The sequence below is a fragment of the Telopea speciosissima genome, chromosome 11, assembly GCF_018873765.1.
Source record: "Telopea speciosissima isolate NSW1024214 ecotype Mountain lineage chromosome 11, Tspe_v1, whole genome shotgun sequence".
Lineage (NCBI taxonomy): Eukaryota > Viridiplantae > Streptophyta > Magnoliopsida > Proteales > Proteaceae > Telopea > Telopea speciosissima.
Window position 1 is genome coordinate 3,044,001 of NC_057926.1, and position 72,089 is coordinate 3,116,089.

A 72,089-nucleotide genomic window follows, 5' to 3' on the forward strand; every position below is an offset into this window, starting at 1 on the left:
GTTATTGAAGCCCGTTTGAGAAGGGAGTGTCTTATCTCGGTGAACCAATTTGGCTTCATGCCAGGTAGATCTACAACAGAGGCTATCTACTTATTGAGGAGGCTCATGGAAAGGTATAGAGATAGTAAGAAGGATCTTTATATGGTCTTCATTGACCTGGAAATAGCCTATGACCGAGTCCTAGAGATTTAATCCAACATACTCTGGTGAAGAGAGGAGTGTCAAGTAGATATGTGCAGGTGATTAAAGATATGTATGAAGGTGTGGTAACTAGTGTAAGATCAGTGGGAGGGCAAGGCAAGGAATTCCCAATTACGATTGGGTTACATCAGGGATCCGCCTTAAGCCCATATCTTTTTGCGCTTATCATGGATGAACTAACCAAGATCATTCAAGACGAGGTCCTGTAGTGTATGCTCTTCGCCGATGATATCGTGTTAGTAGATGAGACAAAAGAAGGGATTAACGCTAAGTTAGAGCATTGGAGATCTACGTTGGAAGCAAGAGGCCTTAAGATTAGTAGAACGAAGACGGAGTATATGATGTGTAATTTTAGTCACACTATAATGGATACTGATATGGTGCGAATTGAGGAAAGAGAGATATCGCAAAGTGATTTCTGAAGTCTATCATAAATAAAGAAGGTGACATAGAGGATGATGTTTCTCAGAGAATTAAAGTGGGATGGATGAAGTGGAGAGGTGCGTCCGGAGTGTTGTGTGACCGGCGTATTCAGGAAAATTCTATAGGACTGTTGTTCAACCGGCCATGATGTATGGAGCAGAATGTTGGGCGGTTAAGAAGTGTTGTATTGATAAGCTTTGTGTAGCAGAGATGAGGATGTTAAGATAGATGTGTGGAAAAACAAGAAAGCATAAAGTACAGAATGAACTTATTAGATCGGACTTGGGAGTAGCCCCGATCAATGACAAACTACGAGAGAGTTGTTTAAGGTGGTATGGTCATATTCAACGGAGGCCTAGTGACGCTCCAGTAAGGAGGAGTGATATGATTCCGATTGAAGGGGCTAAAAGAGTTAGGGGCAGACCTAAAATGACCATAGGAGAAGTGGTGAAGAAGGACATGCATAGGCTAGGGCTTGTTCCAAGTATGACCTCGGACAGAGCATACTGGAGGTCAAGGATCCATGTAGCAGACCCCATTTAGCTGAGATTCTCCTAACGGGTTGGGCAGTGCCTCTTTCCTCATACTATCTTTCATTTTTCATCGTTCATTTTTCTATTTGTTTCCCATCTTTCTTTTGTCCTTTTTCCTTTTACACCGCTCATCTCTTTCCCCATCTCTCCTCTACCATCTTTTCTTTTTTGGTTAAAACTGTCTTTTCCATAATTTCTTTGTTTAAATCCATGTAGCCGACCCCATTAAGTTGGGATAAGGCTGAGTTTGTTGTTGTATCTAGGCCGGTTTGTCCTTGAGGACAAGGACAATATCATGGGGGGAATGAGCCATGGACCCCAAATCTAAGCTGGTTTAATCAGAACCAAAGAATTAAACAAAAAGTTGCCTGACCCATTTAGATCCGACCATTCGCAAATTGAGAAAATTGAAATCCAATACACTTTAACCTTAGGCTCCGTTTGGTTGCAAGGGGAATTAAAGGAAAGGAAAGGAAAGTAAAATTTTCACTTAAAAAAAAGAACTTTTTTAATCATTACCCCATGTGACACCATGCGACAATATATCTAACTCCAAATCATGCCATAATTGGTTATTAAATTTCACTTTACTTTGCATCCATTTCCCTTTGGTTTAAAATGTAAAATAAATATTACATGTAAAATGTATCTTTACTAGATATGGAAAGAAATTTAAGTAGTTTATACAATCACATGGGGTAATGATTACAAAAGTTTTTTTTTTAGGTTTGAAAATTTTCCCTTCCCCTCCCTTTAATTTCCCTTGCAACCAAACTGAGCATTAATAACTCGGCGGAATCTAGGACTGGGAACCCATGGTGTCTTATCCCCCAAGATGTTCGGACATCATCTTGGCCCTATGATTCAGCCAAATCCAAAACATGCAAATTTTGAAATCTGAAACTCCACATTTCCTAACAGAACTTAAGGCCAGATTGGCCTAGCCCATGGGCCCATATCTTGTATCATCCAAGAATCCAACCCTGATTCAAATATAAAGAAATGACTAGCAGAATTTTAAAACCTTTTACACCCAAAGGTTCATGCTATTTCGGCCATACCAAAAACACAAAAATAATCAAGGGACAGAGGGTAGAAGATCCAACATCAAACATTGCAAAGATGATATGGAATCAAAACATTCTGATTAAAGATAAAATGGGCAGAATAGTAGAGGGATCGAGGCATGGCGACAGACATTAATCAAGTAAAACAGAGCAACATAGACCCATATTAAAACCGAGAAGATGGGGGCATAGTAGATAATTATAATATGCAATAACCATATCAAGAACAGAACAAACCGAATGAAGCAAAACAGAATAGTAATGTTCAAGAATAAATCAGAAAGAGAGAAAAAAAGGTTGCAACATTCAAGCAGAAACGAATTTAAAGAAATAAAGAAGAATGAAGTGCATTACCTGAAGTGCATATGAATTCCGTATCTGCAGAGGCAACTTGTGATGGTCACGAACCAATAGATAGAACGAGAGGGGGTGAGGATTTAATACAGATTGGGAGCTAATATGGGGGAAGGTATTTAATTACAAGAAAAATAAAGGGAACAAAGTAAAATAGGACTGTAATAAGAAACAAAATCTGGAACCTGCTAGCTCGCTCCTCCTCGATCCATCACTTGTGACAACCGATCATTGGACTGAGATTTTAGAAACCAGAGAGAGAAATAGGTTCTGTTAAAGGGGTAGATAGGAAAAAGTGGGATAAAGAAGTAAGCAAAATGGTTTAAATGGAGAAGAGATGGGACGGTGGGGCTTAAGTTAGTGGAAGGGAAAAGAGGAATGGAAGATGGGATTTGGAAATGGAAATGGAAATGGAAATGGAAGATGAAATGGAAATGGATGGGTTAGAGGAATGGAAGATGGGTTTCAATCGATGGGTTCAAAAAATGGAAATAGAATGAAGGTAGATGAGATCCGATGGCCATGGCTAGAGTAAGAAAGAAGAAACAAAAAACAATAAAAGATAGAAAGTGGAATAAGAAAGAAGGCAGAGAAAGTGATGCAGCGGCTGGACCCCTTCAGGCTCAGGGAGGCTTGGCCTCCTTTCTCAGTCTATTTCCCTCTCTTCACTCTCCTTTCTCTCCGTTTCTCCCTGTTTTCCACTCTCTTTAACTCTCTGCGTTTTTTTTTGTTTGGTTCTTCCCTTCGTGGTTTACCTTCTCTGTTTCCCCTCTTTTTTTGAAATCCGTTTTCTCCACCCTATTTTTGGCTTTTTCCTCTCTTTTGTCTTTTTTTTTTTTCCTTTCTTTCTTCTTCTTTGTTTTTTTTCAATTCTCTCTCCTACTTTTGAATGACGGATTCCCCTTTTTTTTTTTAAATCCTTCTCTTTATGTTTTAAAGCTCTTTTTAGGGTTTAGGTATATATTTTTTCTTTTCCATCTTACCCTTTCCCTCTTTTTGATTTAGATTTTCTCTCTTTTTTTTTATATTTCTTTTTTATCCTCCCCTTTAATGAGGTAGGGTTTTATTTCTTCTTTTTTACCCTCCCCTATAATAGGTTAAGATTTTTTTTCTTTTTTTTTCTTATTTATCTTTTTTACCCTTCTTTTTTTATTTCTTTTCGAATGTCATGTGGCATCCCCTTATGGACTTGGCATCAATGGGCTTTTCCATAGGCCAATTCCACACACTCTCTTTTATATTTTTTGGTGTGTCTGAGACAGAAGTCGTCGGTCCTTCGTGTATCGTCATCACCAGGGGGGTGACAAAAATCAGGTGTCTAAAGTACCGAAACCGTACTGATTGACAAGCCTATCCACCCGTGTCCCCTTTTGGATAGTCCACCGTATTAGAGTTCTTGTATGATATACATATTGTTTTCTCCCTTTCCTACAACGTCAGCCTTTTAGAGGAAGCGGTTCCAATGAGATTAATTGGAAGATTTATTTATCTGTTTCATACTCGCCCAGACATTGCCTTTGCAGTAAGTCTGGTAAGCCAATATATGCATGATCCCTACCCTACTCATTTGGATGCAGTTTATAGAATTTTGAGGTATTTGAAGGCTGCTCTTGGAAATGGGATTTCAGTTTCTCCTTATGGTCACATGAAGGTTGAAACCTATACAGATGCTGATTAGGTTGGTTCTCCAGATGATAAACGTTCCACTTCGGGCTACTATACTTATGTGGGAGGTAACCTTGTCACTTGAAGGAGTAAGAAACAGACAGTTGTAGCTCGATGCAGTGCCGAGGCTGAGTTTAGGGCAACGGCCCAAGGTTTGTGTGAAGTTCTTTGGCTCCAAGGGTTGTTGCAAGACCTTGGAATTCAGGTTGAGATGCCAATGTGATTGTACTCTGATAGTAAATCTGCAATTAGCATTACTCATAATCATGTTCCTCATGATAGAACAAAGTATGTGGAGATAGACCGTCACTTCATCAAGGAGAAGCTGGACAGTGATCAAGTATGCATTACCTTTGTTCCTTCGAATGATTGGCTTGCTGATGTGTTTACCAAGGGTTTGGGTACTAAGATGTTTAGTTTTTTTGTTAGCAAGTTGGGCATGATTGACATCTATGCACCAATTTGAGGGGGAGTGTTATAATATGAGTACAAGGATAATTTTGTCTTATGGAGGTACTTTTGTCTTGTACTCTTTTCTAGAACATTCTTCTTATTATTACAAATAAAATGAGTTGTGTGTCACATTGACACAAGTCATTCTCCCATTTTCCAGATTACAACAATAAAATTGTAACATATGGTTACCCTAACTGATCTTGATGCTTGGGGCATGGTAGACACTTGGTAGTCATTGAATCCGTAGTCCAACCTCTTCTGCAACACCATATCTCAGAATCTCCACCAACATGAACTCAGCAAACACAAAGCATCGAAACCATTGTACCCATTTTCCTGTTTGCAAATCCAAAAATGCACAATATAAGCCAAAGTTGATTGTCGCCGGAGCTGGAGTTGGCGCAGGTGATGGTTGCCCAAGAATGGTTTTGCCGCAGTTCTCCAACAATAAGGATAGGGAAGAAGAGAGAAGAAGATGGAATGAGATATTATTTTTTAAATAACTAATGGAGTTAAAATGGACATTTCAACTTTGGGTGCTAACTGTGCTTAACATCAGGGGAAAGATTGATATTTTAGGATTGTTAGGGTGTTTGTGATGTACGATTCACTTACAAGGGGTATCCGTGAAACTTTCCCTTTTATTTTTTCCTCATGGGCTCTCCAGATGCATCGGTGGTTCTCACCACTCCGGCTACTTTGTCGGTCTCTTCTCCTTACTTCCTTCATTCCAACAATCAACCAGGTGCCTCCTTAGTCACCCCTCTTTTGAACGACGACAATTTTTCGACTTGGCACCGTGCTATGCTAATGGTGCTTGAGGCCAAGCATAAAGTTGGTTTCATTGATGGTTCTCTCACCGCTCCCACCTCGGATTCTCCAGATTTTGTCCATTGGATTCGTTGTAATAGCATGGTGAGGTTTTGGCTCGTGCATTCCACTGTTTCTTCTATTAGTCACAACATCTTATGGCTTGATTCTGCACATGACATTTGGATTGATCTTCGGGATCGATTCTCTCCATAATGCACCTCGCATATTCGAGATTTGTAGTGCTCTCTCTACGCACGTTCAAGGAACTGACTCTATTTCCTCAATGCACCTCGCATATTCGAGATTTGTCGTGCTCTCTCTACGCACGTTCAAGGAACTGACTCTATTTCCTCTTATTATACCTTTCTCATAGGTTATCACTTTCATCTTCTTTCCATGTTGCTCCATATCCACCTTGCATTTTATCTTCAGGGATCTTTCAAAAAGAATAGATTAAATGGAGCTTAACCACCCCGCTTGGAAACCATTATTGTCATTTTCCTATTACTTTCAAAACTTATTTCACTTTCCTTTCCTTCTCTTTACTTGCAACCAAATGAAGCCTTAGCGGCCCGTTTGGAAAAGAATCTCCAAGTGGGTCTTAAATATATGTCACACGGCACTTTATGTGAAGCCCAAATTCCATAGACAAGAATGTCCCAAGGTCCTCTGCCCCACACGTGAAATTTTCAACCCAATCAGAATTTGCTAAATGAAAATTTGAGTTTTAAAAAATTCAAGATTATATTCAAATGCATAACAGTGATCGGAATACCTGGACCAGAATTTGCTAAACAAAAATTCATCTTACCAAAAAATAAATAAAAAAATTCATGTATACATATAACCAATATAACCATAAATTTACATACATACCCCTTATAAGTGCTAGGATTACAACAAATGTCATAGTTACATAACATTACATGAATACCCTCATAACTACCATTCTAACACTCTGGGCACCCCTAATCAAAAAATTTACTAGCCTGGATCCGTATTTTTTCTTATTTAAGAAAAAAAAAAACACAAAAACAAAAACTGTGAAACCCATTTCAGCGTTTGGACTTGTCATAGATGGCCGGCATAACTGTGGTTTGTAATTATTAGAGGCAGGTAGCCCATCCCATTTAGTTTGAAAGACTTGGATAGCTTAGGTCCTTGCATATCCAGGTAGACCATCCCATTTGGTTGAGATAAAACTGAGTTTCTGGTCCTAGCTTTCAAGTTTTCTAGTCGTGTTGAAGTGTCATTCATTTATTGGGTTGCGATAAGTTTGACATCTCAATCTAGAGAACACCCAAGTGGAAAGTCCAGCTTTCCTTGGCTTGCCTTCCACAAGGAGTGTAAAACTCACCATACTACCCCAAAAACAGCCTTGATGTGTGCCAACATACAAGTTTGGAAAAGAAGAGAATGCAGTAAAGAGTCATTAAACATATACAGCATCAATTTCAACAGTTGTACTGTTACCAGTTGCACTATCCAAGCCTGCCTTCGTATATTAAGATGTGGCAATATCATCATAGGAACTCCATGAAAACTGAGAAACAACCAAGAAGAAAAGCCAACTGCTGACATGGTAAAGTATGTACCTGTGCTTGCATTTGTGGGTGCAAGATCTCAGATCAGGTGGGTATAGATCAATTTGATCAGGTTTTTGGTCTTTATCCCATAAAAATTTATAAATTCTTGCCCATCAAAATAAATAAACAAATAAATGGCCAGCCTACTTGGCCAATGAGTAAAGCAATACAACACTCACAATGCTATTATTGATCAGTCAAGCTTAACAAAATTAATGATACAGATATTTGAAATTGCCAAGCCAAGGAGATCACCTGAAAAAGGATAGAACCTGTTTCCCCTCCGCATATAAAATTAGATCATATCTAAACTGATTGCAAGTGAGAACTTCTTGGCTGTTTCAAGTCCTAATAATTTCAAAATCAGTGCCGATGGGTAAATGATCACTTGGATGGTGGTGATTCGGCAATCCACCAATTACATCACAAGATTCCGGTCCTGGAAGTTCAAGGAAGCTGACTGGCCTCAGGCCCTCTGTAGGGGAAAAGAATATGTAGTCAAGAGTATTTGTGAAATCAGGAGTACAATTTGTGAATGGTGGTTCTCCTCCTATAAATGCATAGACACTAGATAAGGGAATCGGTGCCTCTTCAGAATGTTCTGGGACTGGAATGGCTGATGAGTTCCCGGAAATGAGGAGCTGGTAGACCTGAAAGACCAAAATAAATTATCACAGTAACTTAAGGATTGGTTATTTTAAAAGGAATACCTATTGGGTGTGATTCTAAAGAAAATTTTATGTAAGGAATCCTCTTATTTGTACAGCTTTGGAGTATTACCAGTAATATACTTCCATTATCAATAATGATTACAAATGTAAAATAAATGACGACAACATAATTCAGCAATATTTCTCTCCCATATATACAAGGTTGCCTTGCAGATTTTGGGACATCATTAAATTGAGTACAACTCCATTATAATCTAGAGTAGACTTCATCCACTACTACACAATGTCCCTTACGGAATCTCTACATAGTCGCTTATGGTATCAGGATACATTTCAAAAGGAAGATAGAAATGAGTATGCGATACGAAACAGAATAACAAGCATGCATATGGAAATCAAAATAACTGATAAAAATGTTGATAGAAAACAAACCATATCACCAGGGGTAGAATTGAAGTCACCAGCCAGAATCACCGAAGGTGTGCAATCAAATTTATTTGAAACAATTTTCTTAAACTGCGCCAAGCGAAATAGAAGATATTTAGCTTGTGCAATCTTGACATCAATCCATTCTGGATCCCTGCAACCAAGAAACATTCCAAGAGAGACTAAAAGTAGTAGAGAAACAGCAAGAACAGTCAATGTATCCCAATCTTTGTGAGAGCTCATTAAGTTGACTTTGAAGTAAGGAGGGTTACCAAACAGTTGGGTATAAGAACAAAAGAGACAACAATGATAAATAAATCACTACAATTCAAAGAAACTTACCAGTAAAGGTGTGTGTTTGCCACAATGACAAAATGGTTAGAAGGATCCCTGAGTTTAAATGCTGCCATCAACCCAACACAATCACGTTTCAGTCTTACATGAGGATCATTAGGATCTACAGTGTGGCTCAGTCCATTCTTTGGTGGTGAACCTGCCAAAAGTTCATTGTAAGCAAGTAGTCTAACATGACACAGCTCATAACATAGCGAGCAATGAAAAGTTTCTAACCAGTAGCAAGGAACAAAGCTAAGGAGTTGGATGATTTTACTATGGTATACAGGAGATCAAAGTATGTAAGTACCGCGGTCCTCGGATGGGGGGGGGTTCCTCGGCCTTATGGCGACAGGATTTGCCTTTGATGGATTATGGCGTATCATTTTGATACATCATCATAGGGATTGGGATCATGCTTCATAAAAAAAATGGACTCGCCACCTAGGATTAGGGCCTAGAACCCAATGGGTGTAGCCCTATCCGAGGTGAGCAGAAATTTGCTACATGATTCCGTATGGTCTGGTCAGAGATTAGGGGTAAGTGGTCAAGTTACGAGCGTGGGAAGGTATTAACACCCCATCTCGCCCGGTTCAACCGGTCTTTCTACTAGATGCAACCTTTCGAAAATTCTCCCTTAATAATGCGTCATACACCAACATGCAAAACTAAGTTATGATGCACTAACATGACAAAGGAAAAAATTAATTACTATGTACACTAAAGTGAACTACTTTAATGGTCTACATTGTGCCAAAAATAATAAGAAGGAAAGAGACAGATACCTATGAAGCAATAAAAGAAATGAATGAAAATGTACCAAATGCAAAATATGGGATGTCCCACGGCTCAGGGGGAGACGGATGATCAGCCTGCCTCTCTCTCTTGACGGCCATAATAAGGACTATATGAGATGGGTTTCGTTACTCAGACTTCGGGCAGAGCAACGGCTGTATAAGGGATCCTCGTTATCTATATACAGACAGAATAATGGTTGGAATAGATAATTAGTAGGATCACTTCTTAGGCGGGGTAATCGAAGGATCTACCCATCGCCATCGCCATCGCCAGAGTGATCCCTACTCTCGGAAGAGACAAACTGGGGAGAAAGGGCCTAAGAATGCTCTAAAACTGAGCTGGAGAGGGTAATCGAAGGATCTACCTGTGGCTTTGGAGAACCCTCACTCAAAATCACTCAAAAATGACTTCAAAGAGGGAAAAAGGGCTGAAAACAGGGCTGGGACCATCTCCCTCACTCTATTTCTTCCTTGTTTTGGGGGGAGGGGGACCCTCCTATTTATAGGGGGCACCCATAAAGCGCAACGCCGTGTTGGTACTCCATGGCGCCGTGGAAATCTTCTGCGGCGCCGTACTTAAGGCATTCCCTCAGCACTCAGGTTTTGGGCTTTTTATGGGCTTTCAGGGGTTATTCTGGGTTTTTTCCTCCCGTAGTCGGGGAAGGTGAGCAGTACCTCCTTCAGCATTTGGTAAAAGGGTCTTATAAGTCATTTTTAAGTATGTCAGGGTGATTTGGCTTAGATGTAGGGGCAAGAATCCTTCCTGAGAGAGATACCAATGTTTGTCCGTGTCCTGTTGTCATCATCGTCACGGGGTGATAAAGTTCAGTGTCTACAAAGTAATAAAAGTGGAGTGGGCATAGTAGTGTATAAAGATCTAAAGAATGATGTGGATGTTAGAAGAGTTGGATATAGGATTATATCCATCAAGCTTGTATTGGAGAAAGAGGTTGTCAATATAATAAGCGCTTACGCACTCCAAGTGGGATTGGATGAAAGTAGTAAGTTACAATTTTGGGAACACATCGATGGATTGGTGCAAGGTTTTAGTCAAGGAGAAAAGGTTATTATAGCAGGTGATCTGAATGATCATATGTAGGGAGAGATAGTAGAGGCCATGAAGGCGTACATGGAGGTTATGGTATTGGAGAAAGGAATGTGGAGGAGATCTCAGTTTAGATTTTTCTGTGGCTTACGATTTATCCATTGTGAACACTTACTTTGAAAAGAGAGAGGAGCATCTATGACCTACAAAAGTGGGCATCATATCAGCCAAATAGATTTCTTCTTTAACTAGAAGGTCTGATACATAGTTTTGTAAGGAATGTAAGGTTATACTTGGAGAGAGCCCAACCACTCAACATAAATTGGTGATCCCATATGTGCCTCATTACGCAGAATGGCAGAAGCGTAAGATAGGAGAGTTTATTTGCCCTAAGATAAGGTGGTAGAGCTTAAAAGGAGATTCCCTAAATTCATTTACTAATAAAGTGGTTAAACAAGGAAAGTGGGACTTTTAGGGAGACACTAATACAATATGGAACAAGATGACAACTGGTATTAAGAAAGTAGCTAAAGAGGTCATAGGGGAAACGAAACGAAACTGTCGTGTCGCTAGGGAGACTTGGGGGTGGGATGAGGTGGTTCAAGCAGCCATTAAGACTAAGAAAGCTAGATTTAAGACATGGCAAAGGACCAAGGAAGGAGAGGATCTAAAAGGGTATAAAACTGCCAAAAATGAAGCTAAGAAGATTGTGGGGAAAGCAAAGGCAAAGATATATGAAGATTTTCATAACAATCTGAACACGAAGGAAGGAGAAAAAACTATCTATAAGATAGCTATAATGAGATGAAGGAAGAGTAGAGATTTCGACCATGTTAGATGTATTAAAAGTGAAGATGGTAGAGTTCTAACAAGATATAAAGACAATACAGAAAGACGAACTCTACCAAGATATGAAGACAATACAGAAAGACGGAAAGAGTGTTCTCGCAAATTACTAAATGAAAACATTCGGAGTGATAGTGCCCCATAAGACTACAGTACGCATACAAACACCCCATGTCATAGTTATATATGCAAAATTAGGGTGTCTAAAGTAAAAGAAGCTTTAAGAAAGATGAAAATAAGCAAGCCATCAGGCCTAAACAGAGACTCAATAGAAGTGTGGAAGAGCTTAGGTATTTGTGGCTTATCTTGGCTAACCAAGTTGTTTAATAAGATTATGAGCACAAGCAAAATGTCAGATGAAGGAGGAGAAACATTGTGCTCCCGATTAAAAAAAATAAAGGTGATATTCAAAGCTGCAATGCCAATAATTATAGAGGCATTAAACTAATGAGTCATACTATGAAGGTATGGGAGAGGGTATTAAAAACCATCTGAGTAAAGAAACTTTTATTTCAAAGAACCAATTTGGTTTTATGCTAGGAAGATCCACGATGGAAGCTATTTTATTACTTAAGAGGCTCATGGAAAGATTTACAGAAGGCAAGAAGGATCTCCATATGGTTTTTATTGACCTAGAAAAAGCATACAACAAAGTCCCTATAGAGTTAATCAGACACATATAGGAGAAGAGAAGGGTGTCAAGTAAATACATGGAGATAATTATAGATGTGTATAATTGTGTGGTGACTAGTGTAAGAATTGTGGGGGGTCAAGGTAGTGAATTCCCGATTACAATTGGGTTACATCAAGGATCAGCTTTGAGCCCTTTTTGCTGATGATATTGTCTCAAAGGATGAGACAAGAGCAAGGATTAGCACCAAGTTGGAGTTTTGGAGATCAACCTTGGAATCAAAAGGTCTGAAGTCGAACAAAAACAGAGTATATGGTGTGTAACTTTAGTTACACTAGGACGGTTTATGAGGTTTTAAATATTGATGAGAGAGAGATTCCACCAAGTGATTATTTCAGGTATCTGGGCTCAATCATAAATAAAGATGATATAAAGGATGATGTTGCTCATAAAATTAAATTAGGATGGATGTAAGTGGAAAGGCGAGTCCAGAGTGTTGTGTGAACAGTGTATTCCTTTAAAGCTTAAAGGAAAATTTTATAGGTCTACCATACAACCGGCTATGACGTATGATGTGCAATGTTGGGCACTTAAGAAGCATCAAATAGATAAACTAAGTGTAGCAGAGATGAGAATGTTGAGATGGATGTGTGGCAAAACTAGGAAGGATAAGGTAAGGAATGACCATATTAGAGCTGATTTGGGAGTAGCTCCGATATAGGATAAGCTACGAGAAAGTCATTTGAGGTGGTATGGCCATATGCAACGGAGGCCTCGAGATGCTCCAGTACAAAGGAGGGATTTGATTCAGATTGCACGAGCTAAAAGAGCCAGGGGCAGGCCAAAATTAACCATAGGAGAAGGGGTGAGGAAAGACATGCATAGCATAGGACTTGTACCTCTTTATTGGTCTTTATTATTCATTCTAGTATGTAAGGGCAATTCTGTCCATGTAATGTTTTAGATTATTATAAATATAGAACTTGGGGTCAATCTTAGACATCCAAGCATTAACTTTTCCTAATTCTAATCTTGCAACATGGCATCATAGCAGGTTTGAATTAGGGAATTTTTTCCATTCTCGATTTCCCCTTTCTCCCTTTTACCCTCGATCTCTTCTTCCCACCCCCCTCTTCTGTTTTGATCTTCTCTCTCCATCATTCTCCCACTAGGGCAGCACTAATGAGGTGATCGACAGATCCAGTTGCTGCCCTCCTTTACCTCATCCTATGATAAGGTTTTTTGATCAATAGGGACAAGTTCCAACTCCAGTTGTTACCTGCGATATTTGCTGCTTCAGTTTTTTTTGGATTGCTTCCACTTCTTTCCAAGGAACCAATCTACCTCATTGAAGACTCAAGAACTGCGGCAGTGTTTATTTCTTTGGATCAGTTCCTATCTCCAATAGAATTGAAGACCTCTTAGATCAATTTCTTTTCACCAACTTAGAGTTTTCTCAAAACCCTGACAAATATCGATCTAGGAGTTTCAAGTTCCCATTGAGGTTGTTCTTTGGAGGAGTACTTCAGTCCTATTAGAAGCACACTCGATCCAAGTTTCAGCTCTTTCTGGTGGTTTTTTGTCTACAATCTGCCCTCCATCGATTTCACCAAAATCAGGGTTTTTTTCAAAACCCTGAAAAAGTCGATCTCAAGGATTTCTCTGTTAGCTACTGCCAATTCACCTACTCCTTCAGGTTCAAACTTTGCTCGGTCAGGTATTTCATTTGGTGGTCATTGTGCTTTAGTAGCTTCCCATCCTTGGATCATTGATTCTGGAGCTACAGATCACATGACCGGTCCTCTAGTCTTTTCCATCGTTATTCTCCCACTTCTGGGAAAGACAAAGTCAAAGTAGCTGATGGTTCTCTTTCTTCCATCTCTGGAGAAGGAATCATCAACTGCACGTCCTCTCTTCCTTTGTCTTCTGTTTTGCATATTCCTAATTTTACTACTAAGCTTCTTTCTATTAGTAGTATTACTCGTGACCTTAACTGCAAAGTAACTTTTTTTCCTTCCCATTGTGTTTTTCAGGACCTGGCCTCTGGGAAGACGATTGGATTAGGTAAAGTGCATGGTGGCTTGTACCTGCTTGATGATGGTCGTCTCACTCCACCCCCATTACCATCTCCACATCAAAACTCCTTAGTCTCTTCTGAAATTTACCAGTGGCACTCTAGACTAGGTCATCCTCCATTAGGAATTTTAGCATCTTTATTTCCTACTTTGGTCAAAAAATGTGATCAGACCAATTTTTTTTGTGAGGCTTGTGTTCTGGCCAAACAGACACGTTCAACTTATTCCATATCTAATAAAAGGAGTTCTTCACTTTTCCATTTGGTGCATTCTGATGTTTGGGGCCCGAGTCGTAAGACTTCCCTTTCAGGTAATCGTTGGTTTGTTTCCTTTATCGATTATCACTCTAGACACACACGGGTTTATCTTATGCATACAAAAAATCAGGTGTTTTCATGTTTTCAGCATTTTCATAAAATGGTTCAAACTCAGTTCCAGGCACTCTCAAAATTTTGAGAAGTGATAATGGAAACGAGTATATAGAAAAACAATTTCAAAAGTATTTTGTTGATCATGGGATCATTCACCAAACCAGTTGTGTTGATACCCCAGCCTAAAATGGTGTGGCTGAACAGAAGAACCGTCATTTATTAGAAGTAGCCCAAGCTTTAATGTTTGCTCGACATGTTCCGTCCCAATATTGGGGGTATGTTGTCCTCACTGCAACCCATCTCATTAACCGGTTACCTTCTCGTGTCCTTGACTCCCGGAGTCCTGCTGAGATTTTACATGGACGTTCCTCCTTTGTGGTTCCTCCCAAGGTATTTGGTTGTGTGTGTTATGCTAGGGATACACGATCTCTAGGCAAACTTGAACCTCGTGGGTTGAGGTGCATCTTTTTGGGTTATTCTCCAACCTAAAAGGGTTATAAGTGTTACCATCCTCCTTCCCGTCGTACTCTGGTCAATATGGATGTCGTTTTTCATGAGGGTCTTTCATATTATTCTTCACCACCTCTTCAGGGGGAGAGCTCAGTGAAGATGTGTTTCCTCTATTAGATGTCCCTTCATCTCCTTTAGTTGACGCCCCATCTCCTTCATCTCCTTTAGTTGCTGCCCCATCTCCTTTAGCTGCTGCCCCTTTTCCAGTGATTGCTGCCCCATCTCCATCGACTGTTGCCCCTTCATCCGAAGGGAATCCTTTATAGGGGGGGCTCGTAGGGAATAATGGTGGTAATGTTCCTAGTCAGGGAGAGCTGACTCCAGTCCAGAAAACCATCAGTGAATTTTAGAAGAGAATTGACAACTCTAACATTATCACCTATACAAAAGGATGTATCAAAAGAGGGCAGCATCAATCCACTATGGCACCAATACCTATCCAGTTGCCGGCTTAGGATCCAGATCCTCCTCCTCCTAGTAAGACCTCTCCTTCTGATCTACCTATTGCTCATTGCAAGGGTACTAGAACTTGCACCCAACATCCCATTTCTCGCTTTGTTTCTTATAGTTCTCTTTCTCCATCTTTTCGTGCATTTGTGTCCTCACTTTCTTCTGTTTTCATTCCTAAAAATTGGCAGGAAGCTTACACAGATGGAAAGTGGAAGGCAGCAATGTTGGAAGAAATGAGCGCTTTGAAGAAAAATAATACTTGGGATCTTGTAGCCCTTCCTCCAAGGAAAAAACCAGTGGGATGTAAGTGGATGTTTGTGGTCAAACAAAAGGATGATGGGTCTGTGGATCGATATAAGGCACATCTAGTTGCAAAAGGCTTCACACAGACATATGGGATCAACTACCAGGAGACCTTTGCTCCTGTTGCCTTTGCTCCTATTGCAAAGTTGAATATAGTTCGGGTTTTGCTATCTTGTGCAGCAAATCTTGGATGGGATCTACAATAGCTGGATGCGAAGAATGCCTTCCTAAATGGAGAACTTGGTGAGGAGGTGTACATGGATATTCCACCAGGGTTTTATTGTGATAGTAATAAAAGTAAAGTGTACAAACTGAAGCGAGCACTTTCCAGACTGAAGCAGTCACCTCGAGCATGGTTTGGGCGATTTCACAAGGCCTTGATTTTTGTGGGCTATAAGCAGAGTAATGCTGATCACACTCTCTTTATAAAGAGGGCTGGTGAAAAACTCACCGTTCTTATAGTCTATGTGGATGACATTGTGGTTACTGGCAACGATGGTAATGAGATCAACCGGTTGAAGCAGTTTCTTGGCCAGGAGTTTGAGATTAAAGATCTAGGGAAGCTACGGTACTTTCTTGGGATTGCAGTTGCTAGAGCTTCTAAAGGCATCTTTCTCTCCTAAAAGAAGTATGTCCTAAATTTATTGACTGAAATTGGTTTGTTAGGGTGTCACCCTTCCGATACTCCTATGAAGGCTACTATCCATCTCAAAGAAAAGGAGGGTGAACCTGCTGATATAGGCCGGTACCAAAGACTAGTGGGGAAGCTAATTTATCTCTCACATACACATCCAGACATTGCTGTTGCTATGAGTACTGTAAGTCAGTTCATGCATAACCCCTATTCTTCTCATATGGCTGTTGTTCTTCGGATTCTTCACTATTTGAAGTCAGCTCCTAGAAAAGGCATTCTTCTATCTCCTAATGGTCACCTACGGATAGAGGTGTATACCGATGCTGACTGGGCTGGTTCTGCTGATCGGAAGTCTATCTCTGGGTATTGTTCTTTTGTAGGAGGCAATCTTGTCACTTGGCGTAGCACGAAGCAAAATGTGGTGGTTCATTCTAGTGCTGAAGCAGAGTTTCGTGCTATGGCACAGGGCATTTGTGAGTTACTTTGGCTGAAAGGCTTGCTACAAGACTTTGGTGTCCCTGTTCATCTTCCTATGATGTTGTACTGTGACAACAAAGCTGCAATCAGCATTGCACACCACCCGGTACAGCATTATCAAACCAAACATGTTGAAGTGGACAGGCATTTCATCAAGGAGAAATTGGAAGAAGGGTTGATTTGTGTTCCCTTTATGAAGTCTACTGATCAGGTTGCTGATATTTTCACCAAGGGATTGTCTGGGAAGCTGTTCTATCTTATTCTAGTCAAGTTGGGCATGATTGACAAATTTGCTCCAACTTGAGGGGGAGTATTGAATTATGTACACCAGAATACCGTGGTCTTTTTACCTCTTTATTGCTCTTTATTATTCATTCTAGTATGTAAGGGCAATTTTGTCCATGTAATGTTTTGGATTATTATAAATATAGAGCTTGGAGTCAGCCTTAGACATCCAAGAATTAACTTTTTTTAATTCTAATCTCGCAACACTTCGAATAGAGCTGATTGGAGAGCAAGGATCCATGTAGCCAAGCCCATTTAGTTGGGATAAGGCTTTGTTGTTGTTGTTAAAATATTGTACCAATGAAAAAAGAGTTCACAGTAAGCCCCAACCCAACTAAAAGCAATCAAAGAGAGAGAGAGAGTTCAATTGATCCCTGTATAGGAAAAGAACAAAATCATGTATAATGTGCATGACCTCTACTTTGTGTCACATTTCTTTAATGTTGGAGCTCCAGGTTTTCCAGAAACAGCAGTGTCCAAGTTACAGGAGTCGAGTAAAAACCAGAGGGAAAGAGTTGTGTTAATGGGCTCTAAAGATACCTTCAGCATGGGGTACAAACTCTTCATTCCCGCCAACCAGTGCATCAGATGTTCTATTCACGCTAACTGTAGTTCCATTTTTGACCGAGTCTACAAGATCATTGTATTCTATTTTCTCCTCTAAGACCATTTCTGCACTGAATAAGAGACTTGTTAAAACTTAGATATCACATACATCAGGAAATCTCTTCTCCCTATTTTCAACAGGAGTTAAGGTCACCAATTCTTCTTAGGCAATTTATGATTCTTATCCTCCTCAAAGATAATTACAATAACTTCCAACATGGTCCAGAAGCTAGTTTACATATGATTGCATGCACAAAGTTGCTCAAAACTTTAAAAGTATAAGAAAAAATATTAATTTTGAAAATAATTCATGTCATGATTGTCATCTATGATTTTGGCTCTTAAAATGTTCAAGGAAGCTTCTCTGTTTTAACAGCATCTCCCAAGAATGCATCCTAAGGGCTTCCTCCACCATCTACTTTTAGCCCAGGATATCTAGGCCCTGTGTAAAGGTAGGTTTTATCATATTTCAAACCTTATTAACTCATAAATTTGGAGTAAATGAACAAAAACATTGAGTGGATAAGTTGTCAAGGTGCCTTTTAGATATAAATTTCTCATTGAAAATGGGGTGTAGCAGGGGGGCTGGGAGCAATGGTAAGGCTTGGGCTAGCAGCATGAAGATGTGGGTTCAAGGCTGAGGGCAGTCATTCGTGTGAAAAATGCCAAAGATTAGGACCAACCAGCCCCGGCAGACTGTGCCAAGGTTATGACTATTTTACATGGGGTGCAACCACCCAGATTAGGTGTGAGACATCCAAAAAGAAATTATCCAGCCTCAAACTACTTTCCAAGACAAATGACAACGGATTTGCATAGCCACAAGAACATGATTGCTGAGAGAGAGAGGGTGGTTGAGTTTACCTGTTACCCTTATGGAAAATCCCACACCCATCACGCTTCTGTCCACTTCTTTGAACATAGATTCCTGAATACCCAAGACTCTTCATATTTTGTTCGTAGAAGCTATCATACTCATCTAACTCCTGGTGAAATATGTGTTTTAATAAAGACCAGATCAACAGGAAACTCAGGGGTGCATAATGAGAGAAAAAACTCGAAACACAATGGTAATGAACAAGCAAGCATTGTGAGGAAAAATTAGGTTTTCATTTAAACACGGTGGGAGAAAAGAAAGCAGTATAGACCTGTATGCAGAGGAAATCAGCATCAAGACTTTTAAGAACAGTCAAAATTGCTTGGGAACGAGCTTTCCACCTGTTACAAGAATAGAAGTATTTTAATACCTACTTACATGTAGCACAACCTTTATAATTGCAGCTAAAAGGAACATGGAAAATGAACCGCCACACAATCAATATTATATGAAAATATTTACATCCTACAAATTCCAACTATTCCAATATTATCACCTAGCCGTTTGATAACTAAAGAAAAATTTACAGAAAGAAAGGACACCTAAAGAATTTCCATATCCCAACAAGAAAAAATCCAACCTATGAACTAAGGGAAAAATGTTTGCATCACGCCTGTACTTTGAACCCTTTCCATCAAACTTGCCACTTTTAAGCCACGTGGACTAATGATTTAAAATTCTGCCTGTTCTTGGATATATTTGGGGACCTCCCCAATAGGCCTACCTGTCAAATTCGATGGCCTATCTCAAGTTCTCAACCATATGGCTGATCATATATGGGCTTTTCCTATTTTATGTCAAGTTCCCTTCATAGACTTTTCAAACTTTTTTTTAAACCTCTACAATGATACATGGGGGACATAGGATCGGGCTAAGATTTCAATCATGCATGGGTGATGATGCAGACAACTCCACCAAATATGGGCCCCAATCAAATGCCAAATGGAAGTAATTAAGAGCCCGATTGATGCGCTCCTGATATAGGTGTGCAGGAAGCCTGGAACCATAACTTGCCAACCCAGATTTTCAATTTGGCTCAGGGCCCTCAGAAGTCAAATAATCACCTAGGAGAGTGACATAAATAAGGGTTTTTCCTTATATAAAATAGTAAATTCATAAGAAATTATAAAACAATATCGATGTTTTTAGCAAGTAATATTTATTTTCTGACACATTTGGGCAGTTTATCATCCCAAGTTCAGCACACTGACCCACGATCACTGGTCACAATTATTAAAATCTTATATCTGAAATTTCATTGCATGATTGAAAGATAATTGACTAGATAGAATGACTACGCGGTCTGATTTGGGATCATAGCATATGGCTGAAGTTGCACTCTAAACTTAGTTCAACTGTAACACTTATAATGTTGAGTAATGTAACCCGAAAGGGTATTTTGGGCTTTTTCCCCCATAGCTAGTAGAGTCGGGTATGAGGGGGCTAGGGTTGTTAGAATATAAGGGCCAGAATACCGTAGGGGTATTCAGGTCCTTTTTCCCACTTTATCTCCCTCTTTATTTTCTGTTTTTATTATTCTGTAATTTGCCTTTTATTTCTGTATTTTTCCCCTTGTCGATCTCTATTAGAATAGACAAGGGGAGCACTCCTAGTTTGACTAGGAGTGTGCATTCCTAGTTGTTTCTATTTCTGTTATTAGCACTCCTACTTTGATTAGGAGTTGTAGTCTTTGATTCTATTACTATAAATAAAGGGTTAAGTGATAGGATTAATCACTTAAGCATTAATCAACTAGTTATTCTCTCAACATGGTATCAGAGCCACCAACCAGCATCACCTATAGCCACCAACCAGCCTCCCATAACTGCTGTCCAGCCTCCCGAGGTTGCTGTCCAGCCTCCCGAAGTTGCTGTCCAGCCTCCCAAGGCTGCTGTCCCTTCACCTGGGGGGATTCCAATACAAGGGGAGACCTTGGAAATAGGTGGTGGTAATGTTCCTACTCAGGGGGAGCTGACTCCAGTACAGAGGACCATTGACAATTCCACCATTCTCATTTATAACCGGAGAAGTTCTAACAGAGGGCAGAATCAGTCTAGTGCAGCACCGATACCCATCCAGTTGCCGCCTCAGGATCCAGATCCTCCTCCTGGTGAGTCCTCCTCTTCTGATCTACCCATCGCACATCGCAAAGGTACCAGGTCCTACACTTTACATCCTATTTCCCGTTTTGTTTCTTATAGTTCTCTTTCTCCTTCTTTTCGTACTTTTGTTTCCTCCCTTTCTTCTGTTTTCATTCCTAAAAATTGGCAGGAAGCATCTACAGATGGGAAGTGGAAGGCAGCAATGTTGGAAGAAATGAGAGCATTGAACAAAAACAATACGTGGGATCTTGTAGCTCTTCCTCCAGGGAAAAAACCAGTGGGTTGTAAATGGGTGTTTGTGGTCAAGCAGAAGGCAGATGGTACAGTGGATCGGTACAAGGCACGTCTAGTTGCTAAAGGCTTCACTCAGACATATGATATTGACTACCAGGAGATTTTCGCACTAGTAGCAAAACTCAATACTGTCAGGGTATTGCTATCCTGTGCTATGAACCTTGGATGGGATCTTCAGCGGTTGGATGTGAAGAATGCCTTCCTCCATGGTGAACTAAGAGAAGAGGTATATATGGACATTCCTCCAGGTTTTTCAAGTCCTGCTACCAAGGGTAAGGTTTGTCAACTGAAGCGTGCACTCTATGGCTTGAAGCAGTCACCAAGAGCTTGGTTCGGTAGATTTCACAGAGCTATGCTTTCAGTGGGCTACCAGCAAAGCAATGCTGATCATACCTTGTTCATCAAACGTATGGGTGATAAGGTTACTCTCCTCATAGTTTATGTTGATGATATTGTAGTGACCAGCAATGATGGTGATGAGATAAAAAGGTTGAAGCTGTTTCTTGGCCGTGAGTTTAAAATTAATGATCTGGGGACTCTAAAATATTTTCTAGGGATAGAGGTTGCTCACTCTTCAAAGGGCATATTTCTGTCTTAGAGAAAGTATGTCCTGGATCTACTATTTGAAACTGGGCTGCTAGGGTGTCATCCTTCAGACACTCCCATAGAAGCTACGACAAGACTCCAGGAGAAAGAAGGCACACCAGTTGACAAAGGTCGTTATCAGCGGTTGGTCGGCAAACTTATCTACCTATCTCACACTTGGCCAGACATTGCCATTGCAGTTAGTATGGTCAGCCAGTTTATGCATGACCCTTATTCTTCTCATATGGAGGTGGTTCTTCGCATCTTACAATACTTGAAGTATGCTCCGAGACAAGGAATTCTTTTATCTTCCAATGGTCATCTGAAGGTTGAAGCATACACTAATGCAGATTGGGCTGGCTCATGTGATCGGAAGTCCATCGCTGGATATTGCTCTTTTGTAGGAGGTAACCTCGTCACCTGGCGTAGTAAGAAACAGGATGTGGTGGCTAGGTCCAGTGCTGAGGCTGAATTCCGTGCGATGGTGCATGGCATCTGTGAATTGTTGTGGCTTAAAGGGTTGTTGCAAGATATTGGGGTTGCTGTCCAACTTCCAATGATGTTATATTGTGACAATAAGGCTGCCATAAGCATCGCTCATAATCTTGTCCAACATGATCGTACAAAACATGTGGACATTTCATCAAGGAGAAACTTGAAGCTGGACTAATCTGTGTTCCCTATGTGAAGTCTACTGATCAACTGGCTGATGTGTTCACAAAGGGTCTGAGTGGCAAAGTGTTTCGTCCTTTTCTAGCCAAGTTGGGCATGTGGGACATCTTTGCACCAACTTGAGGGGGAGTGTTAGAATATATGGGCCAGAATACCGTAGGGGTATTCTGGTCCTTTTTCCCACTTTCTCCCTCTTTATTTTCTGTTTTTATTATTCTGTAATTTGCCTTTTATTTCTGTATTTTTCCCCTTGTCGATCTCTATTAGAATAGACAAGGGGAGCACTCCTAGTTTGACTAGGAGTGTGCATTCCTAGTTGTTTCTATTTCTGTTATTAGCACTCCTATTTGATTAGGAGTTGTACTCTTTGATTCTATTACTATAAATAAAGGGCTAAGTGATAGGATTAATCACTTAAGCATTAATCAACTAGTTATTCTCTCAACAAGGGTTTGATGATCACATTGATCAGTCAAGCATTGCATCCTAAATTGTTCTGCTAACATGGTATAAGAGCTAACTAATCTGATCTAGGTTTCAGAACAAACCCCCCCCCCCATTGTTTTTCCTTCTCTTCATCTTCTCCCTTTCTCTTGGTCTCTTCTTCTTCTCCTTTTTTTTTTGTAATTCCACCCTTATTATAGGGCAGCACTAAGGAGGTAATCGAATGATCTAGTTGCTGCCCTCCATCTTACCTCATCAATCAATGATATAAAGAAGCTTTTTGCAATAGATGCTGCTTCCCTCTCTTTTGAGATTTTTTGAGATTCCTCTTTCTTGAAGATCAAGTCTCGATTACCACTGAAGATTGATTGTTCGTATTGGAGATCCATTCTGGCAGCCTTGGACAACGTCTATCACAAGTCATCATCAACAATTGAAGCCCCCTACCCTACATCGATCTCAATTTTCTGGGTTTTCTAAAACCCTGACATTTATCAATTTTAGGGTTAGGGTTGTCACCTCTTGCTAATTTGTTGAGGGGAGTTCTATTCATACCAGAGGAACACTCGACCCTATTATCAGCCACATATCTGAGTTTTTTTGAAAAGTTCAGGTCTTCTTCTTCTTGGACCGATTTCTCCAAATATCGATCTCCTTTTTTGGTTCTTCTTTGGCTGGCTGCATTGATACCTTGCTGGTTCTGTTGAATTATCCATCTCTTGCTGGTTCTGTTGAGTATGTCGGGTTCAGATCTTACTACTGCTACATCTGGAATTGACAGAGACAAGGACGGAGTATTTACCTTTCGCTGCTCCTGTTAATTTGATGGAACAAATTACTTAATGTGGTCCAAATCTACTTATTTGACCATTGCCGGTCAAGGACTTACTGGGCATATTATTGGCAGTAACACAAACCCAGCCGAAACTGGTCCTCTTCAAGATCGATGGGTTTCCAATGATGCTATGGTGATGTCTTATTTGCTGCACTCTATGCAACCTGACCTCTCCAACACTACTTATTATTGGATACAGCCCATCAAATATGGAGTGCTGCCAAGGAGACTTATGGGCAGGTAGGGAACGATGCTCAGGTGTATGAGATTCAAAAGAAGGTTCATGACACCATGCAGAAGGAATTGTCAATCTCTAAATACTATGCTGCACTAAAGAGTTTATGGCAGCAATAGGATCATTACTCAGATCTTCAGCCTTCCAATGCAGCTGATATTGCCGCCTATCGCAAACACGTGGACAAAATTTGTGTCTATGATTTCTTGGCAGGCCTGAATGTTGAATATGATCCCATTTGTGTGCAAGTGCTTAACCGATCTCCTTTCCCTATATTAGAGCAGTCCTTTGCTTTGGTTCATACTGAGGAGACTCATAGGGCTGCTATGTTGCACACCACTACTATTGATACATTTGCCTTACAAGCTGATTCCAGGCCTACTCCCATTACCATAACCGATGGTGGTAATGCTGCCTTCAAGGAGCCGGTAAAATGTGAACACTGCAACAAACCCTATCACACTAAGGCTACTTGCTGGAAATTACATGGGAAACCTGCTGACTTTGAGGCGAAACATGGTCGTGGGAAGTCCAAGTCCAAGGCTAATCACATTGGAACTACTGATGCTGCCCCTTCTACAGACATTGGTCTCACTCTGGATGAACTTCTAGCTTTCCGTCGCATGCTAAAGGCCTCTTCAGCTTCACCAGCTCCGGCATCTGCACCTGCTGCCCCTTCAAGTTCTCACTTTGCTTCAGGTATTTAAGTCAATAGTCATTGTGCATCGGCTGTCTCTAGTCCCTGGATTATAGACTCCGGTGCTACTGACCACATGACTGGTTCTTCCCATATTTTTCACCAGAATTCTCCCTCTTTGGGGAAAGACACTATTTGTGTGGCTAATGGTTCCCTTTCTCCTATATCTGGAAAGGGTTCCATTTGTTGCTCTCCTACCATTACATTATCTTTCGTTTTGCATGTTCCCTCTTTTTCTACTAATCTTCTTTCAATTAGTAGTCTTACCAAATATTTAAACTGCAAAATAACATTTTTCCCTTCTCATTGTGTCATACAGGATCTGGTGAAACGGACGATGATTGGGGGTGGTAAGGTACATGGCGGTCTCTATTTACTTGACACGAGTTAGACTTCTCTTCCGCCAGTTTCATCTCCAACTCATCAGTTACACTCAGACTCGTCTCCTAATCTCCACCTATGGCATTGCGGCTCGTCCATCCTCCTCTTTGAACTTTAGCTTTTTTTATTTCCTCAGTTAGTCAAAGATTGTAAACCGGATGAGTTTTTATGTGAGGCTTGTGTTTTAGCCAAACAGACTCGTTCCAGTTATTTTCCTTTGAATAAAAGAAATGTTTCTCCTTTTGCTTTAGTTCATACTGATGTTTGGGGTCATGCCCGTCGTGCATCCATTTCTGGTCATTGATGGTTTGTTACTTTTATTGACTGTTATACTCGTACCACTCGAGTGTATATGATGCAGCACAAGAGTGAGGTTTTTCGATTTTTTCAGCTCTTTCATCATATGGTTTAGACCCAATTCAATGCATCTCTAAAAATTCTGTAGTGCCAATAGCAGAGAATACATGGAGGGTAAGTTCCAAACATATTTGGCTGATAATGGAATACTTCATCAAACCAGCTGTGTCGACACTCCTACCCACAATGGAGTGGCTGAAAGAAAGAATCATCATCTCTTGGAAGTTGCTCGGGCCATTATGTTTGCACGGCAAGTTCCTTCTCAATACTGGAGTGATGTTGTCCTTACCACTGCCTACCTGATAAACAGCATGCCTACCCGTGCTCTTGATGGTCGTGCATCTACCAACATTTCTCCAAGGTTCTTCTTTTGTTGTTCCGCCGAAGATATTTGGTTGTGTTTGCTATGCTCGTAACCATCACCCTCATGGCAAGCTTAATCCTCATGGCATTCAGTGCATCTTTTTGGGCTACTCAGCTACCCAAAAAGGATAAAAGTGTTATTACCCTCCTACCCGACGTACTTTGGTCACTATGAACATACTTCCATGAATCCCGGGCATATTATTCTCAACCACCTCTTCAGGGGGAGCATGATTCAGGTATTGAAGATGTGCCTGCTACACTACCGGTTCCTATTCAGGGGGAGCCATCTCCTCCAACCCTGCTCCAGCCTCTAGTTCAGTTCTTGTTCAGGGGGAGCAATTGGTTCGAAGACCTGTGAGTCAGATTCTTGTTGATAAAGTCTATACCAGGCAAGGTTTAAAGTATCGGTATCGGGTATCGTATCGGTCGGGCGATTTTAAGAGATGTATCGTGTCGGAGATACGTATCGATCGGTGCCGAAACGCATGAAAATGATCAAAATACATATGGAAATACATTTTTTTACACAAAAAACAATATAAACAAGTAATATATGTCATATATCATGCATATACACTAAGAATTGTGAATAATGTATAACCAGACAAGTGCCGCACTTCTAAATTGTTATAAAAGATGAGATTTCTTACATGCATAGTCACTCTATTGCCATGAAGAATGTCGGGGTGGATCAAACTCATGTCTGTAAGGGTCTTCAAGAATAAGAGCAACTAGGATGATGTTGTGTACTGACCGAACATAACCACAATACTGACCCTTAAGGAAGCCATTTTCGGTTTTGGGTGAAAAATGGTGGATTTGAGTTCAAATCTTTGCAAATGTATACAAAGCATGTATCTAATAGTTAGTTAAACCTATTCTCCTTGAATCATAGCAAAAAAAAACAGAAATAAAATGCAAGATTTGAAGCAAAAGATAAAGTTTTTGAAAAAAAACCTACCTTTTCCCTTTCAAGTGTTGAGTATGCCTTGTATTCCAAGGATTCAAGTGCGATGTGGATCTGGCCCGATATATTTTGTGGCACGACCCAAAGGGAGAAAAAGTTGAGATTTAGTTTGTGGATCTGGCCCGACATATTTTGGGGATTCTGGTTCGTGTTTGATGTAAAATATGAAAAAAGGCATGTGTATCCATACGCATCGATACGTATCGGTACGTATTGATAGATACATATCGATACGTACCAATACATTTAAAAAAATAATAAAAAATTGAAAACAGTACGTATCGACCATATTGCATCATATCGTATCATATCAACATGTATCGGTCGATACATACATATCGATACATTGTTTTTTTTATTTTTTAAATAGATACGTATCAATATGTATCGTATCGACACCGACCGATACCAAGACATATCGGCCGATACAGTACGATACGCACCGATACTTTAAATCCTGATACCAGGATCCTTAAGCACAAGGAGCAAGTTGAGACTACCACCACTATTGTACCTCTTCCCCAATCGTTAGACCTTGATCCAAAGTCTGCTACTCCATCTGGTAAGGATCCTTCTCTTGAATTACCTATTGATGTTCGTAAAGGCATTAGGTCTTGTACCCAACATACCATCTCCAATGTTGTTTCCTATGATTCTTTGTCTTCTTCATATCGTGCCTTTGTGTCTTCTCTTTCCTCAGTTTCAATTCCACAAAAGTGGCAGGAGGCAATTGCAAATCCAAAGTGGAAAGCAGCCATGATGGAAGAGATAAAAGCCTTATCCAAAAATGAGACATGGGAGTTAGTGGGACTTCCTCCGGGCAAGAAACAAGTCTGCTGTAATTGGGTATTTATAGTCAAGCATAAGATGGATGGGTCAGTAGATAGATACAAGGCAAGACTTGTGGCCAAGGGGTTTACTCAAACCTATGGGATCAACTACCAGGAGACTTTTGCCCTAGTTGCAAAGTTAAACACTGTTCGGGTTTTATCGTCATATGTACAACCAATCAATTCTAAATATCAAAAAAACGAGCTAATGAATCTCCTTCTTTTTGCCATTAAATTTCCCAATCAAATTTGTCGTAACATTCACAATGATAAACCTTACGAAGATCCCACTGGATTCCGGATTTTTTTTTAATTTCAGTCACGCCTTAGAACAGGGAGTTTATCCATCTTCCATAAAGGAGCTGAATTAAATCAAAGTTTCATGTTCGGTTTTGAAGTTGTTTGATTGAAAAGTTATTGATGCAGGACATTTGGGGGCTGCTCCTACTAGCCCTAGCCCTAGCCCTAGCCCAAGCCCAGGCCCAATTGGATCATCCAAGGGATACTAATGAGGGAGGGAAAGGAGTTTTTAAAAGAATGTATTTTGAGAGGAATGAGAACAGAATTGAATAATGGAAAGAATGAATTGAGTTTCTGGTTGTGTGCGTGTGCACCCTCCTTCCCCCCCTCCTTCTTCTTCTCTTTTCTCCCTGCAACTCTGATCCCCCCTCTTCTTCTTCTCACGGTTTCTTCTCTTTTTCCCCTGCAATTCTGATGTCCTTCCTGGATTCTCTTTCTTCCTTTCCCCTCTCCCATTAGTTATTATTTGTAATAATACATTATTTTACTTTTACTGGTACTGGATTCCAGTAGGGAGGCAGTAGTGGGGAATTTTTCGCAATGGGCAAAAGCCTGACGAAGCAATGCCGCAAGGAGGAAGAAGGCCCACGAGTTGTAAACATCTTTTCCCAGAGAAGAAGCAATGATGGTATTTGGGGAATAAGCATCGGCTAACTCTGTGCCAGTAGCCGCGGTTATTTGGAGAACTCAAGTACTCTCTTTCGCCTCTAGACCTAGCTACTGTTGAAACTCCATCCATAAATGGATAGATTTGGCCTATGGATGAATATGCAAGCATACGTTTCATGCTTGTTTGAGTAATAGCAATGAGATTCCCCAATATCATGCTAAGAATAGCTAGGATTTCCAAAAGAAGATGCCATTCGTTTGATGAGAAATAAAGAGGAATATCGAAAATTCGAGTGGGTGAAGCTGAAGCAGCTAGTTGCACGATGGTCAAAAAAATTAATCAACGTTCCCAGAACGAGATTGGTTTGTAGGATCACTTCCGGCTTTAGGCCTTTTACTAGTTAATCCCGGTTAAGCACCAAGACAGCGTATTTTTTTGAAACAAGGTCCTCGGTAACGAGACAGTTGCAGAAAATTTGATTGGAATGAAATTTGGAATGGGTACACTTGACGATATGAATCACTTGAAAATTAAACGTATTTGTTTTGTAGCAAATCTCTTACAAGATCAATTGAGATTGGCTCTGGTTCGTTTAGAAAATGCGGTTCGAGGGACTATATGTGGAGCTATATGATGACTATGCAGCAGTTGTCATTGATCAAGAAGGAAATCCAAAAGGAAGTAGAGTCTTTGGTGCAATTGCTCAGGAGTTGAGAAGGTTGAATTTTACTAAAATCCATAGTGATTCAAGGATAGTTTCATTTGTAAATAAGTTACATGATACAGACCCAATGAATTGGGATTTCCCTATTGGGCCAGGTCATTTTGGGGCAAGCGGATCATTTATCATAAAGAGGATGAGCTTCAAGAGAATGATTCGGAGTTCTTGCAGAGTGGAACCATGCAGTACCAGACACTAGATAGATCTTCCAAGGAACAAGGTTTCCCTACCAATTACTTCTCCTCTGGGCAGTAACGATGGATTAATTGAGGCCAATTAAAGTTGGACTTAGATAACCTTTCATTAGATGATACTGTTCCGATAAATAACTCTTCTATAGAGTTCATTAATATCCGAACTCATTAGTTTACGCCCATCTATCTGAATGATCGGTTTCAACTCGGGAGGAAGAACTGGTAATAGGCACAAAACCATCCATTCTTCATAAACATCACAGAAAATATGATTAAGACATTTATGGCTCCCACATAAATAAGGAGTTGTGCAGCAGCTACAAAATGGATGTTCGATGGAATATAGAATAAGGATATACAAACAAGAATCAATCCCAATGAAAAGGCAGGCAAACCTCCTAGCTGTCTCTGCACCCCTACCTTCTTTATCACTGGGCAGTCATTTAGGGGCCTTAGCTGGTGATCCGGGCTGTTTCCTTCTCGACGATGAAGCTTATCCCCCCATCGTCTCACTGGCCGACCTTGAATCATTCTTTCTTGAGTCGTACAAGGAGAAAACCTCCTATACGGTTCTAGGGGGCATTGTTCCTGTAGAAAACAAAGAAATACAGGAAAAGTATTCTTTATACGGTAAAAAATTCATTTATCTAGACCTTCTGTGGAGGTCCGTTTGATATCCAAAAACTGCTCAGCAACATTCGGACAGGTGGGTAATGTTGGGGTAAACCAATGGGTGAATAGCCCTAGCCCTTATGCGGGTCGTCTATCGTATCTCATCCTGGATCCAACTCTCTTTCAGAATTATCAAAAGGTATCAGAGCAAACAGCTCCACCAAGCCTCTGATTTTTGTGTTCTCTTAGAGTTTTCATTAATTGTGCTTTCAAGAATGAGAGAGTTTATATTACATCTGATGCTTGGGTAGCAAGCAAAGGAGATTGAGATAAGAAAGGAAACTGAATACAAGTTGAAATCAAATAGGAAACTAAATAAGAGATCCTAAGAAAACCAAAATTACTAAAGATAAGCACAACTGAGATGCACATCCGATCACAAAGCTGCTGGGGCTTCAGTCTTCTCCAGCAGAAGCATCTGCTGCTTCATCTCATCATCCCTTTCGCATTATTCTTTTTTGTTTTCTTTTTTTTTTTTTTCATTTTAAACCCTTTTCCTTGGGTTTCCCATTTTCTGGCCCTGTTTCCTGAGTTATTTTGAGTTAGGGCACCTAGACAATAAAGCAATATAAAGTGCCTTGACCCTCACAAACCACCTTGGTGCCTACGTGATGCCTCGACAACTATGCCGATAACACCTTCAACTCCTACTTTACTTAATATTGGGGGGGGGGGGGAATACCTAAAAGACCAAAAAGAAGTGACCCACATGTGCAACTGACTGGCTCATAAAGCCACAAAAAGATGCCATAGCTGGGCAGAGATCCCACTGGATCACCCATAGGCAAAGCTTGTCCATAAGCCAAACAACAAAACTTATACTATATGTAGCATCCAGCAGATTTAGAGAGATGAATTTTCTTTCAAGCATGTAATATCTACTTGTTACAACCGCTAATCCCAAAAGCTTGAGTTGTTAGGTAAGGACTACAACAACGTATATCAATACAACAGCCCCCCTCCCACCGCATGTTCAGGCCCACACACACGGCTCTGCACATGACAGTATGACACCATCATCACGTGGTGGTGCCATCATGTGACACCAAGGCACAAAAAGCATAGGAGTACAACACACAAAACCCCTCGCACATACCAGGGATCGAACAACCGACCCGGCTCTGATACCATGTTATTACAGCTAATCCCAAAAGCTCAAGCTACTAGGTGCTATTAGGTAAGTACTACAACGATGAATCTCAACACAACAAAACTACCCAACAATAGTAAGAGGATCACACTTATTAACTTAATCTGTGATTCTGCCCCAACAACCACCCCCTCCCCCCCCCCCCCAAAAAAAATAATAATAATAATAATAATAGCAGCTGCTCTACACACTGTAACCGCCTCCATGTTATGAAGAAAATAAATTCTCCAAGAGATGACAATATCTTTCTTGAGCTTTTCTAGTTTAGTTCCATGGTGCATCTCAATTTTCCAGGATCTTTTATCTTAAACTCACTTTTCCTGTGCATGCTTGACAAAGCGAGTATGGTCAATTCAACTCTGTTGGTGCCAACGACTGCCTAGCGCAGTCGGTATTGCCCTGCTTGTAGAATGCAAGCACCTTTGGCATGTCTCGCATCCAAGACTCTCCAACCCCCTCCCCCCACCAACAAATAGTTGGTCTATGAACAATCATTAAGAAGGGATCAAAAAAAAAAACTCAAATAAAAACCTTGAACTTTTCAAACGAAGCCCTTAAGCATTGCTTCAGGCCAGAGCTTTCTTCCAATTACATAGTTCTCCTTTGGCGCTATCTCCATATGAAAGGAGAAACATTATGGCACTTTCTTGTGAATTTCCTCCTCCATGTCCCAATGCTAAAACACAGTTCCATATCAAACTAATGAAGTGGTAGTCTAAATTGGCTGCTAGAGATTGGACGACCCAGAAAATTTTCATCTTTGCTCCTGGAGCAAAATTCTCCTAGTAATCAACCGCTTAGGTTCGAATGGGTACAAAGTGAACAAAAACGCCTTCCCTTATCTTTCCAAAGTATAAGCAAATCCAAAACTAAGCCTCCTTCCAACATCTAGCTTTCAGATTCCGTGCGTAATGGAAAAATGGGTTTTCTTCCTGAGCCTTCCCTATTTAAATTCCCATTCAATTATTTATGGACACAAACTGTTTAGGAAAAAGAAAACCTTACTTTTTCTCAAGGTTTCATTTCGGTGTTTCGGTCTGACCGAAATTTCGTCGAAATATGGTATTTTTTCAATGAGTTTTGCTTGGCCTTTTGTGGGTGTAAAATGACAGAGATTTCGGAAATTTCCGAAACGAGATGACCGAAATTTCTGAACTTTTCAAAATATTGCATTTTTTTCAATTCAATGTTGCATTTCGTTTCGACTCAACCGAAATATTCAAAATTTTGACCGAAACGAAACGAGTTTTTGAACTATAACGGAAAGCACCACCTGTTCACCTCAACCAAACAATGAAACATTCTAATTCTATATGACCTCAAACAGAGCTAATTGGAGAGCATGGATCCATGTAGCCGACCCCATTTAGTTGGGATAAGGCTGAATCGTCATTTTGTTTTGTTTTTTATACAACCATCTAAGCTTGCACACAGGTAACCTCATCCAAACCTTCTACCTCTACTATAGTTGCTTACTAATCCATCTTTTGTACCTTCTATGGACACTTTAAATTATTGTGTCAGACATAATTGAAAGTATCCATAACCTGATACTATATCTCAATTAAGAAAAGGAAAAAATAATTGTTCTCAATATCTCAGCACCAACTATATCTGTACATCCATGATGTGCCAACCTTATGTGTTAGGTGGCACATCAATGTCAAATGAAATTCAAAGCTCGAAATAGCATGAAATGACAAAATACGGATAAGAAAGTATACAGATGAATAGAAGTCTTACTTGAGGCAAGGTGATGGAGAATGTGGAAAGTAAGAGCTCTTCACATAAACCTGAAGATTAAGATGACCTCAAATTTTTTTGTCAGCTCTCAATGGAAATGATACAACTATGAAGACTCATAGTTTAAGAATTCTGACATTATGAAATGTGGTCACTGATCAGCTTCTTAAAATCATATCCATGGCTTTATAGATCGAGCATTAAGGTTATCGCTTAGTGTAGTTTTCCCTAAACGCAACGACAGTGTTCATTGTGAATGTCTGTCCATCACTGGAGAGAGTATGGACAAAAAGGAAAACTTATTTATGACGACAGGTATACTCATCATTCTGACTTTTGGGGTCTAGTGAGATCAATTCAGGTGACTATTTGATTGGCTTTGGTCTTTTTGTCTTAATTGTGAGCAGAGAGTGGATTCTTTCTATGTTAAATAATATGAATTTATTGAAAATGCTGCGCTTCTGTATATTTTTGTTTCTGGAAACAGAACAACAGTTTTGAAGACAAATACAATGTTTATCAGTTTGTCTTCATCATTGTTTCTTCTTTTTTTTCTCCCTGTCAACAGAGGGCCAAACAAAAAAAAATAAGCACTCAAAATAAATAAAAAAAACCTTCTTCACCATTTTTGCTGGAGCACATTCAGAGGGTGATGAATATCAAGTTATGTTGGCCCCTCTCTCTGTTGAATGGGATAAAATATAAAACAGATAGGAAAGAGGGTACTGTGCCAAGGAAGAGGACTCTAATTGTCTAATGATCAAATCCCTATTCTCTAAAAGTCTGTAGTATTTTTATAACATGCACATGACCTCCGGAGAAAAGGCACAGCAGCCAAATATGGTCACTAAGGCACTGTTTGGTTAGAGGCAATATTTGAAATTTAAATTGAACTTTGCAAAATTTTGTACAATACTTTCAGTTTGCTGAAGGGTCGAAACAAAATACATTGAAAAAAAAATACGAAATTTTGGATGAAATAACCAAAATGAAATGTCTGAAATTGAAAATTTTCTGTGAACATAACAAAATTTATAATCCAGAAAGTAAAATAAATTAGTGGGGACATGCCAGTATTACAGAACATGTATTAGAAACATAGTTATCAAGACGGCAAGGCGTTGCAGAGGATCCAAAATCAAGGCGACACCAAAAAGGCGGACCAAGGCATCCGCCTAGGCGATGTCTTGATAACTATATTTAGAAAAGTCAATCACTCCCTTATGACACAGAACCCCCCCCCCCAATGGCTAAAATTCTAAGTCAAGACCATTTTGAGTCAAAACAACATTGAAATGTGCAAAACATGAGAAATGTGTGAAATTGGTAGGAAACCTAAAACTCTTTTAAAAGAAAATCTGGCCGAATAGGTCTCTTCCTGCATTCTCTCCCATATACCATCAACAAGAGCAATAGAAGAATATTTAAAGAGAAATACAGACTTGTATTTTCTACCCAAAATTTATTTTTCTTGTTTTTTTTCCACAAACATGAAAAAAAAAGGAGAAATTAAACATGAACATAATAAACTAGGTCCAAAGTTAAGACCACAGATCCAATTTAATGTTCTAGTATGGAACATCAGGAGGGCGACTAAGGCCCCCTCACCCCCCCCCCTATTGGAGTAAAGGCGTAGGTGAGGCAAGGGTTTGCCAATTTCTTTTCTAACCAGTCACCATTGGAAAGCATCCCAGGGAGAAAGCAAACTGAAGGACTATAAAAGGTAAATATAATAACATTATGGAACATACTTGTGCTGTTATCCTTTTTTAGTAGACCAATATTTTTTCATATGGTTGTTGAAAAATAGATAATGAAACAATTTATATGAAATTATATAGTAACATCTTATAACATTAATCCATTGTTTTCAAGTGAATTTGTGTGATATACCTATCATATTGTTTAAACTAACTTATATTGATAAAAACACTAAAAACCACACGACCGTTTTGAAACCATAAAACCACTTCGGGGTTTTCTCTTTTTGGGGGCTTCTAATAGCTGCTAAAGGTATATTTATGTTTAAATAAGAATCCCTAGAACTTACACTCACAAATTTCAAAAGATTTCCCGCATATTCCTAGAATTTGAAAATCTTTACCAGATTTTCAAGCCCATTTCACACATTTTGATGAAAAATTTTGGTTTTAACCATGTGGAAAGTGGTGTCTTTTAACTAAATTTGGAACCGTGGTTAGAAATTTATGTAAAATCAAAACAACAAAAAAAATGAAATGTTTTCCAACCATACTAAATGTGGTAACTAAGTTTTAGTTCTGGTTTCAATCATGTGGAAAGTGGACTCTTTTAAGTAAAGTTGGAACCTAGGTTAGAAGTTAATTAAAATCAAAACAACAAAATGAATTTTTTTTCCAACCATTACCAAGTTTAATTGTGTAATTAACTCAAAATATACTACATGTGGTAACTAAGTTTTACTTCACTTTTCCACCAAAATACACTGAAATTTTTACAGCTCCTACTTCTCTCCAGTCTCCATTGTGGGACCCACTCATTTTCATATCACTAATCAACTATACTTCCAACCAAAGACCCCAATTGAAAGTTTCTTTCAAAATTTCTTTGCTTTTCATTTTGTTTTACTTTACCACTGCAAATTTATTTCTCTCACTTCACTTATAACCCAATGGGGCTAAATGAGTGGGAGAGTTGACCGGACCAATGGATACAGGGAACTGATTTTTTTAAAGGATTAACAATTAATAAGGATAGATTTCTTTAGCATATTAGAATGAAGTTGAAATGAGGATGTTGAGATGGATGAGTAGTAAAACTAGAATGATTAAGTTAGAGCTAATTTATGAGTAGCTCTGATACATGGTAAGTTGTAAGAAAGTTGATTGAGGTGGCATGGACATGTTCAACGGAGACCTTTGAATGCTCCAGTACAGAGGGGTGATTTGATTCAGATTGAAGGAGCTAAAAGAGCCAGGGATAGGCTTAAAATGACTCTAGGAGAAGTGGTGAAGAAAGACATGCATAGCTTAGGAGTTAGGATTAGTAACAAAGTATGGCTTTGAATAGAGCTGATTGGAGGGAAAGATCCATGTACCCAACCCCATTTAGTTGGGAATTTGGGATAAGGCTGAGGTAAGTTGAGTTGAGTTGACTCAAGTCGTATTACGGTGAAGCTGAGAAAATAATCTAGAACCATACTACGGTAGAGCTCTCATGACTTTCACTAAGGGCAGGTGATGTAGCTCAAAAAGGAGGATTCAAAATAAACTAGAAAATAAAGAAAAATATATGATACATATATGATACTAAGGGTCAGAGTGGACCACAAACTTTTTGGTCTCTTGCAGACGCACTCACCCAACTATTGGACTCACTCACCACTACAAAAACTCAAACTCAAATGAGGGCTAACCATGACACAACTACACATATACCAAAAATACAAATTATCAACTCCTCTTTTCCTCAAACCAAAAACAAGTATTTATAGGATGAGAAAGAGACTTTGGGGAGGGGAGAGACAATAGCCGCCATAGAGAATACCTTTGGAAAATAAAGAATCTAGGGAGAGGGACGGGTGAAGAGAGATGTTGGAGAAGGAGAGCGAGGTGATGCGAGGGCATTAAATCCCCTGCTTGAAAGAACTCGTCCTAAAGTTTGAAAAAGCCACCATTTTCCCAAGCGTCAAATCGATGTTGGTAATCCTTCCGTTGCTCTTCGTCAAACACTGGAAGTTTACTCCAATCTACTGAAGCGACGAAACAATCCTTGGCAACCTTCTCCATCATCTTCTTGATTTTCAGAGATATTTTGAAACTTGCTCTGATACCAAGTTGATGCAGCTCAAAAAAGATGAATCGAAATAAACTAGAAAATAAAGAAAAGTACAGGATAATAAGGGCCAAAGAGATCCTGATGCAGATTTATCATCAAACTGGGCTTCTTTTATTAGGAATAAGTCTAAGGTTGGGCTATATACATGTTGGGACTTTGATCCCATGGGTTTTCAATGTCATAGGTTAATTTTATGGACCTAAAGTAGGGGTACATAGGTTGCATACGGGATTAGCTCTATACTTAGTTTATTTTCATGTTTTTTTTTTTGTTTTGAATTGAACCGGTTGAACCACTAGTCCAAATTAAGTGATTTCAGTAGTTTTCTTTTAAGTGTTTAGTGGTACTGGATTAGGACTCTGTTTTGAGTCTACTTCAGTTTCCTAGTCAATTTAAGTTACCTAATAGGTTAAGGATTGGGTTAGGCCTTTCCTTTTAAGTGTAGGAGTCTATTTTTGAGTCTTTTATATAAGGTTGTAAAGGGGGGAAATATTGAACACGATTTTTTATAATGAAAAAGCTTTATGCTGCTCTCTTCCATTGAAGATTTTTGTCTTGTGTTTGATCAATGGTGGTGGGATCGGTGTTTGATCTAATTGACACTTTGCGGTGGGAAGCCCGGGTGGTTCGTTGGTGGGATTGGTGTATGATCCAACCGACACCTTGTGGTGCGAAGCCCGGGTGGTTCTTTTGAAGCTTTCTTTTGGTGTTCTACGTGCAAGATTCAATTTTTACTCAAGTTCCGCATTCAAACAAGCTGCTGCCAACGATTCTCTGCAACAACAATGAGTTTGAATCACCCCATCCCCAACAATTCTTCTTCTAATCCTCTCACAGCCCAAACCCTACATTTCCCCCTTTTTGTTTTCACTTTTCCCAATGCCTAAATTCTGCCCAGATCAAACCAGCTAGCAAAATCCATCTTTTCCTCTTTTCAAAAACCCGAAACCCTAACCTTGTTGTTCATTCAAATACCTAACTCCATCAAAACATCTCAGGACCTTCACTGATAGACTTCCCTAACTCAACTTGACATAACCCATACATCAAACCCTAACCCTAATTTCACCAAAAACCTATTTTGACCTATCTGATTCACCTGTTCATAACGGATCCAAATTTATTGACTCCTAGTTGGTCTTCTACTAACCTAGGACTACATTAGATCCACTTAACTTTAGGGTCTCTTCAGGACTCACCACTAGGGGGCTCGCCAAAAACAAGTATTTATAGGGAGAAACATGTTGGGAAGGGCAAGGAATACAGCCGTTGAGAATATCTTGGGAAAGTAAAGTCTATATCATCTAGGCAGGCAGGTTCAACAATTTCCAGTTACCACCACAAAGTCTATATCGTCTACTTGTGAACTTTGTGCTACATACTAGATTAAGGTTGACAAGAAAATTGCAGAAACCTAGGCGAGAAATTGGAGTAAGGGAAAATGTTGGGACACATTATGCCAAAAAATGGAGACTAAAGATTCTAACCGGCAAGAAGATTCTTCAATTAAAAATCAACAGCAATTACAAAAACTAGAGTCGCTGGAGAGGGAGGGGTGAAGAGAGACATTTGGGAGGGGGAGTGAGGTGCTGAGAAGACATTAATGCCCTGCTTGACATCATCAGTAGCCCGATGAATGACCATGGGTATAATTTACAGAGAGTCAAGCATATATATTGACAAAAATGTCTTTTATTAAAAAAAATTTTAAAAATATCCTTAATGTGAGTTACCAAATTTATGCAAAATAAACCACTCTAATTATAATAAAAGCATGTCAACCAGATAACAGAATGGGTTTGAGTGTATTTATGTGGGTTTTGGATTGAGTTTGAACCATGCCAAAGCCCAACTCATTTAACAATCGGGTGGACTTTTGTTACTCTCCATGATGCATTCGGACTAATAAGTTTTAATGCTACATCAATTCAAACTTGCTCGATCTGTTTAATGTGGGCCAAAAACAGTAACAGATATATCACACTAGGCAGGCATGTTCAACCATGGTTTAGAGTATCGCACCATCTTGTCTCGGCCGATAAGTATTGGTATCATAGGGTATCGATACGATACAATGAGATACGTCTCTTTGTTTTTGAAAAAATTGGTATCGATCAATATCATATTGTATCGGCCAATACGATAAGATACAATCAATACATACCGATACTATTAATTTAGGGGTTGAAAAAAAATTAAAGTATTGGTACGTATCGCATTGTATCGGCTGATACGGTGTTATACAATGCAATAGATTGTGATACGCACATTAAAAGGCACATGTGAATTCAGAATCATGATCGCAGAAACCAGAAAGCATTAACAGCACCTGGACTGGCAATTTTTCACCCAAAACTTCAATTTTGTGACATCTTCAATCATGCTTGGGGCTTTGATTCCTTGATGAAAAACGAATCAAATCAAGGAAACAAACTGCAATATTGCTTATGTGTATAGTTTTTTGCTCCAAAAGTGTGTTTCTATGTGTATCTTGACCATTTTCATGTGAATCTGTAGTGTGCGATATGTATCTCCGATACAATATGATACGTCTCTTAAAATCAACCCACCAATACAATACGCAATACCGATACTTTAAACCTTGTGTTCAACATTTCCAGTTACCACGACAAAGTCTATATCATCTATCTGTGAACTTTGTGCTACATACTAGATTAAGGTTGACAAGAAAATTGCAGAAACCTAGACAAGAAATTGGAGGAAGGGAGAATGTTGGGGCACATTATGCCCAAACAAAAATGGAGACTAAAGATTCTAACCAGCAAGAAGATTCTTCAATTAAAAACCAACAAAAATTACAAAAACTAGTGACTCATCTTAACAGGAATTTCTCAGCTACGAAATCTTTTGGAAATTGAAAAGGCTATTATTACATAGAAGAACTATGGACCCACCACCATTGAAACAGTCAACTGCTCAAAACAATGAGCCAGTACCCTCACAAACTTGACATAGGTTGATTACGTAGATGAGTGAGAACTGAGAAGCATCAACTAACACAATCACTGGTAACAGATCTAAAATAGAATCTTTGTTTGCAAGCTTTGAGGAAACAGAATTCGGTACAAAAATAAAGACAACCAATACAATCACTAGACATTGTCACTAGGAACTAAGGGGACTAGTGTCACCAAAATTAGCACTTGGTCATGGGCTAGCAATACCCTAAAAAGATATGTATTAGCACAAATCTTCTTTTCATCCATTAATAAGCCACCGTCTTACCCACAAAAAGAAAAGGATGCATAATTAACCACTCTGAAAGATTTCTTAATCAATAATTTGGTAAGATAAATCTTATTGTCCACGTCAACCTCAAATATTTTATGATTGTTCTTCTTTCATGGATTAGGTTGGAACAAATCTCATTAAAAGTATATAATAAAAACCAGTTAACTATAATATCTTACAAGTGGGTTCAACTACAAAGAAACTAAACAATTGGCACAACAAAATGTAAAAGGAAGTAAAGATGTTTAACAACAGAGAAATCAGTACAAATCTCAAGATGGATAAATAAGTGATAACACTACCTATTATGCTACATATATAAATAATAAAAGAATAGCATACTGTACATGCACCAAAATAATTGAAAAACATCTTACAAATGATTTGGAAAGACTAGCATACCTGAGCTAAAATGTTATATGAGACAACACGGAATCTGAAGCCTGGAACATAACATTTCAACGCACTTAGAATATACATCATAAGCTCCAGCATTTGTTAAACTTCTTTCCAAAATTAAATCTCACATGGTGTTCAAAACAATCTTGAGTTAGTCTCTCCCTATTCCACTGAAAATGTTTAATAAGAAATGTACACTGAGTAAGAATGGATCATGTGAAACCATTTCTGTACTGAGAATAAGAACGAAAGTTAAGAGCAGTTTATAGAGCCACTTTCTGGTTACTGAAAATTTACCTAATTCAAATAATGGAAAGTTTTTTTCATTAGAATTGCTTTTTACTTGCAAAAGAAAACATTAAAATGAAAGAAAAAAAAAGAGGAGCCAAAATAAATAAAATGTATATCAATATTGGAATAATGGATTGTAACAGGTTAACAGCACTGTTACCAGAAACAAATCCATTAATGGTTCAAAAGAATACAAACAATCCAAAGCCAAACAATACAGAAATAAGAAAAATGTAAACAAATAAATGATATGATTCAGCTTGTTTCCAGTCAGTTATAAATGACATGATGCATTCATGAATTTACAACTAGAATTACTCCTATGAGTATCTATATTATGAACGAGGCAGAGAAAGTAAGTAACTAGAAAAATATGTACATACCATCAGAGTTTACTCTTATATTATTTTCTTCATTTTCCAGAGATTTGAATTTTGGACATAGTGGCAGCTCTGGAGAGCTCATTTTGCTAATACAAATCCTGTAACAGAATTCATTAATCAATATCTATCATGAAGCAAAATGGAGTAGTCAAAATTAATTTCTATAACTTTTACTCATAGAACCATCATAACCACTTATATGAAATATTCAAAATGTGACAAAAAAAATAATAATAACCTTCTTTAGAGAAGCACTAGCAAGAACCATAAAATCTTTCAAATAAAAACTTAATGTTCGAACAATTCTTACACCATAAATCAATCTCCAAACCTCCAAATGGATGAGCATATAAATTGCAGCAACCTTAGAATTTTTTTTTTTAAAAAAAGTCCAAAGCAATACTATGACCAAAAACACGGTGAGAGTAAAGTAGAATAACCCTCTAATAATTTTCCTTTTATACACCAAACTCAAAAACATAAGAACTATACTGTAAAACCATGATTGGCCAACTAATCTTAATAGACCACAATAAGGTTATCATAAAAATCCAGGATTGCTATAAACCTTCCAAATTGTTGGATTTTTAATTGTTTTTAAAATTAAAGGTTCAAAATGCGGTTTTGTTGGAGGGTTGAGTCCTTTCCTAATAGACGCCTAAATAGCCAATAGGTGCCTATTGGAAGACTTGTTTGAATGACTAACAAACAAGCCTTATGGGAAAAGACATGAGTTGGGACATATCTCTTGAAGACATCCCTTAGTGGTGTCTCTTCCTCTCCTATATAAAGAGAGGATGTCTTGCTCATTCTCTAACAATTGTTTTTGGAAACATCTTTAGAAGCAATTTTAAATACATGTTTTCTTTCCTACCGTAGTCAGTCAGTATCGATGAGTTAGTGAATATAGCCTTTAGAAGCCCTTTGTAATCACATTTGGAACTGCAACCTATGTGATTAGAGAGTTGTTTTATCTTGGGGGTATAGATTCATGGTCAACCCGGATTGTAGAAGTGGGGCATCTAAAAACCTTAAGGAGAGCATCGTTTGATGCGACTCAACTCTACCATTTATTGTTTAGGTTACACAAGAGGATTTGTATTATTGAAGTGGTGCGATACTATCTGTCATACCAATCAGATAAGTCTTGTATTTACTATTTGTTTATTGTATTTCTAGTCTTATACTTGCTGCCCATGATATTTTATTCCTACACAATTTACTAATATTCCTACCTTTAAACTCAAATAAAAACAAAACGGAACTTTATTAGACGTTCAAATTTCAAAGCAGGATTTTTATTTTTTTGAGGGGGGTAAGAAGGTTGAGTTGAAAAAAGGCCTCAATTCCAATCTTGTCTTGCTGACAGATGTTATATGTGTGGTGTGAGAAATAATATGCCACATACCACTAAGTGACCTGTATTGGTTGTGTTGCAGCCAGAACTGTATATATAGCTCTACTACTTGCATTTATTCAGAGTAAATTGGATGCTAGTCTCAATAGCTACTTTGCTTCTGAACAAATTGGATGTTATTAGATTTCATCTGTAGTAGATGGACAGGCAGTGATTCACAACAACTGCATAAAAACTAAACTTATACCGCTAATCTCATTGAATTTGAAAGAGAAAAAAGAGAATAAGTAGCAAGATACATTGTCGAACTTCGTAGGATAGATACAAGAAGCGTAAACCCTAGAAAGAAAACCTTAAGGTTTCTGAGAGAATACTTCCAAGAAAAAATAAAATGATAAAAATGGTATAAATCAATACCTTCGAACAGGGGAACCGAAGAGGCGGGGAAGCAGAGGGAACGCCTTAAGCATTACAGCTTGTATGTATGTATCCCTTATTAAACAACAGAATCTAGGGGACGCGAAGAGGCTGGAATGGTGACCGTTTATATTTGTATTTGGAATCCGAGTGAACAATGACCAATGGCCAACCGTTTAAGTGAATCAAACGATGGTAACCGTTTGATCTATCGACGCGGATGTTAGTATAGGTCATCTAGTTTTTTTTTTTTTTTGGGTAGAAAGCATGCATGGGATCATTATCGTCTCCGGTTCCTGCCCGGTACAGTTGTCCGGTTCGTTGTCCGGTTCCTCTCATAGGGGGCCGGAATAACGACCTAACCCCCTGCCCGAGTGAGGTTAAGTCGTCATTTCCACCTCTCTATGAGAAGAACTGGACAACTGTACCAAGCAGGGAACCGGACAGGACAAGAATTACGAAAGCATGAGAGTATATGTATGTATCCTTTATTAACAACATAATATAGGGGAAGCGAAGAGGCTGGAATGGTGACCGTAGATCTTTCGACGTTGATATTAGTATAGGTCATCTAGTTGTGCTACGTGGATCGGTGGATGGATGGAAAGGGTGAAACATTAATTATTCAAAGTGCTAGAGATATCTATGTCCTGGAACATCCTCTCGAGAAACAGGGGTAATGCTGCGTACATTTGACTCTCCCCAGACCTTGCTAAATGCGGGAGCCTTGTGCATTGTGTACGGCCTTGTTTTTTAGCTAGAGATATGTATAGAATGTTCTTCATCAGGTAAAGTGAGGATTTCAACTGCATTGAAATCGACCGGAATCGGTCCTCAGATCCAAAAATAGGGAATTTCTATCAATCATATCAAATCGGTGAGAATAGGTTACATTCACCGATCCAATTCCCAATTCTTAAAACCCTGATCATCATGCACCTCTAGCTTAAACCTTAAAGTATTGATTAGCATGCAGCAATAGATCTCCGTGATGTAGTGGCAGTGTACCATCCCTAGATCCTATGGTAAATGAAAATCACTCTTAGTAAAATTTCCAACTCTCATGCTTGATGGAAACTAAAGAAATTAAACAATTTGAAAAACATGGCCACTGGCCAGCAACACAAATAAATCATGAATTAAAATTTTTTGATTTTATTTTTATTATAAAAAAATCCCCACGATATCAATGTGAAGATTCTTATGCACGTTCTCTCTCATCTCACCCATGGATCCTATACTCTCACTCCAATACCCATTATTGAATGATTCTATCACCCACCCCTTTATTAATAGGAAACTATACTCTGATGCTGCAGTGATCCCTCTCCCAAAATAAAAACAACTGTTTGAATGATTGATGATTGAGTTGGGTAGATCCAATGCAAGGTGACAACGTTAAAAGACTTGGGATCATTTTGGAAAAGGGGAAAAAAGTATTATAGTATTTGATATGTGCAGTGTTTTGTGATGTGATAAAGTAAGGAAGAAAAAATAAATTAAGGTGCAAAATAGATAAAATATATATATATATATATATATATATATATATATATATATATAGGCTTGCTTTACGGACAAAGCAACAAAAGTGTCTTGGTTTATTGGGAAGTAGCCAATCTTTTCTCAAGATAACATCTAGAGATAATTTAGAATTCAAAGGCTTAATTTTTCTTACCTCTAGCCATATTTAAATAAGCATACAAGATAACTACCGTGTACAACTAAGCATCCCATTTCGATAATAACTTCTAGCCACTACCTTGATAATTTCCTAAACTACTTAGAAGAAATAACCCCCATACAACTCTATGCACACTAACCCACTAACTGTCACACCCCGCTCCCAGAAACCCAGGGAATGTGACTAGGATGCTTACCATCATCCTAATCAGCCTACCAGGATCTCAAACACAGTATATTATTTCACAGTCCAAAACAATAATCAGCAATCAGAGCAACGGAAGATAGAAATATAATAATAAATTTGATTCTAGAATCTACTATGTTATATTATATTAAAATAAATAAGTTTATCCTTTGTTCATCTTCTTAACAAGACATATGTAATAGTTACATCAAGTATTACATCAAAATACAATATTTCAACAACTAAAAGAGATGAACCACATCTTCAGTCATTGTGCCCCGTAAGCACATGCATCATCTCCACAATCAGCTCCATGTCCATTGGGCTTTGGAGTCCACCAACCATCATTATAGACAGCAATAGCGGAAGAAGCATTGGTGCCCACCGGCACAGAAAAACCTACATCACAGTCTAAAAAGGGGTGTCCACATGGAGTGAGCTTCACTAAGTTCAATGAGGGATGGGGGCATACAAGTATGCACAAACAATAAATGATACGGTGTGTGTATTCATTTGATTATTATCCACCTAATAACAAAACTAGGTTTCTGGTAAACATGCTACTGCAACACAGGCGGTACCACTGGACCGGTAAGTGCCTAATCTCCCAATGATGCCCTGATTGCGTTTGGAAGCCTTCCATACACGTGTATGTCCTGCACAGCAAACCCCCCTATATGTGCCGGAGCTCACTAGCCTTTACCAAGTTCGAGAATGGTGTTCTAGTACGTCGGACACAACCATCGGTCATTCAACACTTTGCCCCCTGTTGGTAAGGAGTGTAGCACTGGGTAATCACCCTAATCACCATTCAATCTAGGTGTCAATGCATGATAGATCCTAGTGTGATGCTATATAAGTATGTAACAAATTCGAGTTTCATACCACGGATAAACAACATACTAGCACTACAAATGCAAATATATCATGACAGTTCACGTTTATATGCATCTAGTATGATAGGTGTCACATACATACATATATATATCAGAGAACAAAATGTTAGTACTGGATTTCCCTTTGGCCACACTACCCAACTTGTCTCCACTAACATACACATACGCATACATTATTCGTGGAAGATACGGTACCGGCTCAACCATCGGCCACACCGCATCCCATTTACATAAATAAGTCTAATGCAACATAAGTATGGCGATCCCGGTACCGAAATCCACCTTGGCCATACTGGATCCCATTTCCAACAATAAACATGCATCTCATTCATAGCATATAAACAAACATAATTATATGGACATTAGTTCATAATTGAAATGAATGAAATGTGAATACATAAAGCAATTAAAGAAACACTCTGCAAAAGAAATCAACCACATCCACTCACCTTGTCTCAAAGATTTGGGGAATACAACCCGAGTTGACACCCAATCGAATCCTGGATACGCCCTCACCGATGTATTAAGTTTTCCCTAATTATGCTATCAAGATGTTAGATCCAATATTAGATGAGTGCCCAAAGGTTTCCCAAAAGGGCAGAGTACAGTTCCACACTAGGAACCAGCTGGTTGATGAGACCATTGACCGGTGGTAAGACCAATGATCAACCGGCGACCTTGGAAGAAGCTTGGGTTACCAGATTGTACCCACTGGTTGATGTAGTCATCGACCTGTGGATCACCTAGCCATCGACCGATGGGTGGTCCAAGAGCTGTTCTTCAGCTCAGATGTAATCTGACACTTTTGTCGAGGTTATTTCCACTTTATAGAGATTGTAGGGTACCACTCTGCCTACGCACAGAGTCTATTTGCATTGCATTTCACCTGGGTAAAATCGGAGATATGATCCAACCTCCAGTCAAAACCTAAAAGCTAGGGTTTGGGCAGTTTTCACCCAAATCACCTCGGAATTGGTCAGGAACGAAAATAGGAGTATACAAGAAGAAGAAAAACCTTTACACAACAACACTCCAACTGGCCTCCTTGCTAGACACTGGGTTTTCACTGAAACCCAACCAAAAACCTTAAACCCTAGGTTTGTAAAACCTTGAAAATAAAGGGAAAAAGGTGGAAATTAGAGTTCCTACTTGGACTTTAGCTTGGACAGCAACACTGGCAATCTGAGCTCCTTCTTCCTCTTCCTCCTTCTTCTTCTCCTTCCTTTCCTTATTTTCCTTTCTTTATCTCTTTCCCACGGTTTTGGTGTAGGAATAATGAGCCCTAGAGACTCATTTCCTTATAGGCAAGGGCCACTGAGGCTTATTTGCCTGCATGCCTAATTGGTCAAAACTGATTATTTAACCAATTGGACCCCGTGGACCTGCCACCTTGATTTAAAATTGGGTATGAAGATAAAGGTAGGTCTCGCATTAAGTTGGGGCACACGAGAGAATTTAACATGGAACACCAGGTCCCACAGATAGTAGTCCAATTTTGGGATAGCAAGACTAGGCGACAGAAGGGGTCAGCTGATCTGAGTCAACCCATGCTGAACAGCCGGTTGGCCATTCCTTGCTCTGTTCCAGCTAAAAACCCATCAGTGTCTTCCCCACTCTCAAAGGCACTTATGGGGCTCCATGCAAGGCATTTCTATCAATATCTTACCAAGTAATCAAGGGCAAAACAGTCAAGGGTAATTACCTTGGATCAGTTATCCGACAGTGGTTTTGGATATCCATCTCTACGGGAATGGGGGATACTCTACCCATCTACCACGATCCAAATATCTCTTTGCTACTTTAACAATAATTCTATGTAGTTACTCAACATTTGCAGCCTACACACTGACAGAACTGAGAGCTATTGAAAATTCAAACTAGGCATGTTTTGGCACAGGTATAACACTAACACACACGATAATAACACTCACTAATACATACAATAAAAAAATAACCATTCAACACTCAACATTCCCCATCTATGTACATAACACTATTACATATACATGGTTGATCGACACAAAGCCTTGGACTAAGGTGTTGGCCTGACGAAGATAGGTTTTTGCTACTTTATTTGACTTGATGCACTCCAGATAGCGGCAGATCCAAAAACAGAGAAAGGCCGTAAATTCAAATTCCGTGATGGGACCTTCTGTCTTCCTTTAAACAAATAGATACATACCAAAGATAGATTTCCTCGAGAGGTCAAGGTCTTATTGCATCTCAGCCCCATGTTTATCGGGGGGTCACCAGAGATGTGCCATTGAACTCTTCCCCTACGGCTCTAAGGCCTGTTAGCCGCTACATCTAAGAGAGTAGGGCTCATCGAGCCACAAGAAAGTGGAAGGAGTTGGTGGAGTAGGACCAAAAATGAAGGGCGGCCTGTAACAAAGAGTGATCTAGAGGGATTGGGAAGTTGAACAACCCAATGGCTTCAAGGATCCCAGTTTGGACAAACACTCACATTTAATTTCAGTAGTACGATCTACCCAGTTTTCCCAGTCGGGAAGGTGTGATGGACATAGTCGGTTGAAGGGTTTGGGCTTAGGACCAAAAGGTTTGGAGGAATGGAAGAGGATTACTTCCTCAGAGTGCTTTGGGAAATTGGGGACGGAGACTGAAGAAGAAGGATGTGCAGGGCCTAACTTGAAAGAAGGGGGCTCAGGGTTAGGAATGAGTACCTCGAATTGAGACGAAGAAGGAAGCAAAGCTTGGTTCTCCTTCATGATGTTCTCCAATTCTCTCTCTCTCTCTCTCTCTCTGTGGGTGATAGTAGGTACAAGCAGGAGCTTCTCCATGATGGTGAGTGGAACTCGTAAGAACTTGGAAAGCGAAGGAGGAAACCTGGAGAATGGAGAAGAAGGTTGGGAGGAAGAAGAGGCTGAACAGTAGGGAAAATGATTGGGGGTTTTAAAGGATGGAAACCCTAAGAGGACTAGACTTGAAGGCTATCAAATCATCTTTTTGAATTTCAAAATTCAAGAGGAGGGGAATAGTGATCGTTCGTGGCATCATTACAAACAGAATCACGGAGCGTGATGCCTGGATTTTTGGCCAGGGCGGCTCAAGGATGGAAATCACGGACACCAAGAGATACACGTTGGAGTGCTCTTTGTTTTTTTTTTAAATTCAAAAGAGCAAGATGCGTGACATGGCACCTATTTTTTTGGCCTCGATGGCTGGAGGATTAAATGCCATGTTAGGAGTTGGGATACGTTTAGGAAACTCAAAAGGGTCAGCTCGAAAGATGTCCTCATAACACAACCTCTTGGGATTCAGGCCATGTGGCGTCATCCAAAAAGGTTGTGAGGGGCATTATTGGTTCTTATTTCTTAGCCAAGGATAGTCCAAAAGAAAAGTGGCCACGTAGGCAGGACACGGTGCAAGGGAACCATGCCTAGGGCCAGAGACACGTGCTAGCAATGGGCCTTGGCCTCGTAGATGTGACGGTTATGATAGAATTGCCAAGGAGCTTTTCGCAAAGTGTTGGTTCCTATTTCTCAGCCAGGGGTGGGCTAAGAGAGGCGGCCATGTGGTAGGGTAAAGGAAGAACCTGGACGGTATATAGGCTCACTAAAAACATTTGGATGGCTGGGACCCACAGTACCTAGGAATGGCTCAAGAAAAGAGGCGTGCTCTGTGATAAGATGCCCCACCAGGAGATCATGGGGGACACATGGCGACAAGAGAAGAGGGTCATGGAGTTATTGCAGTTGTGGCAACTGCCATGTAGGAGGACACACAACAACGCAACAACTCAGCACTTTTATCTTTTATTCAATCTCTTTAGTTTATTGCATTTTGGGAGATGTATTCTTCAGCCATTGAGTTATATGTAGTGAGGAGTCAGGAGTTTATCTGCCTCTGTGTAACGGTATGACCTAATGCTTATCATTTCCTTTATTTAAGTTGAGTTGTTTATCTTTCTGCATTTATCTTTTTGGGTATTTTGCATATTTCCCTTTTTGTTCTTGTTGTTTCCGAGCTCCATTGAGACCTACACCCTTTCGTCTAACACAAAGGTCCTTAGAGTTACTTAGGCACGAGGGAACCCAATTCCCTAGTTGAAAGTCAGATAAGGCAATTTTAGCCTCGTTTGAGCCTGTGTCAAAGGTTCTGGCACTCCCGCACCTACACCATCCCTGCGCTGTAAGAGTGTTGGAAAAGCACCAACACCTTTCAAACTCTGACTTTGGATCTGTGAGCGGCCTGAGGTGTAACCCCATAAGAGAAATGAACGACGACGATTGTGAGATGATCCAAAACCCACCAATGAAAATTGACAACGACAAATAAGACGGTGAGCCCTTTCAGAAAATCTACAAGGAGAAAATCTCCCACGTTTTGGAAAGGATGGCAGGGAAGATCTTCATGATTTTGGGTAAGGGAGATTTGTTTTGGAAAAGGGAACTGAGACTTGAGATCTCAGCAATAAACCAAAATCTCAACAAAATCTTTATGGCTCTCATGATTTGAAGGGGGAATGAACCTGCGTAGAAAAATACAGATTATAGAGGAACCAAGAGATGCATGCCAAGAGAGCAAAAGAGGAAGAAGGTAGGAGATTTCTAAATACATTTCCCTGCAATTACATCCGTTCTTCTTCTAGTTCTACTTCCAGAAAACGATTTGAAAGAGAGACCATACATCTGAGAGGTAACTCCCTGCAACTTTTCTCCTTCTCTTGAGTCGAGTTCCACCTCCAAACCCTCTTTTTGCATTTCACCTTTTCAGGTATTTATTTACTATTATTCTAGGCTTAGCTTTGTTTATTCAAACTCTGGGATTTCTATTCATTTGTCAATTTGCTTGAATATTTATAGTATGAGAATCTGAAAGGTTGGCGAAGAACATGGCAATTTGTTCTTCAAGCTTCAGACTATCACATTTGGCCAATTTTCCAAATGAGATTGATTAAAAGGAGCAAGCGTACAAAAATTGGACAGTTGATGCTAGGGTATTTGGATGGTTGAGAAGGCGTAATGGTGGTTTAAGCCCTTGACTAGCTTATCAGTGCTGCTAAGTAGTGATATCAGCAGATTATCATATTTGGCCAATTTTTATTTTTGTTGTAGTGTAGAGGGTAATTTAGTAAATTACATTTCATAGGTTAATCCCATAAAAAATCTGGGTAACGGTTGATATTTCCATCCTTCGTGGTACCTTAAAATATTGGCAAATCTGAAGGGGTGGCACTGATAATTTTCCTGAAAAAAAAAAATCATTGTGAGAAGGTGTAGAGTATTCTGCTTCCTCAAAGAACCCTTTCCCAAAAAAGCCAAAGATCAAAGGAGATGTTTGGAGTAGAAGGTTTGATCCGGGCTATGTTGATCAATAAATCTGGCTTTCCATTTGACAAATTACATTGTTGGATATTTTTAGAGCATAAAAGAATGAAAGGGCAATTACTATCACTCTCCTACAATTAGTCTATATTGACTAATACTCTCCTACCTTAAACTTCTTTTCTGATATTCCCTTGCTTTTAAACTTTTACATTTCCTTCTCCCTTCATTTTTTTAAATACTCAAATTATCATTCTTTTTCACCTGGTAACTTGGGGCCTGCATGCTAACACTTCTGTTTCTGGGACATGATTCTATTCCAAAATTGACTTTTTGTACTTTTGATACTGGGCCATATTTCTAGGCAAAAAAACATGTTTGGTAATGGATAATAATTTCTATTTCTTGGTCAGAAAAGAAATAGAAACGAGTTTGTTATGCACAATCATTTCTATTTGTAGAATTTCTATAAAATTTAAAAAATGTCATTAAATATCCAAAAATTTGGTGGAGGTTGACATGGTGGCGGTGGTGGTGGTTGTGGTAGTGGAGCTGGTGATGGCGGTGGTAGCGGTGGCGGTGGCGGTGGAAGTGGAGGTGGTGGTGGCGGTGGAGGTGGGGGTGGGGGTGGAGGTGGAGGTTGTGGTGGTGGTGGCAGTGGTGGCGATGGTGGTGGTAGTGGTGGAGGTGGTAGAGGTGGCGGTGGTGGTGGTGGTGGCGATGGCAGAGGTGCAGTGGCAGTGGAGGTGGAGGTGGTGGTGGTGAAGGTGGCAGCGGTGGCGAAGGTGGTGGTGGTGGTGGTGGTGGTGGTGGTGGTAGTGGTGGCGGTGTTGGTGGTGGTTGAAGTTGCATTGATGATGGTGTTTTGTTTTGAACATGAGATTATTACTTTGCCCATCAAATAAAGCATGTGCTCATTAAAGAGCAATTCCCCCTTATTTCTTCTTTTTATTTCTGGGACAAAGAAGCTGCAAATTGGAGTATTTTTTCTTCTATTTCTTAGCAATTTTTTTTGTCTCGGTTCATTCCTAGGAACAAAAAAATGAACCGGTGTTAACAAACGGATTTCTTATAATTTTTTGTTCCCAGAAACAAAAAAATAGAGAAATAAAGAAACAAAAATGTTATCATGCAGCCCTTGCTAATCTATTTATCCATTCTTGGTGAGTGGCTCACAAGTTGCTTTTATCGAACCAAGAAAGAACCAACCAGTTAACAAACAAATTTGTTTTTACCGTACCAAGCTCTTCAACACTCCTCCCACTAACAAAGTAGTTCTTCCCTTTAGCAAGGAATCAAGGGGAAATTTGGATTACCATTTACTCAAATAAAGAAGAAGACGAATAGAATCAACAGAAAAACAATAAATCGAGGGATGATAAAATTAAAATCAATGATGTTTACCTGGGTATGGAACAGATTGAAAATCCACATTGTGAAAAGGTAAGACAGAAACAGAGAGGGAGAGAGATGCCGTTGAGTGAGGTAAGGTGTGAATTGCAAATCTATCCAATCTTCAAACAGCAAAAAAAACTACAATTTTTCCGTTTTTTAAAATCCTAAACAATTTAGGGAAGAAGAATTGCAGATTTTTTTTTTAGGTAAAGGCATTTTTGTCACTTTATCCTATCAAGGGCAGAATGGTCTAACCATATTAAAAAAATGCCAGACACTAAAACATAACATCCCACACTAACGAGAGACTAGATTGTTATACATAGTTTACAAAATAGGGGTGCATTTGAAATTAATGAAAGTTCAGGGGGCATTTATACAATTATACGTTTGGACAATTTGAGCACAGCCGAAGAAAACCCAAAACTTTATGAATAGATCCATGACAGTCCCTGTCCTTCTTTATTGGATGACAGCTACAAACAACTATTTCTCCGGAGCCTATAGAAAACAAACTGGCGGACCACAATGCAACACCCATCTTCCATTGGTCCACAACCCACACATCACCGTCAGTCGTATAACTCACACAGGTCAACTTTGGTCCCACGGAAATCATGAACAACTTTCCCCTGCAAACGCATCATCGCTCTCTCTCTTTCTCTCTTTGTCTGTGAGGAGTGAGGACTGTGAGCTTTGGTCCCACATTCGTTGCAGACAGACGGAAAGAGATAAAGATAATAAAGATGGGATTGTTGGCTGCAAGGTTTCAGCGTGGCTTATCATAATTACGTAATCACTAAGTCAGAATTCGAATCGCTATTGAAGTATTTTTCCAATATATAGTATATAATATAGTAACTATACACCTATAGTTAGTTTATATTAGAGACTAAATTATGGTGTTTTTAAGAAATCTAAGCGAATAAGTGTCGGTTCTTGAGTTTTGCTTTCACATTCACACTGAAACTCATTACTTAAAAACAGCTTCGTTTCTTTATAGGAAAAAATATTATTTCTTTTGGGTACTTTTGGAAAGCCCAAGAATCCCTTGGTTTGCTATAAATTGTAATTTGTGGTTGGTTTAATTGTTATAGAAATTCGATTTCTTGGATTGGATTTTTTAAGCTTCGAACAGGAAAATTGAACTGGGTTTAGTGTCAGTTTCAGCGGAGTGAGGATCTTCTTTCATCTCATTTAAGGTAGAGATAAGTGATTTTTTAGTCTCTTACGTTAGTATTGGTGGTGAAAAATCATTGGAGAAACTTGGGCAGCATTTTATTTTAAATGTACCTAAATGAGAAATCTGGATTTTCTTTTCTCTGTTCCATTTAGTTTCTGCAATGTTAATGGATCTGCTATTGCTGGTCTTTCAATTCCATGCTTACAGAATCGATGTTGAATTTTTATAGATTCAATGCATATTTCTGAGAAGGATTCTATAAATTTTGTGCAATACCATAACGAATCTGAAGAGAGAAGCAATTTTCATCTTTTCCATTTGCAAAAGGTTGGCAAAGAACATGGCAATTTGTTCTTCATAATTCAGATTATCACATTTGATCAATTTTCCAAATGAGATTGATTAAAAGGAGCAAGCATACAAAAATTGGATAGTTGAAGATAGGGTATTTGGATGGTTGAGAAGGCGTAATGGTGGTTTAAGCGCTTGACTAGCTTATCACGGCTGTTAAGTAGTGATGTCAGCAGATTATCACATTTGACTAATTTTTCAAAATTTTTTTTGTTTTAGTGTAGAGGGTAATTTAATAAATTATATTTCATAGGTTACCCTATTAAAATACGGGTAGCAGTTTATATTTCCATATTTCGTGTATATTGATAAATCTCAAGGGGTGACGTTGATAATTTCTCTAAACAAAAAAATCATTATGAGAAGATATAGAGTACTGTACTTGCTCAGAGAACCCTTCCCCGAAAAAGCCACAGATCAAAGGATATATCAATGGAGCAATTTGGAGAAGAAGGTTTGATCCGGACTATTTTAATGAATAAATCTGGCTTTCCATTCGACAAATCACATTGTTGGACATTTAAAGCATTAAAAAATGAAGAATTTACAAGTTTTATGCTCGAAACAGCTGGTATGGACGAAGCAACTGATAATCGGATCGGTTACCCACACCCAATACACATTCCCCAGCTTTGAATCAATAACATTTGGGAATTTGGGATCAAGCTGGGCTAAGTTGACTATTTCGAGTTTTGTAGTGATTTTTTTTTTTGGTAGAGGATTTTTGTAGCGATTGAGTACAAAGAAATGGTTACATCATTTTATGAAAGAGTTTTCTGTCCAAGAGCATGGCCCTAGCCGCAACACGAGTTAATGGAATTGTATGAGAAAGCATCAATATAGGTAAGATTTTCATCTTTCATAGAGCCAGCATGGTCATTTAGCCCATCATCTGTCTGGGCGTAGGAGTCATCCTCACGGACAGAGTCCTTTGCGCCATCATTTTATTAACAATAATATGGGAGAAAGAATGCTCCCTTGTCGTGTGCGGTGCGCGACCCCTATGTTCGGACACAACAAAGGAAATGACTTTTGCACCGTCATAGAAAAGCGAAAAATCTGGGGGTGCGACGATCATTTTACACGATCCTGTGTCTAACATAGGAGCTACGAAGAACCGAACGGGACCAAGTAGTGTTGTCTTTCCTCAATAATATATGGGAAAAAGAACTCTATTTGGGAGCCCATGAGTCTATCTCTCTCCTCCCCATATGAAAAGACATCTTTGCCTCCTTATATTGTGGAGGAGAGATATAGACACTTATGATCTTTTGAAGAGAATTCTTTTTTTTGGTAGAATTCAAAAGAAATCTAATCCACAAAAATTATGAATAGATCCATACCAGTCCTTGGGCGTAGGAGTTGTCCTCAGAGAGTCCGTTGTACCATCATTTTATTAACAATAATATGGAAGAAAGAATGCTCCTTTATCATGTGCGGTGCATGACCCTTGTGTTCGGATACAGAGCAAAGGAAATGACTTTTGCACCGTCATAGAAAAGTGGAAAATCTAGGGGTGCGATGGTCTTTTACACGATCCTGTGTCTAACATAGGAGCTGCGACGGACTGAACAGGACCAAGAAATGTTGTCTTTCCTCAATAATATATGGGAAAGAGTCCCATGAATCTATCTCTCTCTTTTTCATATGAAAAGACATCTCTGCCCTTTTATTTTGAGGAGAAGAGACATAGACACATGATCTTTTAGAGAAATTTTATTTTGGTAGAATTCAAAAGAAATCTAATCCACAAAAATTATGAATAGATCCATACCAGTCCCTGACTCCCTGTCTATCTTTATCGGATGACAGCTACAAACAACTATATCTGCTGAGACCCTACCTATAGAAAACGAACCGGCGGACCACAGTGCAACAACACCCACCTTCCATGGGTCCACAATCCATACATCACCGTCAACCATATAACTCACACAGTTCAACTTTGGTCCCACGGAAATCATGAACAACTTTCCCCCGCAAACGCATTCGCCGCTCTCTCTCCCTTTCTGAGGACTGTGAGCTTTAGGGATTGGTCCCACATTCATTGCAGACAGACGGAAAAAAGGGGGAGATAATAAAGATGGGATTGACTGTGAGGTTTCTGCGTGGCTTATCATAATTCGCTATTGAAGCATTTTTCCAGTATGATATATATTATAGTAACTATAGTTTGTATATATTAGAGACTAAATTATGGTGTTATTAAGAAATCTAAGCGAATTTCTACAAAATAAAAAAAAATAGAAATCGAAGCGAATGAGTGTCGGTACTTGGGTTCTGTGCTCAAGCTCGCTTTCTCACTGAAACTCATTACTTAATAACAGCTTCGTTTCTTTACAGGAAAAAATATTATTTCTTTTGGGTACTTTGGGAAAGCCCTTGGTTTGCTATAAATTATAATTTGTGGTTGGTTTAGTTGTTATAGAAATTCGATTTCTTGGATCGGATTTTTTGAGCTTCGAACAGGAAAACTGAACTGGGTTTAGTGTCAGTTTCAGCGGAGTGAGGATCTTCTTTCCAGGTAGAGAGAGTGATTTTTTAGTCTCTTACGCTAGTATTGGCGGTGAAAAGTCATTGGAGAAACTTGGGCAGCATTCTGTTTTCAATGTACCTACATGAGAAATCTGAATTTTCTTTTCTCTGTTCTATTTAGTTTCTGCAATGTTAATGGATCTGCTATTGCTAGTCTTTCCATGTTTACAGAATCGATGTTGAAATTTTTTATAGAGTCAATGCATACTTCTGAGAAGTATTCTATCAATTTTGTGCAATACCAGAATGAATCTGAAGAGAGAAGCGTTTTTCATCTTTTCCATTTGCCCCCCCCCCCCCCCCCAACTCTTTTGTATTGCTCCCTTACCAAAAGAGGAAAAATAAATAACATTTTTTTTAGTGAGATTAGTTTTAATGTTCTTATTTGTTAATAATCATGAATCCTTTTGTGGATAGATGGTTGTATGCATGGACGCATTGAGAAATATACGATTACTGAACTTTTTTCTGTATATTTTGATTCGAGAGTGCCCGTGTCAGTGCTTAATGGTGATTTTCTGGAGGAAAGACTCTTATTATAAGTACTTTTTTTGTTGGAGGGGAGGGGAGGGGGGGGGGGTTGGATTCAGCTGGCATAATGTATTGGATTTTATCCGGCGGGAGAGCAGTTGGTCTGTTCTTGCTGACTTGAGAAATGGGTTATTGGAAAATCTAGCAATTTCTGTTCTTCCAAAGGAAATACATACTTTATTTATTTCTCAAGTTAATGGGATTTCTTGACAGGAACGCCCAAGTAGAGATTAGAAATAGTCCTACACCCTTCTTTATAAACATTTTTTATGATTTGAATTTCTCATTATAGCTGCACACATATATATATGCCTGCTAAGTTTTATTTTTTGGTATGCTTCTTCTTCTTCTTTACTACCTGCCTTGTTTTGATAATTGATTGCACCATACAGGATGGTTGATGCAAAATTATCTGGATGGTTAAACCTTCTAATCTGCATTCTGATCACCCTGAAAGCAGATGGATTCAACGTTGGAATAACTTTTGTTGGAAATGAAAATGCTGTAGCAAAAGGAGCAGGTATGGATGTATAATATCAATACTTGAGAATTGTAACTTTTCTGTTTCGTTTTCTTATGATGATGCATAGAAATTGGGACTTTTTACAGAAAAACTACTACTAATTGAGACTTCCTGTTTATTTATACTGATAGACTAAATGTTGGGTTGCTTACGTTGCATTTTGAGATTGAAATTGTTGCAGTGTGCTTGGATGGGAGCCCACCAGCATATCACTTTGATAAAGGATTTGGTGCAGGGATTAACAATTGGCTGGTTCATTTTGAGGTCAGTCCTATCAAAATCTCAACTATTGAACTCCAAACTCAGTTGATGTGTATGATGAACTTTGTATCAATTAACACTTGTATTGGTCAAACGAATTGAAAAATCTATGGAGTTGGGTGACAGGAAATAAAATGTGTGATTTTGATTACTCCTTCTGTATAACTGGATTCAGGGTCATAAAACTACGGTTTCTTATGCTTGAACAGCTTAACAGTTTCTTTCAGTACCGTCTAGTATTTAAGTCCCAAAATTTTCTTGATTAAATGCCTGACCCTCCTTAAAACTTTTGGGCCACCAAGTTATGTAAGGAGTACCTTTGAAAGTACTGCAATTCTGAATTTATGCTTCTTTTTTGGTTGCAACCTGATGGTAATGAAATTAAAATTTATACTTCCCTTTTAGAATCATTTGGCTACTTTACGTATTAGGTTTTCTCTTGGATCCTCCCATTTAGCTGGCAAGGTTATTGGTAGTTGATTTATGAAGAAGTGGTTAGAAAAATCTGAATGGTGTTTGTTGACAACAACATGGCTTTAAACAGACTTGAGTGGTGAAACAGGATTTGTGTAGCTAACCCCATCTAGTTAGAAAAGGCTACAACAACATGGCTTTAAACAAACTTGAGTGGTAAAACAGGATTTGTGTAGCCAACCCATCTAGTTAGAAAAGGCTTTGTTAAGTTGAGTCAAGGTGGTATAGCTTGTTCATTTACGGATCCCTATCCTCTTTCTGTTTCCCTAATGTTACTTTTCAGGGTGGAGGCTGGTGCAACAATGTCACAACATGCCTTGATCGGAAGAATACCCGCTTAGGTTCATCTAAGCAAATGGTGAAGCAAATTGTTTTCTCTGGCATTCTGAGCAACAAACAACAATTTAACCCAGGTACTTTTTGAAACTGTGGCCCAAATTTTTTTTTATCTTATTTTTATGCTTTTGATTTCGATACCATTTGAATCCTTTCCTTCAAAATGACTGAAACATGATTTCAATGTTCAGACTTCTATAATTGGAATAAAATCAAAGTCCGGTACTGTGATGGATCATCATTTACTGGAGATGTGGAGGCTGTGAATCCCGTGAGTTTTTTTTCTGATTTCGATCATTATTGTAGCTGAAATTTCATAGTCTATATCTTAATACTCTATATATTTACGAGCATTTTCTATACGGGTAACTTCCTTGTTATCAGGCAACCAATCTTCACTTTAGAGGCGCAAGGGTTTTTGTTGCTGTCATTGAAGATCTATTAGCAAAAGGGATGAAAAATGCTGAAAATGTATGAATATCGGCATGATCCACCTTTTTGCTTCCCCTCATTTATGTGGTGTCTCCTTGACCTTAATAAAGTAAAATGTAGTTGGTTACAGGCTCTTCTTTCTGGCTGTTCATCTGGTGGGTTGACCTCCATTCTCCATTGTGATAACTTTCGCTCACTCCTACCTATCCCTACCAAAGTAAAATGCCTTGCGGATGCTGGTTATTTTATTAATGCGTAAGCTCATAATTTGGACCTTGTTCGGTGATTTACTTGCAAAATAGATATGGTTGAAAGTTGGGAAAAAGAAAAACTGAAGTTCTTTCTTTGTTTTGCCGTACTGACTATGAAAGGATGCATGGCAGGAAAGATGTCTCTGGAGCGCAACATATTCAAGGCTTTTATGATGAAGTGGTTACAACTCATGTATGTTTCTTATTCTTTTTGCATTTGCCTCCTTCTATGATGATGATTTTCACATATTCGTGTGACTTGTGACCTCCATGCCTTTTATCTTACTGGATGTGACTTCCATGCCTTTTATCTTGTTGAATCATTTTTTTTTGTTAACTTCTGCTCAGTTTCATAAATTTTATTTCTTTAACATATCTTACACTGACCTTATTTCCTGTCTTTAGGGGTCAGCGAAGAATCTTCCTGTGTCTTGCACTTCAAGACTCAAACCAAGTATGGTAGGTATATTTTTTCTAACAATATTTGATCTTCTTGTTGTAATTTTCGTTTTTGAATCAAGATGTCAACTTCTTGCCATTTTTCTTATGCATCCAAACCAAATGGCAGTGTTTCTTCCCACAATACATGGCACAACAGATCAAGACGCCACTATTTTTATTAAATGCTGCCTATGATTCATGGCAGGTAAGAATTTTCATAGGTGTGTTTGCAACATCTAGTGCTATATATAGAAGAACTTAAATACTTATATCTGCATCTCTTCCCATATCATCGATGAATTCCTGCGTTTTACTTAAAAGAAATGCAAACTGAACACTTGCTGATTTCAAATCCTTATTTCTTTCCAGATAAAGAACATCTTGGCACCAGGTGTTGCTGATCCCCATGGACAGTGGCACAGCTGCAAGCTTGATATAGAGAAATGCTCATCCAGTCAACTAGAAACCATGCAGGGTCATTGCGCTGAACCTTCCTTGTTCTTTAATCTAATGTGCATAATCTTTAAGGTTTTCTTTATACGGTTAGGTCCTCCATAGTCAAATTAGTAGGCTTTCCAAATTGCCTACAGATGGCCAGCCTAAAGTGAATGAGATTCTCCCCCCCCCCTCTTTTATTTTGGGTTGGCAAGGGGAGGGGTTGTCCTTGCCAAACTTCCATAGTGACAGAGAAGTACTCACGTCTTTCCAGGTTATTGTAAGTTGAACAATTTTGTTTACTGATGAATTAACATCATGGCTTAACAGGTTTCAGAGTGGATTTTTTAAGGGCATTGTCTGGTTTGGGGAGCTCCTCATCAAGAGGCATGTTCATTAACTCTTGTTATGCTCACTGCCAATCTGAAATGCAGGAGACATGGTTAAGGGCCGATTCTCCTGTACTGGAAAAGACGGTATCTCTCTCTCTCGCTCTCTGTGAAGTTTTGCTTGTTAACATAATTCTTATCTGATTCATGTATAAAACTATGTTTTGCAGCCAATTTCAAAGGCAGTTGGTGACTGGTATCATGACCGAAGTCCCTTCCAGAAGATCGATTGTCCTTATCCATGCGATTCATCATGCCACAACCGCGTTTTTGATCCACAAGAACATCCATGAGTATAGTCCATTGTTGTAACGTTGTTGGAAAAATATTTATTTTTAGCAAGTCATGGTTATAGGTGAGCCAAGCTCAAATATGAAGCAGATTATGATTAATTAAGGCATCCGAATAAGCGAAGATCCCCAAAGAACTAAACTCGTGTGCTGGCTTGAGTCATTGTAACATGTATTTGATTGTTATTTTTAGAATAAAAAATATATAAAATCTGTTAAAGTGTTGAGGATTCTCAGCTTGGGGGAATGCCCCACCGAGAATATGTTTCACAGTTTAGGAATGTTTTGTTTCCTAGTGTTACTAGGATTAGTGCTTAGAATCCTAGTTGATTTATTCTTTTCCCTTTTTTACTCAACTTATGTTTCTATTATTGGATTATAAACAAATTCAACTTCAGCAGTAGAAGACACTCTGATTCTATCGTTGGGTTACTCCATTATTTTGGCTCTTTTCTCTCTTCTCTCCAGTCTTCTTTATTTTCTATTTAGTTCTCTACATTGTTACATGGTATCAGAGCGATGATGATGATGAAGAAGAAGAAGAAGAAAAAGAAAAAAAAAAGGAGCGTCTTATGTTTGATTACTGTGTGAGGAGGAAAAAAAAATCAGTTTATGCTTACTTGCATTGTGAGATCTGGCTGCTCTCGTTTCTTCTTTAATCCTTCGGTTCGTTTGTTCTTCAATATGGTTTCTTATATTTGTTATGAAGATTGAGTGTTTGCGACTGAGATTGGAGTTCCTTTGGTTTTTTGCCCTGATTGTTGTTCGAAGGTTGAAGGAGATATTTGCTATGTGCTATGTTTGTTGTCGATGATTTCTTTTCTACATTTTTTGTTGCTATCTGTCTTGATTGCTGAAATTCTAGGGTTTTTTTTTTTTTTTTCCTTTGATGAAAAAAAGAAAGATATATAAAAGCTAACGAGAGAATATATACATAGATTTGGTCAGTCCAGCTGACCTGGCAAGGTTACTAGCTAACATGTGACAAAAAGAGTGAGTTGAGGTAGTATATTTTATGTCGGGGCCTAGATTATATATATACAATAGATCTTTAAGTAAAGTCCACGGCCAAGGATTGGTTGATGGAGATGGAAGAAGATCAGCTATCTCTTGAGAGGAGCACCAAACTTCTTTAATCTGCAACCCCAAACTCCTTGCCATAATTAGCCCATTTTTAATACTAATTACTTCTTATTCATATTCACAATTGTACTTATTGAACCCTGCCACAAAAAAGGTGAGAGTCCCGTTAAGTAGAATAATACTCAACCATTGCTGAGTTTACTTCACAATTCTGGTATCCTGCACAGATTAAGACAGGGTAAGTAATATAAGGGATGGATAAAGAATGCAACTCTATTAAATCTAATCTATCAACCTTTACATCGTGGGATGAAAGATGGGGGAGGGGGGGAAATGTTTAGAAAAGAACCATAAATTCGTTTGTTTAATAATCCAATTTGGATTATGATTTTCTTGTCCTATTACCACCTTGTTTCGCATGTTCTAAATAAAATAGCACATGATAATGAACACCTTGAAGAACCAGTGTAAAGAATTCTTATCTAGAGACCGATTTAACAAAGTTGAAATGCAGAAATTTTCGAGAGATGAATTCGTAATGCATTCAGTCCTTAGCCCTAATTGCCCAGCCGCCCAGATGCGTTTGGTCCAATCACATGAAAGGAATAGGTGCCAGTAGGATTCAACACCACATCCACAAAAGGCACATGTTGTATCGATCTGAATCCATTTCGAAATGACCTCCTTAATTGGGAGACCTGCATTTAAAAGTCGCCAGAAAAATATTTGAAATTTAGGGTGGATTTTTAATCTCCAAAAAAATTTCCACCAAGTGGATCTAACAGGATTATCAGAAGAATCAGACGAACTCAAAGATTTAGCAACTAGTTTAGTACTAAATAAGCCATTCTTGGCAAGAGTGCACCACCATCTGTCTTCTTCAGAAGATAAAGAGATCTTGTAAATATGAGAAGACACATGCACAGGAATTGAAGAGTTTATATGGTTAGAATTCCATCTAGAGTCTACCACAAAATCAGCAACCTTAGCATTTCTCAGTTCCAGGTTCTGCAAAGAAGGAAGGAGATTACCTCTTAAGGATGGGATCCAGGGATCAGTCTAGAAATAGGTAGTATCACCATTCCCAATTTTCTTAATTGATATTCCTTGGAGGGTTGGGATAATATGACTGATGCTATTCCAAGTCCAAGACCCTCTCTTTCTCCTAACTTTGGGATCAAAGAAGGATGAATTGGGAAAGTATTTGGCTTTAAGGGTTCGAGCCCATATGGAAGAAGGCTCAGCCAACAGTTTCCAGCCTAGTTTCATGAGCAGAGCCCTGTTGTGAGTTGCTGCCTTCCGAAAACCCAAACCTCCTTGGTTGATGGGGGTGCACAATTTTTCCCAAGAAATTAAGGTGGATTTTTTCTTATTCCCCAGATTACCCGACCAGAAATTATGACAAATGGTATCAATGGAATGACAGATTTTGAGAGGGAATAGAAAACAATTCATTAAATAAGTTGGGGTTAAGGCCAGAGCAGATTGAACCAATACCCTACGACCTGCATAAGATAAGAAATTGGATTTCCAAATACACATTTTCTTTTGCATTTTCTCAACATAGAACCAACAATTCTATGTAAAAAACTGATTTTGGATCTACCATGAAAACGATTAGTACCCAAATACACAACATTGTGGACATTTCCGAAATACTAAGAAGAGAACAAAGGGCCAATTTTTCCACACCTAGCACATTCGTACTAAAGTGAATACCACTTTTTGAGAAATTTATTTCCTAGCCCGAGAGATCTGAAAAAAGGTCGAGGATGGCCTTGACAGTAAGAAGATCTTCATGAGAAGCCCGACAAAAAACAAACAAGTCATTAGCAAACAAGAGATGGGAGATCTCCGGTGCCGATCTAGCGACCTTGATCCCTTTAAAAAGATTTAGTTTCCCATAACTTAGAAAAAGCCTAGACAAGACTTCCATGGCCGTGATGAAGAGATAAGGACTCAGAGGGCATCCCTGTCGGATTCCTTTGGAGCCCTTAAAGAATTCAAAGGGACTGCCATCTAATTTGATAGAAAAAGAAGATGTGGTCATGAGGGTCGAGATTAATTTACACCAATGCTCCCCAAAGCCGAGAAATCTAAACAAAGAAGAGATAAGATCCCATTCAATCCTATCATAAGCCTTGGACATGTCAATTTTGATTGCAACATACCCCATTTTGCCTTTTGTGTGTTTCATAAAATGAAAGATTTCCTGTGCCATCACAATATTATCAGTTATTTGTCTTCCAAGAACAAAAGCGGCTTGAAATGGAGATATGATTTTATTTACGAAACCTTTCAATCTGTTAGCAATTAATTTGGATAAAATCTTATAGGAGACATTACAAAGACTGATGGGTCTAAAGTCTCCAATCCTTACCCCCGAGTTCATTTTTGGAATGAGACAAATAAGAGTATGATTAACTCCAAGTGGTAAGTAAGATTCGGTGAAGAATTGAGTAGAAAAAGAGAGAAGATCAGGACTTACCAAATCCCAAATTTTTTGATAGAAACATGCCTGAAACCCATCAATACCTAGGGATTTAAGGGGTCCAAAAAAGAAGACCACTTTCCTGATTTCTTGTATAGATGGTGGAGAACATAGAGATTCCACCTCTCTAGGTGTTGTAATCTACGAGAATAAACACTCCACGAATCCTGCATCAAAAGGATTAGAAGTAGTAAAGACATCTTTTAGATGTTCTGCAAAGAGCTGTGCCATCAGTTTTGGATCCTCCAGTCTATGACCATTCTCGTCCCAGATGTACTCAATTCTTCTTTTCCTCAAATTAGCCTTTACTACCGAATGGTAAAATTTAGTGTTGCAGTCCCCATCTTTGATGTACATATGTCTTGATTTTTGAAGCCAAAAGACTTCCTTAGCATCAAAGATCCATTTAAGTTGATTTTGAATTTTTCCCAACTCAAACTCATTCGGCAACTTCAATTCTGAAAGGGATAGAGATGTATTCATCAACTAATCTTTGAGGATGTCAACATGCCCGAAGACCTGACGGTTCCAGCTTCTTAATTTGTTTGAGAGAGCACTAAGCTTAACCTCTAGTGATTCTCCTTTTAGATGGTTCCAGGTATTCGAGCAGAAAGTTGGGAACTCCGGGTGGTGGATCCAAGCTTCTTTGGAAATGAAACACTGTCTTGTAGCTAGGTCGGGAGCCAGTAGTGGAAAGTAAAATAGGGTTGTGGCCCGACCCTATTATCAGTATCAGATTTTTGAACTGCCTTTTTCACCTAGCATTCTTCTTTGAACAGTCTTCACCATTTCAAAATGGTGTACTTGGACTTTTTTAATGAAGTTTAAATCTGAAACTTTTCAACTTTTATGCAATTTTTATGCCCATGTTAACACCCAATACAATCATCTTATTAAGTGCATCCACACCGACAATGGATTAGAATTTTTTTCTAAACCCATGCAATCTTTTTTGAACAATGGTATTTCTCACCAACATAGTAATGTCGGCACCCCACAACAAAATGGAGTGGTGGAACGCAAACACCTCCACCTCCTTGAAGTTGCTCGTGCTCTTCGCTTCAATGCCCACCTCCTTAAGGTTTTTTGGGGGGATTGCCTCCTTACCGTGATTTATTTAATTAATCGCCTCCCTACCCCTCTTCATAATGGTGTCACTCCCTACCAAGTTCTTCTTCAACAATCCCCAACCTATGACCATCTCAAGGTGTTTGGTTGCCTATGTTTTGCCTCCACTGGCCATTTACACCATGACAAATTTGGCCCGCGTGCGCGACAGTGTCTTTTTCTTGGCTATCCCCAAGGCCAAAAAGGCTACCGTTTATTTGACCTCACCACCCATCAATATTTTTTGAGTTGGGACGTTATTTTTCACGAGTCGATTTTTCCACATGCTAGCCCCATCCCTCTAGCTCCTCCTAACGACTCCTCAGTTGTTCTACCCATACCCATTTCGGATATTACCCCACCCGATCCACCAACCGAACCTTCATCGGGCAGCCCTAACATTACACCAAGCCCTACCCCTGTCCCCATTGAGAGTACCACTCGCCCTCCCTCCATCCGCGTTCGTCAGCCCAACACTAGATTGAAGGATTATTACTGCGGTCATGTGCACCCGCTCCCAACTTCTTCTCCATGACTTGCGTCACATCCTTCAGGTTCACCATACCCTTTATCAGATTTTTTATCATATGAACATTATAATTCTTCCCACTGTGCCGTTCTCTATTCTCTTTCTAATGAGCAGGAACCAACTTCTTTCACAATGGCAAACAAAGATCCCAACTGGAAAGAGGCTATGGTGGTTGAGATAAAGGCCTTAGAACTCAATCGTACTCGGAGTATCACTGATTTGCCTCCAGGAAAGAAATCAATTGGGTGCAAATGGGTATACAAAATTAAGCGCCGCTCTGACAGGTCCATTAAGTGATATAAGGCGCGCCTTATTTCCAAGGGCTTTACCCAAACTGAGGGCCTTGATTACAATGAGACTTTTGCCCCAGTTGCCAAGCATGTTATAGTACGTTGCTTACTCTCTATTGCGGCTGTTCGCCAATGGCCCCTGCACTAGATGGATGTCAACAATGCATTCCTGTAGGGCGATTTGGATGAGGAGGTGTATATGAACATTCCACAGGGTTTTGCCAGACAGGGGGAGAATCAGGTTTGTCGTTTACACAAATCCTTGTATGGACTTAAGCAGGCCTCGAGGAATTGGTTTGCCAAATTATCGACTACTCTGACTCGGGCAGATTTCATCCAATCCAAGGCTGACTACTCTTTGTTTACATGTTCTCGCCCTTCCTCAGTCACTGCTTTACTCGTCTATGTAGACGATATCATTATTACTGGTAATGATCTTGTAGCCATCGCTCTTTTGAAGACATACCTTCATTCTCAGTTTCAAATCAAGGATCTTGGCCAGTGAAGTATTTTCTTGGCATCGAGGTCGCTCGTGCCAAGCAAGGGATCCATCTTTCTCAATGCAAATATGCTCTGGACATCCTCACTGATGTTGGATTACTCGGGGGCAAGCCATGTAATTTCCTTATGGATACTACCATTAAGCTCACCCCAGATGATGGAACTCTTCTTGAAGACCAGGCTTCTAATCGTCGGTTAATTGGTCGTCTATTGTACTTAACGATAACCCGACCTGATATTACTAGGTCAATGTCCTCAGTCAGTTCATGAGCTCTCCTCGAGAACCACACTGGCAAGCGGCTCTTCGTGTTGTTCGCTACATTAAATCTTGTCCCAATTTTGGCATTCTTCTATCATCTTCTAGCGACTTACACTTGAAGGCATATTGTGACGCTGATTGGGGTTCTTGTCCCACCACACGACGTTCCATTACTGGCTATTGCACATTTTTGGGTCACAGCCCAGTATCATGGAAGTCCAAGAAATAGCAGATGGTTTTCCGTTCCTCAGCTGAAGCAGAATACCGTGCTATGGCATCAACATCTTGTGAGATCACATGGATTCAGTCTCTCCTATGTGACCTCAACATCCCATCTCATCTAGCTATTCTTTATTGTGACAATCAATCGGCATTACATATTGCATCCAATCCCGTCTTCCACGAGAGTACGAAACACATCGAACTTGATTGTCATTTAATCAGGGACAAGATCCAATCAGGTACCTTATCCACGGCTTATGTATCATCTAAATTCCAGATTGCGGATGTCCTCACCAAACCTTTGGGCCACACCGATTTTTTCCCCCTCACTCGCAAGTTGATCTATAACTTGCACTCTCCAACTTGAGGGGGAGTATTATCGGTATTTTCTTCACAGCTGTGGATTGCTCCAATGACTGTACATTCCATATATTGTCTCACCTACTCTTTCACCTACTTCCCTTGTAATTGCTGTACACAATGTTGTAATTAGTTGTAGATAAGATTGCATCCATGAAAGGATCAATCACCTTAGATCAAGGAGGATATTGCTCCTTCACAATTGTATATATATACTATGATATATCTCAATGAAAACACACAGTATTTTCTCCATATCTTCAGTTCTTTACAGACCCTATAGGTGATAGTTTTGAAATGGAGGCGTGGGGAAAGCAGTCGAGCCATGCTGGTGAAGCCAGTACTCTATCAAGACATTTTTTGATGAATTTTGGAGGTTTCTGCTTATTTGACCAAGTGAATTTAGACCCTAAAAAACAAACATCCTCAAGAGCATGAGCGGCTATAAGTTCTTTTCGTTTCCCAATTGTTGTAGAAGGTTGAAATGGATTTTCCCCCATCTTCTCAGAGGGGTCAAGGATATCATTAAAATCCCCCCATAACACAAACATACAATCTAGCGAGGACACAAAATTAGAAAGATCCTCCCAACATTAATTTCAGGCACAAGGTTGAGGTGGGGCATAAATACATATTAACCAGAAAAATAATCCCCCCGGGCATTTAATTTTTGTTCCAATCAAGTTGACAACAATGAAGGAGTCAGAAATCAAAACCTCATTTTTAGCAAGAACCCACAACCCTCCCTTGCCTCCCCTAGCACCACAGCTATTAATGTAATTGATAGATTTGTAATCCGTCATAGGGGGTTTAAGCTTAATACATGTATGATCCACACACTTTGTCTCACACAGAAAAACAATATCGGGTTTAAATTTATTTAAATGAAACGATAAACATTTGCGAGTGAAGTTGTTATTAAAATCTCTAACATTCCAAGATATGATCAGCATAGTATCAAAGTAAAAGAAACAAACAGATAAGAAATGGAACACCTACAAAATTAGAAACCTCTGCGAGGATGGAAAACACGACGTAAAGCCCGATTGTTTAGATCCAGGAGACAAACAGCTAGACTAAGAAGAATAATAAAAAACACTAAGAAGTAATAAAAAAACTGTTGGTAAGAAGTGAAGGAGAATATCGGGTTTTGTGTGTAGACATTCACCGCTATGCCAGGTACAGTCTCTCACGCAATGCCATCATTGGAGGTAACACTAGAACCAACATTGTAGTGATCATCTTCAAAACCATTGATAAAGTCCCTGGCCAAAGACAAAAAGGTAGAAGGATCGTGTGATGCAGCAAGGGAGAATTCGAACAAGGATTTGAAAGAAGAGATCTCTGATTCAAAGGAAGAAGGGGGGAAAGGTGGAAGAAATTTCCTCTTTTTAGGATTAGGGTAAGCAGGCATTTCCCTCATCAAAACCTTCGGTTCAGTAAAATTCGTTTCAAAATTCCGAATAGGATTAGAGGTAATCCCAAAAGAAGGGTCAAAGTCCAGATGGTTTAAATCCAAAGGGGCATCCACAGGTTTTAACCCCACCGACCTTGAGACATTCACTTTAGCAGTAAAAAGGTCAGAAAAATCCAAGCTTGGTGTTGCTGAAATCATTAATAACCAGATCTTGGTCCAGGGATGTTCCCAAGTCAACATGTTCACTCCCAAGAATGAAATTAGTATTCGGTTAGGGATCCGAAGGCCCCTGCAAGGGAGTACCAGCATTAAACTCATCACTACCAAAAGGCACCAAATCTCTAAGATCATAAGGCAACTTAGGGGAAGGAGCTCTTTCCTCTCCATCCCTGGTCGGATCCTTAAGAACTTCCATACCCAAAAAGTTTACACAAAGGGGTGGGGTAATTGCTTGCTTGTAGAAACTGACCATCATGGCCTTACTAGGGATCTCATTTCTAGGGTTGGAAAGACAATTTATTTCATCATGGCAAATTCTTCCAGAAATGCGATAAATCTTAAACACCTCGTATTTTAGGAACACAGGTAACAAATCCCCTCATATTCCTAATTTTGGAATGGGTACAGACAGGTCTCCTCCATTTAAAAAGTATTTTAACCCGGGCTACATGTGAGGGTAACCCCAGTTCAGAAGTGTTGAAAAACAAGTCTCGTACTTTACCGACACAGGCGACAGCTTGTTTAATAGTTTCAAACGAAAAGGCTTCCAGTGGGAGAGGGCTAACCTGGACCCACAGAGGTACAACATCACGTTGAAATGCGAAAAGCTCATCTTCAAGAGGATGGATAACAAGGTTAATTAAGGTATTTCCACACCACCAGGGGCCAAGGGCCAGTAGCCTGTCATGAGCTGCATGGGAATTAAACTCCACCACAAATTTACAATGTTCCAGCCATGTAATACCAGATACTCCAATAGGTTTCCAAATGCTCATAAACTGATTAAGAAAATAATCATTAGAAGACTTGGGAAGGCCCATCGGAAAACCAAAAAGCAAATGTTTATCCCTGTAACCAAACTGCAGAGAAGAACAATTAGAGACCAGAGATTCAATAGCAGTCAAACCTGACCCATCACCATATAATTCCTTTACAGCGGCTGTAGGGTGGAAGCGTGGTAGAGATTCATGTCATCCAGACCCAAAACCAGAAAAGGGGGATCGTCTCCCACTATATGGGCGGCCACGCTGTCCACCGGGAGGTCTTGATGAGGGGAAGCGCCTAGACATTGGATTAGAACAAACCGGACCAACAAACACAGGTAAAGGAGTAGAGGCCTTATTTGTAAAACCCCAATCAAGGATTAAGCAGAGACCAATGAAAAAGTAAAGAACAGCTTAACAAGTTAGGGGTGTAATGTATCCAAAATGCCCTGCCCAAATCCTGGCTCGGGCGAAGCGATGTGCGCTGACTGGTGTGCAATAAGAAAATAAAGTTGCACCTTCCCTCACAAAGAGTTTTTTGGAGGATTGACAAGCGCTTGATCCTATAATTGGTATCAGAGCACGTGGTTGCAAGTTTGAGTCTCCCCGGTGTCATGGGTGCTCTGTTATTGGGTGTGCATTTGGGGGAGATTGTTGGGGTGTAATGTACCCAAAATGCTCTGTCCAGATCCCAACTCAGGCGGAGCGATGCGTGCTGGCTGGTGTGCAATAAGAAAATAAAGTTACACCTTCCCTCACAAGATGTCTTTTGGGGGATTGACAAGCGCTTAATCCTATATAACAAAGATAAAGAAACAACAAAAGAAATAAAAACAACAGCAAGGCGTATGGCCCAGTTAAGGATTAACCATACATCAAGCCATAACGCCGGAGCAAGAATCCAAAATCAGGATCTAAACTATTCACCAAAAAAGCACCTGAGATAGTATGAGAGAAGGTAACTGAAAAGCAAACGGAGATAGAAACCAAACTGTATCAGGTTTGTCAACAAAGTCTTGAAGATGAGAAAACACATACCTCCTAAGCATCAATGCTCAAAATCGTACCTACATGGGGTGATGCAACACACTTACCCAGTAGGTGAAGTTGAGTAAATAAAAATTGAGTGGGAAGAAGTAGAAAGAAGGAGAGAGAGGGGTTAGAGTCAAAGCAATTGGATCATACAGTAGCTAAAAGTCCCTTATGGGCAAACCACAAAGCCATAATTACCTAACCTGTCCCAACAAACCTTGACTATTTATTTTTTCATCTTTGTTAGCTGAAATTTCAGGTTACAGGGTATCAGAGCATGCAATAAAAAATTTTATTTTTTTTATGATGCTCATCCTTTGAGATGTTGATTATTGGTGGTCATTATAAATTCACGTGTAATACTACACATGAGGGAGAAATTGAAGATTATTATTCTCTTATCTACTATTGAAGATTATTATTCCCTTATCTGCTCAAGTCATTAGCTCAAGACTATTTTTATCTAAAAATTACTATCATTATTTGTTCGTGGCTTCAACAACAACTTTATATGTGAATATGATATTTTATAATAATTTAAATTCATATTTATTTGGTCTACAATAACTTGATGGTTTCTAGTCCACAGTAACATATACTGTCTATATGGTTTGCAATAACCTATACTGCCTATCTAGTCCACAGTAACCAATATTGTTTATTTAGTCTGCAATAACCTGATGTTGTCTGGTTCGCAGTAACTTATACTACCCATTTATTTATCATTGGAGGTTTTTTTATTTTATTTTTAATATCTAAGATCTCTGTTTGAGGCTCTATATCTGTCTTTGTTTGAGCAGAATATTACTTACTACCTACATTCCTTGAGAATGTCTTTTGATGTAGTTGTGGGATGTTGCACTTTTATTCTTTTTTTTTAATACTTACTATCGACCTTCTTTGTGAAATGCTACATACTGCTTATATGGTCCGCAGTAACTTATACTACCCATTTATCATTGGAGTTTTTAAAAAATAAAAATAAAATCTAAGACCTCTGTTTGAGGCTTTATATCTGCCTTTGTTTGAGCAGAATACTACTTACAACCTGCATTCCTTGAGAAGGTCTTTTGATATAGTCGTGGGATGATGCACTTTTATCTTTTTTTTTTTTAAAAAAAAATGACTACCTACTATCAACCTTCTTTGTGAAATACTACCTATTGCTAGCCTTCTTTGTGAAGTGCTTTTGATATTGTTGTTGCTGGTATGATATTATGGATTGCGGTTAGTGTTCACTACCACATATTTTGCTCGTTGCTGATTAGATTTATTCGACACGATGATTATTATCTACTGATGTTGCTAATGATTTGTGTGCCTTTAATATATATTTTTGTTGGTCCTTGCTGAAGCCTTTGATATGTATACTCCAGCTTGAGGGGGAGTATTAAAGTGTTGAAGATTCTCAACTTGGGGGAATGTCCCATCG

At 39.2% G+C, this 72,089-nt stretch overlaps 3 protein-coding genes across 6 annotated transcripts; 2 read left to right on the top strand and 1 right to left on the bottom strand.

Moving 5' to 3' along the window:
- Window positions 1-7,198: 7,198 nt before the first annotated feature.
- LOC122645743 (carbon catabolite repressor protein 4 homolog 4) lies at window positions 7,199-42,592 on the bottom strand. 2 transcript variants are annotated; one of them, XM_043839086.1, is made up of 10 exons: window positions 42,506-42,592; window positions 40,732-40,829; window positions 40,061-40,101; window positions 32,591-32,640; window positions 18,707-18,776; window positions 18,423-18,544; window positions 17,493-17,629; window positions 8,538-8,688; window positions 8,202-8,349; window positions 7,199-7,748 (listed from the first exon to the last, which is right to left on the bottom strand). In XM_043839086.1, exons 1-10 carry the CDS (start codon window positions 42,556-42,558, stop codon window positions 7,440-7,442), a joined length of 1,179 nt encoding a protein of 392 aa, XP_043695021.1. In that variant the 5' UTR covers window positions 42,559-42,592; the 3' UTR covers window positions 7,199-7,439. The 2 variants fall into 2 exon arrangements, with proteins under 2 accessions (XP_043695021.1, XP_043695020.1); XM_043839085.1 differs by having other exon boundaries at window positions 17,493-17,641.
- A 10,427-nt stretch (window positions 42,593-53,019) lies between these two features.
- Window positions 53,020-60,599, top strand: LOC122645742 (pectin acetylesterase 8-like). Of its 3 annotated transcripts, none has more exons than XM_043839082.1 (13): window positions 53,020-53,153; window positions 56,944-57,071; window positions 57,256-57,338; window positions 58,093-58,222; window positions 58,337-58,416; window positions 58,530-58,616; window positions 58,708-58,832; window positions 58,961-59,021; window positions 59,234-59,287; window positions 59,397-59,474; window positions 59,639-59,744; window positions 60,035-60,180; window positions 60,264-60,599. In XM_043839082.1, exons 2-13 carry the CDS (start codon window positions 56,945-56,947, stop codon window positions 60,384-60,386), a joined length of 1,200 nt encoding a protein of 399 aa, XP_043695017.1. In that variant the 5' UTR covers window positions 53,020-53,153; window position 56,944; the 3' UTR covers window positions 60,387-60,599. The 3 variants fall into 3 exon arrangements, with proteins under 3 accessions (XP_043695017.1, XP_043695019.1, XP_043695018.1); XM_043839084.1 differs by having other exon boundaries at window positions 53,130-53,148; window positions 56,941-57,071; XM_043839083.1 differs by lacking the exon at window positions 53,020-53,153 and adding an exon at window positions 55,913-56,009.
- Window positions 60,600-65,725: 5,126 nt separating this feature from the next.
- LOC122646208 (uncharacterized mitochondrial protein AtMg00810-like) lies at window positions 65,726-66,654 on the top strand. Its single transcript, XM_043839707.1, has 2 exons — window positions 65,726-65,877; window positions 66,327-66,654. Exons 1-2 carry the CDS (start codon window positions 65,726-65,728, stop codon window positions 66,652-66,654), a joined length of 480 nt encoding a protein of 159 aa, XP_043695642.1.
- The last annotated feature ends 5,435 nt before the right edge of the window (window positions 66,655-72,089 follow it).

What these genes read in the sequence shown, in the direction of transcription:
- LOC122646208 (XM_043839707.1), top strand. Translation starts at nt 65,726, where the DNA reads ATGGCAAACAAAGATCCCAACTGGAAAGAGGCTATGGTGGTTGAGATA. An exon ending in ATTAAGCGCCGCTCTGACAG is followed by an intron (nt 65,878 to 66,326) that starts GTCCATTAAGTG and finishes ATGATCTTGTAG; the next exon opens with CCATCGCTCTTTTGAAGACA.
- LOC122645743 (XM_043839085.1), bottom strand. Translation starts at nt 42,558, where the DNA reads ATGCTTAAGGCGTTCCCTCTGCTTCCCCGCCTCTTCGGTTCCCCTGTT. An exon ending in CATATAACATTTTAGCTCAG is followed by an intron (nt 32,641 to 40,060) that starts GTATGCTAGTCT and finishes CTTAATCTTCAG; the next exon opens with GTTTATGTGAAGAGCTCTTA. An exon ending in ATTTTCCATAAGGGTAACAG is followed by an intron (nt 17,642 to 18,422) that starts GTAAACTCAACC and finishes AGTTTTAACAAG; the next exon opens with TCTCTTATTCAGTGCAGAAA.
- LOC122645742 (XM_043839082.1), top strand. Translation starts at nt 56,945, where the DNA reads ATGGTTGATGCAAAATTATCTGGATGGTTAAACCTTCTAATCTGCATT. An exon ending in GGATGAAAAATGCTGAAAAT is followed by an intron (nt 58,617 to 58,707) that starts GTATGAATATCG and finishes AGTTGGTTACAG; the next exon opens with GCTCTTCTTTCTGGCTGTTC. An exon ending in CAAGACTCAAACCAAGTATG is followed by an intron (nt 59,288 to 59,396) that starts GTAGGTATATTT and finishes ACCAAATGGCAG; the next exon opens with TGTTTCTTCCCACAATACAT.